At 52.2% G+C, this 69,325-nt stretch overlaps 5 protein-coding genes and 1 long non-coding RNA gene across 6 annotated transcripts in view; all 6 read right to left on the bottom strand.

Moving 5' to 3' along the window:
- tet3 (tet methylcytosine dioxygenase 3) overlaps positions 1-2,217 on the bottom strand; it is a 24,050-nt gene extending 21,833 nt beyond the window's left edge. The window contains 1 exon segment of the mRNA XM_067227694.1: positions 2,122-2,217. Within this exon segment, the coding sequence (XP_067083795.1) occupies positions 2,122-2,127 (6 nt within the window). The 5' untranslated portion in view covers positions 2,128-2,217.
- A 15,959-nt stretch (positions 2,218-18,176) lies between these two features.
- On the bottom strand, positions 18,177-23,679 carry ap3m2 (adaptor related protein complex 3 subunit mu 2). Its single transcript, XM_067227965.1, has 9 exons — positions 23,620-23,679; positions 22,812-23,096; positions 22,485-22,656; positions 22,138-22,275; positions 21,422-21,507; positions 21,190-21,323; positions 20,204-20,411; positions 19,930-20,074; positions 18,177-19,427 (listed from the first exon to the last, which is right to left on the bottom strand). The coding sequence occupies exons 2-9, from the start codon at positions 23,082-23,084 to the stop codon at positions 19,327-19,329; spliced, it is 1,257 nt and encodes a 418-aa protein (XP_067084066.1). The 5' UTR covers positions 23,085-23,096; positions 23,620-23,679; the 3' UTR covers positions 18,177-19,326.
- Positions 23,680-24,223: 544 nt separating this feature from the next.
- On the bottom strand, positions 24,224-47,318 carry kat6a (K(lysine) acetyltransferase 6A). The gene is made up of 16 exons (XM_067227795.1): positions 46,517-47,318; positions 38,365-38,473; positions 37,806-37,921; positions 37,512-37,593; positions 37,133-37,247; positions 36,343-36,698; positions 35,977-36,089; positions 34,709-34,824; positions 34,259-34,400; positions 32,980-33,141; positions 32,447-32,540; positions 31,529-31,760; positions 31,173-31,365; positions 30,402-31,064; positions 30,012-30,276; positions 24,224-29,876 (listed from the first exon to the last, which is right to left on the bottom strand). The coding sequence occupies exons 1-16, from the start codon at positions 47,237-47,239 to the stop codon at positions 26,626-26,628; spliced, it is 6,732 nt and encodes a 2,243-aa protein (XP_067083896.1). The 5' UTR covers positions 47,240-47,318; the 3' UTR covers positions 24,224-26,625.
- Positions 47,319-57,546: 10,228 nt separating this feature from the next.
- Positions 57,547-63,642, bottom strand: cdca2 (cell division cycle associated 2). Its single transcript, XM_067228489.1, has 14 exons — positions 63,607-63,642; positions 63,150-63,324; positions 62,888-63,021; positions 62,583-62,745; positions 62,252-62,403; positions 61,775-61,882; positions 61,555-61,651; positions 60,999-61,315; positions 60,697-60,745; positions 60,532-60,606; positions 60,033-60,379; positions 59,653-59,727; positions 59,167-59,332; positions 57,547-58,708 (listed from the first exon to the last, which is right to left on the bottom strand). Exons 2-14 carry the CDS (start codon positions 63,319-63,321, stop codon positions 57,723-57,725), a joined length of 2,841 nt encoding a protein of 946 aa, XP_067084590.1. The 5' UTR covers positions 63,322-63,324; positions 63,607-63,642; the 3' UTR covers positions 57,547-57,722.
- A 1,271-nt stretch (positions 63,643-64,913) lies between these two features.
- On the bottom strand, positions 64,914-66,854 carry LOC136933074 (uncharacterized). The gene is made up of 2 exons (XR_010874794.1): positions 66,552-66,854; positions 64,914-66,228 (listed from the first exon to the last, which is right to left on the bottom strand). It is a non-coding gene; the product is annotated as an uncharacterized lncRNA (long non-coding RNA).
- Positions 66,855-66,902: 48 nt separating this feature from the next.
- Positions 66,903-69,325, bottom strand: part of sema4c (sema domain, immunoglobulin domain (Ig), transmembrane domain (TM) and short cytoplasmic domain, (semaphorin) 4C) — a gene marked incomplete at its 5' end in the record, with an annotated part of 3,709 nt that continues 1,286 nt past the window's right edge. The window contains 2 exon segments of the mRNA XM_067228452.1: positions 66,903-68,515; positions 68,517-69,097. Of these exon segments, the coding sequence (XP_067084553.1) occupies positions 68,204-68,515; positions 68,517-69,097 (893 nt within the window).

Genomic DNA, 69,325 nt, shown 5'->3' with positions numbered 1-69,325 from the left:
CCCCGTGGCCTATCGTTTCCCCGAAGAATCCGCTGGAAAAGGACGAGAACGATCCGGAAATGTGAAGGAGAGAGAGACGCTATTTGTGGCGGCGGCGGCGGAGGGAGATGAGGACCAGGCTGTGGTACGGAGCGACGAGCCGCGGACGACAGTTTGGCGGCGCGAGGGATGACGAGGGAAGCCGTAGAGATCGGCAGAGAGAGGACTGTGAGGGAAGAGAGATAACCAGGAAGTGTTGAGCAAGAGACGGAACTCATTCGACCAGAAATGCAAGTCTGCGTGTCGCTTTCAGGTGGCTCCTCTCCGCAGCAAAAGGAGGAAGAGGGAAGCGAGTGCGAGTCGCAGCCGGGCGTCTGACCGACGCGGCAGGGACGCGGCTACGAGAGACAAGCGGGGAAAACAGACACGTCGTTTTTTTGCGCCGAAAGACCGGACAACTCCGCCGGCCCGTCCCCTCTGCTGCCGCTCTCTCCCTCTCCTCTTTCGTCTCCTCTCGGTTGGTCTACTGTTCCCTCCCTCCCTCTCCCTCTCTTACCCTCCAACTCTCAAGGATTCCTCCTCACCATAGCTCTGGTTTGGCGTCATCGCTCGTTGGCTGAGGCTCCACTGGGTCATACTACCCCTCCTGGGGCTTCCCTCGCTCCGTGCCCTTCTCTTTCTCTTCTTTTCTTGCCTCTCCCCTTCATTCCGCTCTCTCTGTCTTCTTCCTCTCTCCGTCCTTCGACATCGCGGGAGTTTCGGCCGGCTTCGGGCGGAAAAGCAGCCAGGAGGACGAGGTGGGGGGGGGGGGGGGGGGAAACATGGCCGCCTCACCCCCCCCCCCCCCCCCGGCGCCCCCACATGCAGATCCTTGTCAGCTACTGCGCAACGTTATGTTCTTATTATGACTGAGCATGTGCAGTCGGCGCAGTGCTTAGACTGGATTAACTTCAGCCACCTTTTCTCTGGCTTTCCCTCGCTCCGTGTCGTTCGGGCGTTCTCTCTCTCCCTCTCCCTCTCTGTCTCCTCTCTCTCTCGTTCTCTCTCTCGCTTGGCTCCTGTCCCTGTCTCTTGTTTGCGCCTCGCTCTGTCACTCCATGCCTGTCTGGGATCCAGATCGTTTCGGCACACATGCGCACACACACACATACACAACCGTGCAGAACCTTTAGACAAACCACAACAAAAACAACCTGAGCCCGAGCCTAGAACGGGAAGTGTGTCGCGTCACGTGACCAGGAAGTGCCAATGAGCGAGAGCAGGGTGGGAGGAAGAGGAGCAACGCAGTTCTGACATTGCTGTTACGTCACCGGATCCTCCCACCCTCACCCCGGCAGAGTGTGTGTGTGTGGACCCTGCAACCCCCCCAACCACACACACACACCCTTTTCACTCACTCTCCTGGCTAACGCTTGCTGTCTTTCCTAGAACTATCAAAACACATTGAAAGAAAGACAGACTAGTCAGAACAGTCCAAGAGAAGTCCAATAAATGTGCCTGTTCTTGTAGAAAGCCTCTAGAAGGACCCCTGGTTGGCTGAAGTCCCCGTAAAAGGGGACACCTCTCCACTGAGGCGGTGACAGAGTGACACCATGAGAGGAGGGCACAAACCCAAACCCTGACCCAGATATCGCCAGGCTCCTCAACACAGCCAGCAGCATGATATTCAATTCGGAGAAACGCGAGATGCGAGTCATTTCATTACCCAGAGACAGAATCGCTATCTCGGATTTTTTACGTAACGCTAGAACTACACAGTTGCAACTGTCACCTGTCCTATCCTCTTCTGAGGACACACACACGTCTATACACTCCACAACCCTAACAGATACGCAACACCTGTGTTCGGGTGTGTAACCTCCCTGGCACACGTACAATTACCACAGACTTCTAACCCTCTGGGCGTAACCCGGCATGCCCACCAAACAGTGCTGTGAGGTTCCCATGGCAACAAGAGAACATAAGACATGAGGGAGAGAGAGAGAGAGAGAGAGAGATAGGAGACGAGTTGATGAGGAGAGAGAGAGAGACATAGGAGATGAGTTGATGAGGAGAGAGAGAGAGTGAGAGAGATAGGAGACGAGAACACGAACGGAACCAAGGAGAAGTGGAGAAACGGTGGACGATGGCGAGGACACTTACCGTCATGGCGCTGCTTTCCCGGCACGAGGTGCACGGTGAGATGCTACGAGACGTTTAATCATCTCAATACCAGTCAGACTAGAATCAGACTGAGCTCTCCACCCCCATCTCTCTCTCTCTCTCTTTCACACACACACACACAAGTTGTAGGAGTGGTGACTGGCATGTTTTCTGGTTTGATCCACTCCCTACTATATGACTAACCCTGACTCAACTTTTCTTGCAAACCACAAACACAGCACCGATTACCATATCACGACCGTGACAGTAGGAGAAACACAGGGAATAAACTGATGAAATGATGATAATGTGAACACAATTCCCCTAAATAGGTGACCATGTGACCACCACCCCCGCATATGTCGTCATCCCCCCCCCCACGTTGACAGTTGAGAGGAAACGGCAAGAGCCAGCGATGAAGAACGTTGACAGCTCAACCACAACAGAATCACTTCCCATCTCCAGAGTGGGAGTTGCTGTACTCTACATTCTACACACAGAGCTGTCCAGAAATGAACCACACTGCAGCATGCTGAAATCCATAAAACACACACGCACGAGACACACACACACGCATCCACGGAAAATCAGATATCTGCTCTATATTCCAGCCCAACCCCCACTCCATATCCATCCCCCATTACCCTCTGCTCTGATGACATCAAGGTCATCTGATTTGGATGCGCCACGCTCAGTCAATACACACACACACTCACTCGTTGAGACAAGTAAACTGAAAACACAGTCCATTTCTTACACACACTTAGAAAAGCACGCAACAGCCCACTTAGAGGCGCCTCCATCTGTACGTGAGGCAGTACACTAGCGTGTTCCTGCTAGCGTGTCCTGCTAGCATGTCCTGCTAGCGTGTCCTGCTAGCATGTCCTGCTAGCGTGTCCTGCTAGCGTGTCCTGCTAGCGTGTCCTGCTAGTGTGTGCAGTTAGCGTGTGCTAATGACCTGTTTACTCACACGCACACAATCCCGAGGGTCACCGGGTGCACTGTGGGCGTGACGTGAACTCAGAGAGCGTTGTATCCACTCATGGTGAGATCCTATCTACCCGGACCAAACTTCAACTGTAAAATATTTAAACTAATGATGTCACCTTGACATGTCCAATGGCCTCGTTTTTTTCAGCAGCATTCGTTTTTTCCCCCCTCCTATATTTCTTTGTCTCCCCCCCCACTCCCCCCCCCCCCCCCCCCCCCCCCCCCCGATCCTCCAAATCGTCCTCTTGGCCGCGAGCTCCACCTCCGGGCAGAGCGTTGATGCGGGGCGATGCAGGGGGTGCTGCGGCGCGCCCGCTCCAGGTCCTCCCTCTCTGTCATCATAACTCCGGACCCAGCCCTGCCTGACACAAGGCACGTGCAAGCCTGCACGCACAGCCCAGCTGGAGCGCCAGGCCTGCCTCTCTTACTCTCCAATCCTCACCAAAGAGAGGAGGGGAGGGGGGAGGGAGGGGAGGGGGCTGTGGGGTGGAGCCTCTAAACACACTCCACCAGGCAGGAGGTGGGTGGGGAGTTCTTTTTTTAAAAGAGAGTGCTCTTTGTGCGGCAGATTTGGGAACCCCGAGAAAGAGAGGGGGATGTGAGGGGGAAGGCTTCGGGGTGTTTAAGCGAACGAGGAGCAAAGAAAATAAAGTTAAAGAGGCGAAATCGAACTGGGGGGGTGAAACGATTCGCACCGGCGGCATCGTAACACCACACATCGCGCCTGGGAGAGAGAGATGGATGTAGAGGGAGGGAAAGAGAGAGAGAGAGGTGAGAGAGAGAGGAGAGAGAGAGAGAGAGAGAGAGAGAGAGAGAGAGAGAGAGAGAGAGAGAGAGGAGAGAGAGAGAGAGAGAGAGAGGGAGGGAGAGGTAGAGAGCGGTAGAGGGGGAGGGGAAGAGGGAGAGAGAAGCCCTGCACAGTGGAGTACTGCCAGTCCTGTCTCTCCGAGGAGTCGGGCTAAGATTAGCTCCCCATATGTTCGGCTCAGGCGTAGCCCGTCTTAAAGGGCCAGCGCTGGTCTGCAGCACCGCAGGGCGAGCTACTCCACATACCAGTATCAGCCTGGAGACCGGAGCGCCACATCAACTGTCGTTTCAAACCAACCGTTTTGCGGGGGATGTTTGTCGTGAAATAACTGGGTTGGAGTGGCGTTGTAAGGCGTCTGAACGCGGGAGCCCAGCCCCCGGTCCGTCAGGGATGCTGTCCCGTGACAACGGGAGCCACAGCTGTGCATCGGGCTTGTAAACCCTGGTGACAGGACCTCCGTGGCAGGAGGAGGATCGGGAGTGCGGTGGAGGACTCGGTAGGAGTCACGCTTCCTCTGTGGCACAGCTGGAGAACCCCCCCCGCCACCCACCACCCACCAGAGACGGCTTCTCCCCTACCTACACCCCCACCCCCATCTTCCTCCCCCTCGTCCTCCAACCGGCACATGCCCAGACAGACATGACTTGAGATGACAGACGACCTGTGTGCCGTTAATTAGAGCAGAAACACGACAACACGACACCGAGCTCGTCACCCTTTCTGACATTTGAGTGAGCGCTCTCTGTGCGACAGCAAGCAAGCTGTTGGCGAAAGCCAGGAGCTGTGCGGTTGATCCGCAAATGATAAGTCGACGTTCCCCCCCACACCTCAGTGAGTCCTCGGCTTTGACTTCTGACGATTAAGGGGTGTGCTAGCGAACTCAACTTGAACTGAACTTGAGAAAACCCAGACACGCACCCTTCTCGAGCGACTGTTTGGGATGAGGAAAGGTTTGTTTCAAAACGCTGGTTCCCATCCGGCGTTCTGAGGTTAAACATCCGAACACGTGGGACAATAGATCAGCTCTTTAAAGTTTAAAGTCCTCCGATTCAGTAATGCAGCAACGGTGGCCTTTAATGAGATGGGACTCACACACACAATCGGCGACCATAACAAATCTGACTCAGCGCGTTTCCTGAGCGCGACTACGACCTACCTAGAAACACGACGTTCTCACAGACACGCACACATGTGGCCGGCGTGTCGTGTAAACAACCAGTAGGGGAGGGACCTGGCTAAGATTACTTCAATGATGTCATCTGCCATTCAGTGTTACCACAGAAACCAGGGCAGCGCCAACCCTGGTTGATTAGGGGGGTGGGGGGGGGGGGGAGGTTGTGGGGTTTGATTCCGCACATGGTTGAACCTACTACCGCTCAACTTTCCACCTGCCGTCACCCTCTGTCACGCTGTAGCCGGTGACTAATTCATGTCACAGTTCTGTCTGAGTTTCCAGAAAAACACCCCGGCGGTGTCTCAAAGCGACGGATGACAGAAGAGGAAATCCTGTGCGAAGTTTATATAACGAGAGGAGTCTGTGTGTCGGCGCCATAGTTTTGTGGTCATTTTGCGTTCGTTTCTTTAAGAGCTAGCTTCTACGAAAGGCTTGAAATGAGTAAAACAGAGATTTGAGATGCTGTACTGGGAACTATAGTGACAGGTTGATAGTACTGCTCCTGGTACAACAAACGAGAGACCTTCTGCTGTGCCGCTGACGTAACATGGTGGCCCTTTGCTCTGACCAAGGTGCGTTGCCCTGACAACAAAGTGAGCCTATAGCTGCTCCAGCACAGCGACCTTAGATGGCTGTTAACCAAATAATGTATTCATTCAGCAGATGTTTTTTTTAATCTAAAACAACATACTGAAGGGGAGTCGAACTTGTACCCTCTTGATCTGCGGGCAAATACTCTACAGCTACACCCGCCCACATGGTAACCAGGGAAATGTAACCATGTACCAGTAATTGACGTTCCGTAAAATGTTTTTTTAAATTTAAATAGAGCAGTCTATATTGTAAACCACAACTGACACACAAGTACTATGACTTTCTACAGCCAAATGTAAACATGTAACATTTATGCTGTAAGAACAGTTTGAGGAAATTGCCATGGTTGAGTGACTTGAGACTGGTTTATCCAGTAGCATGCTAAAGCTTGGTGCCAGATGGACATCAGGAGATTTAGCTGGTAAGTACAGTACGTGTAATCAGACAGGATGATAGGTAGATAAGAACTACAATGTCAATTGATTTACATTTTTGTCTTTCACTAGCAGGACAACACACAACAGACACAGAGACTTTGCTCGACAAGGAACAGCGTTCACCAGTAAACTACACTCTGAACTAAGAAATCGAAATTCTCACGTCCTTAATAACACCCCAAATGACATAAATAAAAACAAACGTTTGACTGAACGAAGGGTCAAATGCTAACAGCTCGATTCTTTAACATGGGAATGTTGTGTCGGACAGCTGTGACTAGTTAAACTCATTCCAGTAACGCTTCTCTGCTGTGGAGAGATGGTAAAGAAGTGTGTACATTCTCTATGAAGCCACGGCTCAGAGTTTTCACTCGTACAAACACACACAAACACACACAAGTGTGCCACAGCTCGGAGAACCGGGGAACAGCAGCGCTGAAAAGCTGTGCGCTACAGGTTACTCAAGTCCACACGCACACACACACTTGGGCGCGTGCCTCCGTGACACACTAACTTTTACTCTGTTTACCTCAACTGACTTGAAAACTTTGAGAGTAAGGTCCGCCCCTGGCTACCGACCGTGTGTGTGTGGGGGTGTGTGTGTGTGTTCAGTGATTTGTTCTCTCTCTTCTGCTCTCCTCGCGTTGGCCGCCTCTCGACACACGCCGGGTTTTTGCCGCCAATCCCTCGCCAGCCCGGGACTCTTTAAATCAGCGCTCTGACTCTCACACACACACACACACGAACAACGTCGCACACACACACGCGTCACCCTGACTCCGACTCATCGACGCCACTGCCTGAGAAGCTGGCCAACCAGAGCGAGGGAGAAGATAGCGCCTGTTTGAATTCGCTCTGCTCTCCCTGAGTGGCTCCGCCATGGACCCCGGAACTCAGAGAAGCTCGAGAACACATGACTGCCTGTCAGAGCCATAACACCACAACCAGACACATGGCAAGGGGCTGACCCTAGTCCTGATGTGGGCGTGGTTCTCTACAGCAAAAAAAAAAGAAAAGAGCGTCTACTCCCAGACAGACATGTTTCTGCGCACACACCCGCGACCTACAGACGCATAAAGTGGCGGTCATTGACATTCGATTCTGACAACCCGAACCTTTCTTGAACACGACTCAAAGGGGTTCCTCGGTGAATGAAATGACACTTCACTGAGCCCAAGGCGAATGGAAGTAACAAACAAAACAGCCTGGACACTAGGGAACAGGAACACCCTGCTGCTGAAACACAAGGTACGATGCCCTCATTCTCACACGCGCACACACACACACGCTTACATGTGTACACACACACGCACACAATATATTCTTCCCCAGATGATCTGTTCTCTTACCTTGGCTGCCAGACCAGGATTTACACACCAGTCTTTACTGTTGTCCTTAAAATGTCCCAACTTCTCCAGGAGGGAGGGAAGCAGGGATGGAGGGAGGGACAGAGAGAGGGAGAGAAGGATAGAGAGGGGGCAAGACCGAGAGAAAGAGAGAGTAGGGAGAAGAATGACAATTAATAGAATAATGCGACAAGAGCCCTTTCAAAAGGGGCACGTCAATCCAGACATGCTGATTCAATGAGCATGTCTTCTTCGAGAAAATCCCCCCTAAATGTCTGTGTTCTTCACATGTAAAACTGGCAAGACTCCTCAGTACTCTCTTGCCAGCAGAATGAGTGAGAGACAGCAAAAAAGGACTCTATTTTAATTATGGAATTATGGAATCCCTCTCATTCCGTTTGTGGCTCTGCCACTGAATTCACACAGGGCATAAATCAAACGTTTAAATATATGTTGCCAATATCTTGGCAACACCTTATCTTACCTATCAATGCACAACATACGCATGCCACTGTCATCATATCACGCTACAGGGAGAGAGGAAACATGAGGAGATATTACACAGGATGGTTGTCATAGCTGTAATATGCCTGGAACAATGAACACACAACAGCAGTTGCACATTTAATATGCCCCCACTAACCCCGTCTAGCTGTTTAGTGTGCCGGCAGTGTTTTGTCTCCAGTTTGCCCTAGTCTCGCCGGCAGCCCCCCTTTCAATCCCAAAAAGCCCCCCCGACTCCCCTCTCTCTTCCCCTCTGTGTCCCTGTCCATCATCCCTGCCTGGCAATTAATATTTACCCACAGAGCCAGTCTGCCTTGGTGTGCTCTCTCTCTTCGTCGTCTGGCTGAATCCCCATCAGAAGACTCCAGCTGCCTCCCGTCTAACCTCTAGCACTCTCTCTCTCTCTCTATCACTCTCTCTCTCTCTCGTTTGTGCTCCAGCCCATTCAGGAAGCCATCTTGTGTTTTTAATCCTGCTTTACATTAGCCCTAGTACACACATTCTCTCTCTCTCTCTCTCTCTCTCTCTCTCTCTCTCTCTCTCTCTCCCTCCCTCTCTTTCGCTCGCTCGCTCCCTACACCAATAGGTTTACTGCACACGCACGAGGGAGGGGGAGTCGGGGGGGATTTTTTTCTCTTCAAGCCAGTCTCTGTGATCGCTATCACTACTGCACTACACAGAACCTCCTCCCACCTTTTTTCTTGCAACCCCCCTCCTCCCTCTCTCTCTCTCTCTCTCTCTCTCTCTCACTCGGTCTTTCCAGCAGGCGAAGCTGACTGCATACGTGATGTGATAGCTCCCCCTCCTCCTCAACCAGATACACACACACGGTCACACACAGCCTCTCTCTCTCTCTCTCTCTCTCTCTCACTCACACACACACACACACAGCCGGTGAGACGTCACGCTACAGATAGCTCACAAAGAGAGCCAAGCAACCAATCAGAAGTCAGGCTGGGCTCTGCTGCTAGGGTGAATACAGAAGAGAGAGAGAGAGAGAGAGAGAGAAGAGAGAGAGAGAGAGAGAGAGAGAGAGAGAGAGAGCTGTGACGCTAAAAGAGGGGGGTTCTAGATTGAGGGTGTATGTGTGTGTATGTGTGTGTATGTGTGTGTACGTGTGTGTCCGTGCGCACGCGTGTGTGTGTGGGTGCGCGCAGCTCCATAAAGAGTAAGTGACAGAGAGACAGAGAGGAAGGTGGATGGGGGGATGGGATCTCTCTCTATGGCTGTCAATTATCTGCTCCAGCTTGGCTTCCCTAAACAATGCCTCTGGTATGTGCTATCACTGAGCACCATCTGGGTCAGGGCTGCCTGCAATAACTGGACTGGACTGCGCAGTGCACACACACACACACATACACTCTCACGCACACATACGCACACTATTCCCAGTCTACCGATTGTGCTGACTCAAATCATGGGCAGTCACACAATGACCAGGACAAACAATCACATTGTGCACATTTATGCCTATATGGAAATGTTGCACCACAAGAAGAAACTGGTTTATGAATAGAATTTTCAATAGGGAAGAAAATAGAAATAAGAAGTTAAAAACAAATTAATGTAATTGGACAAGATGATGAAAGGATAATATTTCACTATAATTAACTTTGATCAACTTGCGTTTCCCTTTAATTGCAATTTATAAACCTTTGAAGTGTACTTAGTATATAATCACTGCCCCTTTCAGTGTTGGTTTCCCATGTGAGTTTCCCAAACCCTTCCATCTGAGTTAGGGACTCATTACATAACGGGCATCTCAGATTCTCACACCATCTAAACATTTCAAATTAAAACCAAATCGAAATTGTATTTGTACGGCCCTTTTCACAAGCAATGTCACATAGGGTTTCACACAGAACTGCAGTATCTCACATCATCTCAACATCTCAACAGCACCCTGTCAACATCTCAGTCCATCTCAACGTCCTGAACCATTTCAAAAAGTGACCATCGCTGCTCCCTCAGCCTGGGAGGAGAGGTTCAGAAGGTGATGGCGAAGGCTTCACAGTCAGGAAAGCGTTTCTACAACAGATCGAGCAACCCAGGGCTTTCCACGACACTGTGTTGTTTGTTTATGTTGCCATGGTGTTATTGAACATATCCCCTGCTGGCCAGAGAAGCGTTTATTTCTGAATGAAAAATCAATCCAAATCCTTGACATTTACAATGGAACACTGAAAGGATAAAAAAAAATATTTAAAAAAACGCTAAAGACTACATGGAGGTGGGTTGAGTGGCGGAGGACTCGCGTACGAAGTGAAAGTCAGTGAGAGTTGAAGTTGGGGGTGGAGGGAGGGAGCGCGCGAGGGAGGGAGGCGGAGGAGGGGAGAGGGTGTAGTGCTTAGTAGAAGCGAGGCAGCCAGACAGTGACACAGCGTTTGTAATGTCTGTCTGAGCCCCAGTCTTTCATATGGCGTGGGAAATCCCCTCTTCTGACGTCACTGCAGCCACGTGTGTGTGTGTGAGAGAGAGAGAGAGAGAGAGAGAGAGAGAGAGAGAGAGAGAGAGAGAGAGAGAGAGAGAGAGAGAGAGAGAGAGAGAGAGTGTATTTGTAGTAAGCGGGACCGGGTGAACGGCAGCGGCGTGGTCTGTGGCTCGCTGTGTTATGGCTTGGTCACCTGGCAACGTTGTGAATCTTAGCGAAACGCCCGCGGTTCAACGTTACATTGCGCACGACTACTTTGAGTCCCGATTTAGACCGCTCGCTCCGACGTTCTCAGACGAACAGTCTAACGGGAGGGATGAAAACCCACCTCTTGTCAGACGTACTTATCTGTGTCGACCACACACACACACACGGACGCGTCCTCGCATACACACAAGCACTGTGCCTGCCCACGGCTACCTCAGCACACTCCTACACCGCCTCCACGACTCCCGCACTCACAACAATGAGACCAATTAGAACATGGCAACCCATAACCACACCATCTCCCCCCAAACACACACACACACACAACCCCCCAAACCTGTAATATCCCCCCCCCCCATCCCCTCCTTAACACATTGCCGTCTACAGAACAGCACAGCAACTCTAATACACGGCCTTCCTGGTAATGTGTCGTAAAAACATCTGCTTTTCCAAGTGGAGAGAAAGGACAAAAGGGCCTGAGCAGTTCAGTTTGTAATTACAGACCAATTAATGGCATTAATTAAGCCACTCCACCCCCTCTCCTCTCACAATAGCTCCCTAAAGCCCACTGGTAATCCTCGACAACACAGGCATACACCCACACAAAGAAACATCCATCTTGACCGCTGACACCTGTCTCCATGGGAAACGAGCGAGATGGAGGGTTGTGGTGCGATGTGCAGCACTGGCCCATCTCTCCGCTCTGCAGTCTCTCACCATCATGTATCTCCACAAAACCAACAGTATTTTTTTTTTTTTTTGCTGCGACTAGCAGCTCTATAGCTCGCTCTGTTGGTTGGTATTTTCAGTTGGTCAGTATGTTGATCCGCATAAAAAGGCGTGCATGTGCTTGGTCGCAGGTATTGCGAATTTGCTCATGTTTAATTGCGTACGTTAAAGGTTGAGTTTGATATCTATTAACACCGATGGAGGCAGGCGATTCCAAAAATTGGGGCGGACAAGGAAAACTAACCCAAGACGTCTTGTTATTTTGAACAAGTTGGCTACTTATCTCTACTTTCATTCAAATGTAGCAATAGCCCAACTAGCAAAAATGAAAAAGTACTATACAACTAAGGTAAGGTCATGCCCACGAAGTGGATCCCCATCTTCCATAAGGAACAAATATAGTGTTATATATATATATCATACTGGGGAGTCAGGTGGCTGAGCGGTTAGAGAATCGGGCTGGGAATCAGAAGGTCACTGGTTCGATTCCCAGCCGTACAAAATGACGTGTCCTTTGGCAAGGCACTTCACCCTACTTGCCGCGGGGGGAATGTCCCTGTACTTACTGTAAGTCGCTCTGGATAAGAGCGTCTGCTAAATGACTAAATGTAAATGTAATACTAAACACAAAGGATGTATCTAGGGGTCCAAAAAAAAGAGGGAGCAGTGAATTTACATTAAATATGATCTAGTTTCTGTGAAATCAATTAATCAAACTAGCGTTCAAACAATCATATATATGAAAGTTAAAATGGTAATTTCAGGGATTCAGTCTCAGTTTTGGGGTATTGAGCAATCGAGGGGCAGGAGACCTCAGTGCTTTGTATTCGCTGGTGGGTTCATTATAGCACCTTGTGATCAAAGATGGGAACTGCAGTAAGCGGAAATAGAGGCTGATTGTGGCAGCCACCAGCCTGCCCTGCTCCATTGCTCTGCATCCTTCCATCGTGATCTACAGTTAGTCCCCATGCATAGACTAGTGTACAAATGGCAGCCAGCCTTGTGCCTGTTGTGTCTAATAGTGTAGAGTTTATAAAAATTAAAATTAAAAACATTTGAAAGACTCAAATTCCATCTGTATGCATCCTGCATGATACACTACGTACTTTGTACGGGCAACTGCGTTACGTACTAAAAGAAAAAGCACGTGCTTTAGGATGCTGGGTGTGTGTGGGTGAGTGTGTTCCTCTCAACTCTGTTAAGAGAAAGGTCTGTTGGTTTGCTGGGATGTGGTTGCCAGGGCGATGGGGACTCGGATGGTGAGCCCACTCAAAGGTCAGAGGTCAGTGGGGAGGCGAGGAGAGGGTGGGGGAGGGGGTCTGATAGATGGCGTCACCGATCAGCCACCACAGAGTCGGCTACCAGAGTACAGCGTGGATCTGGCTCGAGCACGAAACTCCCCACCCTGTGTCCTACTTGTTCTTCTCGCTAAACCTCCACCACACACAGTCACGTCCACAGTACCAGCACACGCTCTCTATCTCCCTCTAACTTCACTTGTCTCCCTCGCATCTTCTCTCATTCTCAGGTTTGGAGGTGATGGGGGGGGGGGGGGAGATGGGTACACAGGTTCAAACCAACAACCATTCAACCCTCATCCTGTCAACGAAACGATCGTGTCAATCTGATAGAATCTCTCGCGGCTGGCTCGACCTTTCTAGAAACTAAAAGGAAGCATTTAGCTTCTTATCTGGTGTCTTCAGATCCAGCCCTGAGACGTGCCATTTCTGCCTGTCAGAGTTCAACCAGGGTCATGAGCACCACTGCGCTTCTTAACAACATACATGTACAACTCACTGTCTGGTATAGTATCCCTACATCATCATATGTGTATGTCTCCTGTGTTCATGTCATTCATTAAAGCCAGGCTTTACGAGGTTTTAATTGGGCCAATTACTCAATCCACTTATCCTGTTCTGTAATGAGGCATGAAAGTTAATTATGTATCAGCTGTAAACTGTTGGTCAGGGTGAACTAGACAAAGCCTTAAACCTGTATACCTGTCCTACAGTGCATGAAAAAAAAAATATGAAAAAAAGAACTATAAGGCCAGGCCAAGCCAGGCCAGGCGAATGTCCAGGTTTCCTGTGATGAACTCTTCTGACCTGTGTGCTTCAGGAGGTCCCGTGTCCCAAAGTAGATTCCTACATGTCACCTCCTCCTCTAATCTTGTCATCTAAAAACACGGGGAGGCAAGGAAGGAAGGAAGGGAGGAAAGAGAGGGAGGAGGGAGAGAGGGGGGAAGAAAGGCCAAAAGTGAAGCCCTTCCCTGCTAGCCTCATTTTTCCTGAGTCCTCCCTCCACACCAGACTATTTATTTACATTCTTAGTGTCCTCCTTCTCTCAACCCCCTGCCCCTCCCCCCTCCACAACAAACACATATCCCTGCACGTGTGCACACACCAACACACACAAGCGTGCACATACACCTCCACCCCTCCCCCATCCTGCCTGCTTGCCCTGACCCTGGCCTAAGGTCAACCCCCACAGCAGCGTTCCATCGTGGAGCTTCGAGGGTCAGGACTGACCACACAGAGGCAGCTGAGAAAGGGGGGGGAGAAAGAGAGAGAGGAATTCTCTCCACTTGTGTTTGTTAGCTAATGGCAAACAGGCCATTATTTTTCACCATAAGCATTTGATTTTTAGTGATTGCAAACAGGATTGTTGCTTAAAACGTATAGCTTTTTGTTTTTGTGTTTTGCTGAGTAATGCACCAGTTTGAATCATGACCCACACGCAAACAGCTCAGGTAAAACCTGCAATGTGACCACATAAACAGGTTTACTTACTTTTCCTGTGTGATAAATCACCTTTTGCATTTTTGCCTGTACTATGTACACACACACACACACAGATACACACCCACCCACAAACACACACACACACATACACGCACAGGGTGTCACTGTCCCCCTGACCTTGATGACAGTCATGACAAACGGCCAGGACCTTTCTGCTAAGTGATTCTCAAAGCTGGTTTACCCTGTTGCCCAGGGCCAGCACAGACCGAGTAACTGCTACACAGTATTGCTAACCCTAAGTTAGGCTGGTAAGATAACTACATCATAGAGCACCCTACCATTGCTAAAGCAGAGAACTATTGATACAACATGAGGCTGAGATGGGAAGGCTACGGTAAGGTACAGTATATTTGTGGTTAGAGGGAAGCATCCCTTTCCTTCAGCCGAGGCAGGTACATGTCACAACATGACAGTACAGGAATGTCAAGGGTGGATCCAGTCGGCGCTTTCAGGTGGAGTAACAGAGGAAAGAGGCGGCCAGTCATCAACAAGCAGCCATATGCATCTTCGAACGAGATGTCAAACGTAAGACAAAAGCCAAGAAGTAACAACGACTGCAGAGTCAGAATCAGAACCAAGTGACACCTTGTTTGTCATGCCAATACATTGGGACATTCACGAACTCTGTACGTTGTGATGAAATGGGGTTTGGGTGTAAGCTCAGCGGTAGAGCTTGTGTAAAACAAAACGACAACATAGGACCGTGACACACAGGCACATCCGGAAATTTCCGGCTCACTCACCTCCCATTTCCCGTTCCTCTTCTTCAGCTGCTCGCACTTGCGCAGCTTGCAGATCTGATGGCCCACCTTGCGGTTCTCACAGTTGCTACAGGCGCCGCAGTTCTCCCGGCGCAGGCAGGGCACGCACGCCCCGCACCTCTTCCTCTTCTTCTTCTGGGACGCCGTGACCCCGGCGGGGGAGTCCGGCTCCTTCAGGGGGGGCAGGGAGTACAGACCCCCGTGCCTGTGCTCGTGCTGGATGTACTCGGAGAGGGGAGACTCCCCCTCCAGGGTTTTTGCCCTCAGGTACACCTGAGCCTCTTCACCGTCGAGCGAGAATTCATACACGTCCCTGGGCGGCGGGGCTGGCACCACCCTGGCCTTGCGCATGGCGGGGAACCCTGGGGACACACACTCAGGAGCGGGCAGCGTCGAGGAGAGGCGTTGGAGCTGTGTGGTCGGAGAGGGCTGGAGCAGGAGGGGGGGAGGCGTCGAGTGTTCAGGCTGAGAGGAAGGCTTCGAGCCTCGGGGGGGTTAGTCTGTCATGTTGCTGGCGGGCCTCCTAACAGGTGTGGCGGGTCACAGTAGTCACAGAGGGCCTGTGGAGCATCTTTCGGAGCTACCCAGAGGGACGGACTGGGGAGCACCACAGCCAGGGCTGGATGACCGGGGAACGAGAAGCCATGGCATCGCCTGCACAGCTGTATCAGGAATACCTCTGAAAGAGTCGAGATAACAGACAAGCAACGTTAGTTGGATAAACGTTTTCAATTTTTGTATTTTTATCAGGAGGATTAAGCTATGAAAAGAGGCAAGAAATCGAAAAATTAACCACATTAGACATGATGGGATCTAATCGCATTTAAACACATTTGTAAGCATTATATTTATGTGTCTCTGACTTGAACGTTCATTAACAGATGTCGGGTTGGGGTTGGGTCGATATCCTGGACCTACGTGAGGAGTTTGAGAAGATGCAGAGTCCTAAAGGCGAGTTCCCTCGAGGAGGGGGCTTTGTTTGGCCTCTGAATGAGAGAATGGGGTTTCGTTGATGCCCGCGACCACACTCTTTGTTCAGCATTCAAAGACTAGTCGACCGTCAATAAACGGAAAAGGTTTTCTTTCTTTTTTTCTCGACAAACCTATTCGTTCTCATGGGTTTGTCCACGGCTCTCAGTATACTGATTAAGCATTTTATCTCTGAACATACTGCCTTTAGCAGGCTGCACAGCATAAATGCCTTACTGGACATCCCCAACTGGAGACCCAAACTAAACAAATGTCCGTGAGTTAAACGTATAGACATATTTAGTGATAAGGCTGTCACAATATATATTTACTTCTACTACCAGACAAGCGGATCAATAGTGAGGGAAATGGTTCGCACCATTGTTGTGGGTCTTTTAGCCCATTCATCAATAAACTACTTTCTAAACTTTGAAAAGAAAGTTAGATATTTGAATTGGAACATTATAACAGATCGAGGTATAGACCCATTTATGTTAGATTTTGTCCAACAAAAAATGTGCTTCATAAACGTGATTACAATGACAATCATCAAGCTATTGAAATAGCTTTAAAAGGAAAACTCAACTTCATCATTCATTTATGCTGAGTTTAGTCTACTAGACTTAAAAAGTGATCGCCTGCCGCATTCAACTCTGAGTAGAGATAATGGAACGTTGCCCCACGCGCTCAGAAGCAATACTTTTCCAACAAGCACGTGGCTTATTCAGCCTATTATACCGGGTGCTTTAACTCGCGCCAATGCAGCAACACATTACTTTATACGCCCGTTATTATACCGGTATCTACACGTTAGCCTCGTTCATACCTTGACACGAGCCCGCCGTTTATGGTTAGTAGCCTACTAAGGGAAAACAACAAATAAGGAAGACCCCCTGAAGTTTCACAACAACACCCCGGGGAGGTAGATAGACACGAACAGTGATCAAAGGATAATAGTTAAAATTCATCAGATAAACCAATACACAACAATGTGTCATTAGGGCCACATTAACACAAATTCCTTTATCTAGCAAACAGTAGCCCGCACAATACACAAAACACATCTATTAGTTCAGGTATTAAGTCACAGCTATTGAGAACTGTAAAGATGGCCAATGGTCAGTGTGTAGACGTTTACTAATTGTTTTACTGCTGACAAAATACCCACTTTCGCTAGATGGAATAGACATTCACAAATCCGCTGACATGACTGTATACCTGCTGGAATGCAGTTAAATAACATCCACAAGGAGTTGAAGAAATTTCTCCTAAGAAAAATAAGATAATACATACCAAGACAGACGAGAGGATGTTAAAATGTCTTCGCTTTTTTCCAACTTCAAATTAAAAAGTTAAAAAAGAAGAAACACTGCTGAAAAGTATCCTGCTGAAGATTACGAAAGTTATTGGAAATAGTTTTATGATTGAATATATAGAAAATATCTAGAAGACTCAGGTGGAAAGGAATAACTCAAAAAAACATTTCAGAAAATAATGCACAATTTCCTAAAACATTGACACACTTTTCCCACCTATATCTAGCCGAAGGTCTGAGGTCTGGTTACAGTTAAAAGTAGAGGAGGAAAAAGACGAAGAACACGTTAACGTTGCCGAGGTTAAAGTGATCAGCAAATTACGGAGTGGAGTTCGATAATCTCGGTGGATCGAGAGGGTTACCCGTAACACCACCACCACTGACGTGAAGGTGTTTATTTCTAGCAGCCTTTTTTTGTGTCTCGGAAGGTATCGTACATATCTATTAGTAAAGTTTAATTACCTCTACATTTAATATTTGATATATAAAAATGTATTAATCTAACTCAATTAATCTCACACGTGTGACACACAAACACATGTTGACTATGCATGCGCTACGTTGATAGACGGTCTATAAAACTAATGAATACATTTAAAACCTTATAATAATAAGGTTGTAATTACTGACATGTAACTACATAGCAATACCTACAAGAAAACATTGTGGTACCTAGAAATAGCTGTTTAGGTTTACAGTGCAGGTTATTACAGAAATATAATACACAGTTTAGCCTATAAGGAGGGGGGTGACAAGGAAGTGGGTGTTGTGAAGGGGCAGTTGAAGGTTGGGTAACCAAAAAAAGATCAATTTTAATATCAACTTACCTCCGGCAAGCCCAAACTTTCAGCCGCTAAACCGTCAAGAAGTGTAACGACATACATCAGAACCGCTAACTCTGATAGCTATTGCTTTGTAGTTAAACGGTAGTTAATGCAACCTGCAATTAAAGCGTTGCCACATAAATGCGACTCCGTTTATCACTTCAAACTCCTTTTTATTTCAATAACATTGTACAATTCACTTGAAAGTAACCTGTCAAACATAAACTAAAGCTGAAAACACAAATACAAACCTCTTAACATTCTTGGTATAGGTACATGCCACTGCAGTATGAGAGACAGGTAGTGCAACATCATGTCAGTATAGATGAACACAGCAGAGATGAACACAGGAGAGAAGCAGTCCAGGGCCAGGGTTAGGGACATGGAGGACTGGATGAGATTGGTCGTTTTCATGGTTTCAAACTAAAGCTTTGGGGGAGTGCTTTAAAATACAGCGCATTTTATAGTATGAATGCAGAATTTAAATGATTCAGCAAAGATCTATGAATAAACAGTACCATAGCCTTATGCAACAAGATATGATAAGTGGACTCACTTATTTAGTCATTGATCGGGTCAATAAATAATAGTAAAAAAAAAAAAAAGAAAAAAAAAGGAAAATTAAATACAGATGAATAAAACGTGTCAATAAAACCGTCAGGGAACCTACAACATAGAAACACACACAACCTCACACACACTTCAAGCGTCTCACTCTGTGCTGGAGGCTCACTTAGATACCGGGGGTTGTGGTCACACGCGATGCAAGAGGGAACACGCTTCATGACATGTTCTCTCAGGCCGGCGCACAGGAGGCCAGTGTGAAAGGCAGACAGAGATGGACATGAGCAGGAATGGACAGAGAGATGAGCGAGAGGCGAGAGAGAAAGCTGTAAACTGACCAGGGGGGGGGGGGGGGGGGGGGGCGGTGTGCAGGGGGGGAGGAGAGAGAGACAGAGAGGCAGCAGGGTTTGGAATGATCTGGGACGAGTGGAAAGTGAGAGGGGCAGTGGAATACTCGCGCTCTCACAAGGGCAAAAGGTGAAAGAAATACAAATTCAAAAAAATCTATAAGAAAATGACAAAGCTAACTGGCGACAGACCCATTTCAGAGTGACACTGTTACCGTTACATCTGTGCAAATGACTTGGGGGTGAATGCTCACCCATCTGTACAAGTCCACACGTTTAGTGTGGATAAATCCTGAAATGCATAAACACAGGGTCTGTCCCCATCATAACTCATCCTTATATCTCATAGCCCCCACACACCTCCACCCCCATCTTCTCTTATCGTAGTGGTTGGGTAAGAGGTTCTATGTTCGAACCTGGAACTTTCCGGCCTTGGTCATGTACTTGATGCCTTTGAAAGGTTTGTACTTCTCCCCGTACATATCCAACCGATTGACCTTCAGTCCTACACAAGAACAGAACAAAGAAACAATGGATCAATTCATGTGATGTGAGCAGGCTTGTTAGATCAAGTCTCGAATGACTCTTGGCGGTTTTAGGACCTCTGTTTCGGTACGTTTGTGCCACCTAGTGCCGAAATATTAGATTACAGCAGTACAGTGGGCCAGTCATGTGACAGTCAGCTGAGGACACACACGATTGAGCTGAATGTATACCCTGTGTGTATACCCTGTGTGTATACACCTTGTGTACCGTATACACCTTGTGTACCGTATACACCCTGTGTGTATACACCCTGACCCTGTGTATGTGTGTCTGCGTGTCTGTGCAGCATCTCTGTGTGTGTATATTTACAGCGTCTGTGTGTGTGTGTGTGTGTGTGTGTGTATAAGCAGTATCTGTGAGAGTGAGTGAGAGAGTGTGTAAGTGAGTGTGTAAGAATGAGTGTGTGTGTATGTGTGTGTGTAAGAGTGAGTGTGTGTGTGTGGCAGGAGCAGGGGTAGTACCTGAGATGGCCATCTGCTGGATCTTCAGCTGGATGTTGATGGTGGGGTTCTCGTCTGGTTTGGAAGCTCCAGTCTGCAGGCTCATGGAGCCCTTGAGACTGGGGAGCTTCTGAGGGTTGATCTTACCCACGTCCCACGACAACAGCTGAGGGGGAAAAAACAAATGAAACATGTTGTTACAAAAGGACTTGAGCTTACATGTTATAAAAATGTGTTCTGCAAGCCGTCCACACTGCCATGCGCACGCACGCACGCACACACACACACGCGGTACCTTGGTGACGGGGTCAAACGTGAAGGTTCCTTGGGAAGCGTTGAGGTTGGTGTTGAGGACGCCGCGGGGCAGCTGGCTGGTGACCAGTACAGACTCCACAGCCTTCCCCATGGTCTGCTTAGGCCCCAGGGTCAGCTCGAAGCGGCCCTGGGAGCTGCCCTCTCGGAACGAGATGTTGTGCTTGATGTACACCGGGATGGCCACCAGACTGAGGGGCGGACAAGCAGGGACGGTCAACGTTGCTGTGAGATGCGGTCAGTGAACACAGACCCCAATAATGCGCCTCTGATCCTTGATTATCGGCTGGACTTTCTACATGCACTTTGTGTACTTCGCCTCAGATGACAGCATCTGATAAATGAACAGAATGTTGAAGAGGTTGGCGCGTGTGTGGAGGTTTAAGTAATCAAGGGAGGGTAACCAGCAACAACTCTTACAGCTGGATTACGATCAATCAAATGAATTGATGTCAGTGTTTCCCCTACCATTATATTAGGGGGGCGCCTTTTAAAAATATATATATACAGCGCCAGATCACAAAAAAAGTAAACCTAGGGGAAACACTGGAAGTAAACATGAGAAGGTGCAGGAACTACTTTGTTTCTGTACTACACACATTTATGTTCCACGCCACCTAACACACCATTCCCTCCGACTACCGCACTTGGACTTAAAACTCTAGCTGCAATGTTAATATGCATTGACGTCCTTTGTTGACATAGCTGGGTGGACACCCAATGTTAAGAGCTGTTGGGTTTGAGGAGTGATGTGCCTTGCGCACACACATTTAGTCGTGTTAAGTTCGGGTTAGCGGAATGGGCGTAGGGGTTAGGGTTGGTGGAGAAGGTTGAGGGGGCGGTTAGGGTTGGCAGGGCGGGTTTAAGGTAGGTTGAGGGGACAGGGGTGTTATGCTGGGAGGAGGGGGAGTTAGGGTTGGTAAACAGGGGGTTAGGGTTGGTAGACTGGGCAGAGAGGGTTAGACTGACTTCTGGGAGCTGACATGATAGGAGAGCAGGCGGAAGTTTCCGTCCGGGGGAATGAAGGACAGGATCCTCTCGGCTTCCCAGCGCTTGAACCGCACGCACGGGTGGAAGCTGACATCATCCAGCAGCCGGGGGTTCTGGGAACGGACGGGAGCACCTGTTACTTTACTGAATCCAACATGGCTGACAGCACATCGTGTCGAGGTGCAACTGGCAGCGAGAGGGATACACTCACCATGAATGAGAGAGTGAGGTCAGGCATGCCTGTCAGCTTGACGCAGGCGTCAATCACTCCCTGGATCTCTGCTGTGATCGTGGAGCCTGTGAACGCACGAGAGAGAGAGCGAGAGAGAGAGAGAGAGAGGAGAAAAGGTGAGAGAAGGAGAGAGTACAGGGAAGGGAAAGAGAGAGAGACAGAGAGAGACAGAGACAGAGAGAAGAGAAAAGATGAGAGGAGAGAGTACAGGGAAGGGAAAGAGAGAGAGAGAGACAGAGACAGAGAGAGGAGAAAAGATGAGAGGAGAGAGTACAGGGAAGAGAAAGAGAGAGAGAGACAGAGACAGAGAGAGGAGAAAAGATGAGAGGAGAGAGTACAGGGAAGGCAAAGAGAGAGAGAGAGACAGAGACAGAGAGAGGAGAAAAGATGAGAGGAGAGAGTACAGGGAAGGGAAAGAGAGAGAGAGAGAGACAGAGAGAGGAGAAAAGATGAGAGGAGAGAGTACAGGGAAGGGAAAGAGAGAGAGACAGAGAGAGGAGAAAAGATGAGAGGAGAGAGTACAGGGAAGGGAAAAAGTATAAAAACAAACAGTTAGTGAGCAAGAGTGAGTGAGAAATTGAGTAGGAAGTACAGGATGGGAAGAGAGGGAGTAGGGAGGGAAGCAGTCCGATGGTGGCCGTGTTTCCTGGCTAGTAGCCCGCCCCGTGGGCCACCCTGAGCCACGGCTGGCCTACCTGACTTGTCGATGATGGCGTCGATCTCCTCCACCACATCGAAGTAGGCCTCGTTGTTGGTGTACTTCACCCCCGTGCGACGCCACGGCACCACAGACAGCTGGCCGGTGGGCAGCTGCTCCCCCACGTTGGTGCTGCCTGCCAGACCGCAGAGGAAGCACATCAGCAGGGACGCTCACACGAGTCATGAAGGAGAACTTTGCGAAACCAAAGTGTGTGTGAGTGTGTGGACCAAGAGAGTGTAACCCTGCGGGGGGGGGGGGGGGGGGGGGGGGTGATGGACAGTGAATGTGTTACACCATGAGTGTGTGTGTGTGTGTGTGTGTGTGTGTGTAAAGGCACAGTACCTGTGATGGTGTTGACCACAGTGCGGAGGATGGTTGGAGGCTTGATGAGCTCTTTGAGGATGTTGGACTCGGTGGCTAGCGGGAAGCCATTATCCAGCATCTCCTCCAGCAGCTCATACACCACCACCACATTGTCCTTGATGGCTGCCTCGGTACACACTCCGAAATAGTCCTGAGGAGGGGAACAAAGATGATGAAGAGACGAAGGAGGAACGTTTGTTGTCAGGGTGTGAGTTCAGTGTTATGGAGCATGAGGGTGAACACAGGAACATTGGCGTAAGTGACGGAGGGTGGGTTCGAGGAAGTTTGGAGGATTTGCGCACAAACCTGGAACGTGTCGACCACTCTATGCAGGAACTCGATGACGAAGAGAGGAGGCACCTCGCTCTGAATGACGGCCACAAAGTAGATGCGGTGCCTGAGCACGCTGATGAGGTAGTGGTGGGGAGTGGGGATCACCGGCGGCACGTTCTCGGGCTCGCTGGCGCGCTCTTGCGCTTCGAAGAAATAGTCGCATACGGAGCGACTCACAACGCTCTTCCAGTGCTTCTCCAGGAATATGTCCCCCGAAGAGTTGACGAGGAAGAGACTGTGGATCATTGTTGCTGTAGGCTGAGGCAAGATACAACAGCCTCATTCAGCGAGCCTTAATAAGTCATACGCCGCACTATTTTACTATCAACAGGGCATGATGAGATTTGTTTGAGATTATACTACCTCGTACCTGAGTACGGTGGAAAAAACGGCCATGCACAGTAAAGTGAGGGGGGACATGGGATAAGTGTCATGGAAGTAAGGTGACACCAATTCATTCAGCTTACTCAACATACGGCCAAGCGATCAGGTTCGGCAGAGGTATACTGGTTTTCTAGGTGCACCTTACTACATATATGACGCCAACCTTAGTGAAATACAACTAACTGGTTGCTAGCTAGCGACAGTGAACATTTTTAAAAGGGAAACTGGAGGCCTGCATCAGGACAGTTCTAACCTCCGAGCATCTAACCCCTCCTCCCCTCACACGGTAGTCTTGTGACAGGAGTGGCAAAGCCTCGTCATACATAGATGCAATATCAAAAACGTTCAATGTTGTTATCAATTACGACTATTACTTTATCTAATCGTATCTACTCACCGTGGACTATATGGGAAGTATTTGTCTCGCCTTTTCTCAATGAAAGATTATAGACCGTCGTTTCTTCCCCGTTAGGTGGAGTCAATGATGAGAAACCGACACAGAGCTTAGCCTATCACATGTAATAAAAGCACTGTAATGCCCGCCTCCCCATACCACCCATTGGTACCTGATACGGAAGTATGTGACCACCAGGACGTGATACTTCTCAGTTATTGGACAGCGACCAGTAAACACCAGCCGAATCTTTACATCGATTGGCTCAACGACAAGATCGTGTCTGACATTTTGTGTCAAGGCAAAGTGCGGGGCGAGCATCCGTTTTCATCTTGTGTGGGTACATTTTGCGGATAGCACATCACCTCACAATAGGTTTAATTTCATTATATATATACGATCCACAGTATTTCTGATGTATCGTACGTTGCTGTAGAGATAAACCATGCATATTTACATTATTCATGAGTTTATAGATTGCGCTTATGATTAGAATGACCATTTATAAGTCAAAAAAATATTTAATAAGAAGGTACATTCGGATTTTTTGACCATGGACCATTAATTGAGACAGAAGAGTTTAAAAAAAATTCAATGAAAACATAAATGGCTCAACATAATTTATTTTTGTTTTATGTTAAAATGTACAGAGTTCTTTAAAAGTACTTGCTAAGAAAGAAAAAAAACAAATAAATGTAAATACATACAGGGACAAAGAAGAGCAGAGGCAGCTGGACGCAACCAACCTTCACAGTGCGCCAAGCCCCATTCCTCTCTTTATTTTGAGCTCTCTCTTAGCTTACAACTCACCATGTACAATTACAAAGGATACAAAAAGGGAAGCGATATAAACAGACAGAAATATACTGAGCTCATTTTTACATGCCTCTTAAATGTAAGGAAGTCATCCTATACACACACAGATCAAAACAAAAGAAAAGAACTCTAAGTGACCTTTAGATATCTGTTTTTTCCTTTTGTTTTAAAATAGCATTAATATACTACACAAAGATAGAAAAATCTAGAGATGAGATGGAATGGAGAGGTTAAAGGCATCTTAAATTCACTAAAAGTGAGTGGTAATTTTTTTGTTGTTTTGAATTTCTTAATAATATTACCCAAGTCGAGCTAAAAAATATGTATTGTTTTTTCCTGAAACTGAAGTGAAAAAAATGACAGTACCAATATCAATGTCAGAATTTCCTTTTTATATTATAGAAAAAACATTTTCTCTACAATAGGTTTTCTAAAGTCAAAAAGAGTCAGCTTGTGTCATAAAAGAAAGCTGCCCAGTCTGATAAAATTCAGAGAAAAACTGAAAGAAAAAAGAAATAAAAACAATTTACACAAATAAAATATGAAAAGTCTGGTCTGTAAGAAAAAAAGTTTCCTCCTTTGACTTGAATACTGGAATACAATAGCAACTGGGTTTCCTCTACTCCCAGCATGGTACTGGAACCATTCTGACCACATGCAGGGCACCCTACCTTTTCACCTGCATGTGTGTGTGCGTGTGTGCGTGAGGGCCAGCACAATGCACTGGGTGAGGCATCGACCATCAGTTTGGGGCATGACGGTCAATATCCCAACACCAGTCAATGGAGCGTGCAGGCGCACAAAACAACACCAGTTTAACAGAAAACACCATTCACACAGGATGCCTTGACCTCTCGGGGGGGGTCATTAACACTTAATGAAGTGGGGGGGTCCAGCTTCAAAAAGCTGATATTCCTTAAAGCAGTGAGTATGGTCTCCAGAAATGTCTTTCCGCATGTCCAGTAGACAGTCAATTACGTGGGCTGACGTTTATATAACCTCAGTCTGTGGAGTGTGACTGAACAGCTGAGCGCCGCGATGACCCTCACCTGCCACTAGGGGGAGTCGTCGCGGGACTGTCCAGAGGGAAGTACCAGAATATTTACATAGAAAAAAAAAAGTTTCACAACTGCGCTTTATACTGTGGCCCTGTGATCGGGGGTAAACAATGCTACTTGTTTTATCGTGGACGTACGTGTGTGTGCGCCGTGACCCCCTGACCTCTAGGGTCACCGCGCAGGTTCTGGGTGCTGATACACACCGCTCTACGAGGAAGACAGACTGCGGACCTGTCCTGCTATTTCCTTAAGGCCCAACTTTACTCCTACGCAAGTAACGCCTTGGCTCACCAAGCGGAAACGGAGGTGTGCGTGTGTGTGTACTTGAGAATGTGTGTATGTGTGTGTGTGTTTAAGTGTTATTGGAAAGACTGAATCATCATTCCAGTATGCCACACATATAAAGACCAAAGCATAGATAGTTTGGACTGCACACAAGTATTTTCCACGGTCGTCGAGATGAAAACAAACAACGAAAGTTTCGCAATCATAAGTAAAAAAAAAAAAATCATCTACAATTATAATCATTGTCTCTTTTTTTAAGGTAAGGCTTCCTATGTCAATTAAAAGATTGTGTGCATGGTTGAATATATATTCAGTTAACCATTTCGTTTTTCCTTTATCCGTTGAACATGTCCTCCGAAGTCCGTCCTCAAGTCCCTCCTCCTCCTCTTCCACCTCCTCCTCCTCCTCTTCCTCCCCCCTCACCTGCTGAGCTCTGGGAGGGGGGGGGGGTCAACGCAGTGGAGGAGGCCCTGGCACCACACGTAGCCGGGACAGGGTCTGACCGGAGTGGCAGCTCATCCCAGAGGTCCATGTCCACATACCCCCCCAGTCCTCCCAGCCCCTTCTCCCTTGCACAGCCAGCTCTTGGAGGGGGGCTGGGAAACTAAGTCCAACTGAACGGAACAAAATTAACAACAATTCAAAACAGGAAACCCGGGAAGTCCCTCTTTTTTTCCTCTCTCCCTCAGGCGCCGGTTAGGGCTTTCGGAGAGGGTGAATACAAGTGATAGACAGGACCCAGAGGATCAGTGTGTCGGGTTAGGCCCGTCTGTCTCTCTCTCCCTCTCTCTCTCTCTCCCTCTCTCTCTCTCTCTCTCTCCCCCTCTCTCTGATGTGATCGGGGTGGAGCTCATCTGCTCATGTACGGTGACTGCTTGGGCACGCCGGCGTAGCTGTGGTGCGGGGTGCTCGTGTACATCATGTTGCCGTGGTGATTGGGCTGCATAGGCTGCTGCGGGTACCCCTGGCCTCCCATCATGCCCATCTGCATCTGCATGGGGTACTGGGCCGGCTGGTTCATGTAGGGCGGGTTCCCGTGGTAACCGCTGTTCATCATGGGCTGCGGCATGCGGTAGCCGGCCGACATGGCGTTGAGCGGGTTCATGTTCATGGAGTTGTAGGCGGCTGGCGTGGGCATGAGGTTGGGCATCATGCCGCGCTGCACGGCCAGGGTGCGGGGGGAGCCCTGCATGGCCACGGCCCCGGAGCTGCGCCCGTACAGCTGCTGCTGGTGTGGGGAGGGGGCCAGCTGCTGGGTGGCCTTGGAGCGGATGGCGATGTGGCCCTTCACCGTGGCCATCTGGCCCTGCAGCCGCTGCGTGTGCGGGGGAGGCGCCAGGCTGATGTTGGCGGTGGGCATGTTGCACTGGAGCTGCAGGGAGCCCAGGTTCATGGAGCCAGAGCTGAGGTTGGGGGGCGGGGTCATGGTGGACTGGCCCTGGGGCGGGTGGGGGGAGGGGGCCAGCTGGGCCAGGCCCGGGTTGGACAGGGACACGCTGGTGGCGTAGGAGGTGACGGAGGGGGAGTGGGAGTAGGGCATGGCGTGGGGGTCCATGATGGTGTTGGTGAGCTGCTGGAGCTTGGCCAGGCTGAAGGTGGCCGAGGGCTGGGCGTAGCCCCCGGCGCCAAAGTCCTGGCCCATCCGCTCGTACAGGCTCCGGCCGCCCCCGCCGCCGCCGCCCGCGCTGTCGGGGATCTCCATGATCATGGGCGTGGAGGAGAAGCCGTTGCCCATGCTGCACTGCGACAGGGGCTGCTGCTGTTGCTGCTGGGGCGGGGGAGGGGGGGCCGAGGGCGGGGGCTGGGGGGCCGGGGCCTGCTGGGGAACCTTCTTCTGGGGCTGCTGGCCGGCGCCGGGCGAGCGCTCAATCACGCAGCCCTGCGAGGACTTGATGCCGCAGCCGGGCGCGTTGGCGGACGGGGGAGGGGGCGGTGGGGGCTGCGGGCCGCCGTTGCCCCCCGGCCCGCTGTTCTGGCCCGGGCCCCCTTGCTGGATGTGGCTGCAGCTGCCCATGGACATCTGGGAGGCCACGCCGGGGCCGCTGGGGGAGGTGATGCCGGGGGCGGGCACGAAGGAGCAGCTGCTGGCCTGGGAGGAGGCGGAGGAGGGCGCGGCCGAGCTGGAGGAGGAGGAGGCGACCGACGAGGAAGAGGCCGCCGCCGCCGCCGCCATCCCCCCGCCGTTCCCCCCGCCGTTGCCCCCCCCTCCCATGGTGGAGTCGTAGCTGCTGGGGTTGTCGTAGTTCTCCGTGGTGCTCTCGATGCTGCCCAGGTCGCTGAAGCCGCTGTCCACCACCTGCTGCGAGTGGTCCGACACAGACGGCACGTCCATCATGGGGCTCGTCTCCATGTTCTGCTGGGAGGGGGCCGACAGGGAGCTGGGGTGCTCCGGGGTGATCTGGGTGTAGCCGCCTCCCCCTCCGCCTCCCCCCGCGGGGCCGGGAGTCCCGCCCCGCTGGCCCTGCCCCGGCTCGCCCAGCACCCCGGGAGCGAGGCCCGGGCTGTTGACGGAGCGCACCGACTGGCTGGGTAAGGGCGGCATGGGCGGGTTGGGCAGGGGGCTGCTGTGCTGGGACGCCCCGCACTCCTCCACCAGGGCCAGTGCCTCCTCTTCCGGCTCCCTGTAGCTCTGGAGGGTGCGGCAGGCGGCCAGGGTCTCCTCACAGTCCTGGTAGGCCCCGTGGGCCTCGGCCTCCTCGTCCTGGGCCTCGCCTTGGGTCAGGGACTGGACCGCCTGCATGGTCTCCAGGTCCAGCTCGTTGCTGCTGTGGTGGTGGGGGTGGTGGTGGTGGTGGGGGTGGTGGGCCAGCTCCTCCTTGAAGTCGGGGTGCTGCTGGTGGGGGTGCGGGTGGGGGTGCTGGGGCTCGATCAGCAGGGTGACGGCCTTGTCCTCCGGGATCAGGGGCGGCAGCTCCACGGGCTCCGAGGCCACCGAGATGACCGTGACCGTCTCCACGGCCGCCGCCGCCGCCGCCGACTCCTCCTGCTCCCGCCTCCGCCTCTCGTCCTGCGCCGCCGCCGGCCGGCACTTGGCCTCCGGGGGCTGCTCCTCTGCCTCTTCCTCCTCCTCCTCCTCGTCCTCCTCCCTCTTGCTGACGTAGTCGCGGCCTGCCGCTGCCGCCGCCGCCGCGCTGCCCTGCAGCTCTAAAAAAGCCTCGCCGCCCTGGGGCTCCTCCTTGACGGGCGGCGAGGTGGCGGGCGAGGCCGCCTCCTCCTCCTCCTCGTCGTCCTCCTCATCGTCCTCCGAGTCCTGGCTCCGCCTCTTCTTGTTGCCGCCGACGCCGGCGACGCTCTTGTCCTCCAGGTGGCCGTCGCCCTCGTCGTCGGCGTCGTGGTCGTCGCTGCGCCGGCTCCCCGAGCCCGCCATGGCCGCCATCCTCCTGCCGGCGCCCTCGTCCTCCTCCCTCTCCTCGTCCTCCTCCTCCCTCTCCGCCAGGTCGGGGTCGACCCTGGGAGGGGGGGCCCTGGGCCCGGCGGAGGCGGACAGCAGGGGTCTGGGCGTGGGCCGGCTGGGCTTGTCCTCGCCCCAGCCCATCTCCCGCTCCGCCTCGTCGTCCTCCTCCTCGTCTGGCTCGGACGCCGGGGGGGGCTTGGGGAGGGGCTGGCGGAGGGCGGGGTTCTTGGGCGGCCGCCCCCGCCTCTTGGGGATCTTGGGCTCCACAGGTTTGGGGAGGTAGTCCTCTTCCTCGTCAGAGTCTTTGCGCTTGCTGATGTCGTCCGCGGCCGGCGTCCGGAGGGGCCTCTTGCCGGCCCGGTCGTCCGGGGCCCCGATGGGCTTCTCCCCTCCTCTCTCCTGCTCCAGCCTCTCCGCCTCCTCTTGGGCCCGCTGCAGGTACCAGCTCCGGGGTTTTCGCCCAGGCTTCATCTTGATCTTGGCCGGCTGGGGCTCCCCTGACTGGGCCAGACTCCTGTCCCCTGTCCCCTGGCCGCCGGCGCCGCTGCCTGGATTCGGCCCTGGGCGCTGCTTCCAGTGCATGGGCTTGCGGCTCTTGCCCTTGGGCCAGCCTTTCTTCTTCTTGACGGGAGTGTCTGGGTCCGTCTTGGGGGGGTCCCCAGGGGCCGCTGACAAAGTGGAGGCCGCCTTCAGGACAGGGGTGGTTTCTGAGGGGGACAGACAGACAGACAGACATAAAGAACAGTTAGGCACGGCGTAAACAGAATGCCCAGTTTTGCCCAACAAAACAAAACACTCTCTCACAAGCCCCCCACACGCACACTTCAGCCCTCTCAACTCACCGTCCTCCTCCGACTCCGTGAGGTGGGAGCGGCGGGCTCTCTTGGGCGTGGCTTCCCCGTGTCTCAGGGCGTGGCGGGCGGGCAGGTAGCGGCGGAGGGGGTGGTGCCCCAGCGGGGTCTCCTCCTCCAGCCGGGGCATGGTCCTCTCCTGGTCCGAGTCTGCGAAGGGCTCGTCCAGAACCTCCGTGGTCTCGGAGATGGTCTCCGTGACGACGCTGCTGTGGGGATGGCTGCGTGGGCGCATGCGCCGCTTTCGCAAAGGCTTCTGGGAAGAGAAGGGGGGGGACGAAGACGACACACATTTTAATTATGCACACAAAAAATAAGGAATGTCATCAAACAGATTCATCTCGAACAGGCCTGTAAGTAAACAGGGTGACTGTTTCTCACCTTGCATTTGAGGCCCATGGCGGGCTTGGTGAGGATGGGAGGGGAGCGAGTCCTCCTCTCATCGTCCTCGTCCTCCTCGTCCTCTTCCTCGCTGCTCTCGCTGAAGCAGCTCCGTCTGACGGGCGCGGGGTCGCTGAGCCGGGGAGCCAGGGGCAGCTGGGGGAGGCCGTCCCCCCGGGACTCGTCACTAAGCCTGGGCTTGGGGCCTCGCTTCTTCCGGGGAGGGCGCCCTCTGCTGCGAGGGGGTGGTACTGCGGGGTGCCGGGACATCTCCAGGGAGCGGACGCCCGTGCCGTCGGCCTGCCTGTCAAGGGAGAACAGGGCTGGGGGGCTGCCTGGGGAGGACGTGGTGGTCTTGGCCCCCCCCTCACGTTTGTCCTCCTCGGCCGCCGCCCTCATCTTGGGGGGCCTCCCCCTCTCCCGGGGGCCGTCCTTCACCTTGCCCCAGGGCCAGTTCTTGGGGGGGCGCCCCCGGCCCCTGCGCTCGCCGTTGGCGGGGGGAGGGGGCCGGGGGGCGGGGACGGGCGGGGGGCAGCGGACGGGGGAGGAGGCCGGGGAGCTCTGGCTGGCGGGGAACCCTGGGAAGCACTTCATCTCCTTCTCCGTCTCTTCGCTCACGTGCCAGGACAGAGGGGACAGCTTGTGGCTGGCTTTCACCTGCTCCTGCAAACACAAACGACACGTTCAACACACACACCACCCCCCCGGCACGGACTACAGTAACGACCCTGAAGGGATTCGACAGGAGACGGGCTCGGCCCCCTTCCTCACCTCCTTGCTGTTGCCCTCCTCTCCCTCCTCCTCCTCCTCGTCCTCGTCCTCCTCGCCGTCCGACACCACCGTGTTGGTGACGATGACGGGCGTCCAGCGCAGGCAGTCGGGCACCACCTCTAGCTGCCGTGGCCGCGCCTGCAGGCGGGCCATGTGAGTGGACACCAGCTTCTCCCTCCGCACCATCACCAGCCTACAAGCCGGACAGAGACAGTGAGGGTCGACAAAACGGCGTACATAGCACCGTTTTGAGGCACATCTGTGAGTAAGCCTGAAAGCGAGTGCGTGAGTGTGTGTACGAGTGTGAATGTGTGTGTACGTGTGTGTGTGTCCTCCCTGCCCCCTCCCTCTCTCACCTGTCCCCCCGCTGCTCCAGCATGCCCAGGTGCTCCAGGCTGGTGGTTATGTCCTGAGGACAGATGCCCGTGATCTTGCTGAGGCGGCGGATGGTGAGCTGCCGGTCGCGGACCTCGTGGAGACACTCCAGCACCACGCTGCGCCAGTAGGCCATGTAGGACAGGCGGCCCAGGTCGGACAGGGGCTTCTCAGGGGAGCCCGGCTGTCCCTCCCTCTTAGAGAGGAGGTAGCCTGGAAGTAGGGGGGGGGGGGGGGGGGAGAGAGAGAGAAAAAGAGACAGGGGGTGGGGAATAGAAAGGAAGCACGTGAGAGAGAAAGAGAAGAGAGATGTGGCATGAGTCAAGTGCTTAAGCCCTGCTTTACCCATCTCACACCCTCGTCCAGCTACCGGAGTTAACATTCCTCTATAACCATCTCCAGTTCACACCTCCAGTATTACTACTAGAGGGTCTAATGCCTGCCAGCCAGCGGATCGATCCCATTTCCTCGCCATCCGCCCAGGAACTTAACTACTTAAGCAATAGTGATTAGGAGGCTACGTCTAGTTTAAATCCCACAAGTAGTTCAATTTCTGAGACTGAAAGGGGGCAGGGGGAGGGGACCAGCCTAGGAGTAAGGAGCACTTAGGGGGCAGCAGGGAAGGCAGGGCTAGGGTTAGCAGGGTTAGGGTTAGCAGGGCTAAGGCTATGTTTAGCAGGTGTAGGATTAGCAGGGTTAGCAGGGCTAGCATGGTTAGGGTTGGCAGGGCTAAGGGTTAGCAGGTGTAGGATTAGCAGGGTTAGCAGGGCTAAGGCTATGGTTAGCAGGTGTAGGATTAGCAGGGTTAGCAGGGCTAGCATGGTTAGGGTTGGCAGGGCTAAGGGTTAGCAGGTGTAGGATTAGCAAGGTTAGCACGGTTAGAGTTGGCAGGGTCTTACTGAAGTCGATGAGGAACCTCCCGTAGCCCTGGCGCTGGTACTGAGGCAGGATCATGATACAGGACACGTTGTACTTCTGTTGACAGTGCTTCTCCTGGAGACACACACACGAACACACCCGTGAACACACCCGTGAACACACCCGTGAACACACACATCCCGGCAGGAGAGCCGAGGCATGGAGAGGTACTTGGAGAAAAGGGCTGCGATCACACAGGAGACCGTGTGTGTGTGTGAGAGCTGGTCTCTCTCCTAATTGCTGTGTTTTGGCAGCCAGTGCGCATATTAAGCGGAACACCTGCATGCGTGCACGGCAGTGACAGCTAGCGCCGCACGCATCACTGCACTCATATCCGCATTCTGGAAGATTCTGAGCAACAAAAATAGCTCTGACAGACAGACAAACACAGGAGGTAACCAAGTCAACACGTCGGCTTTTCATTCTCTTTTTTTGACGTGAAAAAACAGAACGAAGATCTGACAGGAGACACCTCCTGGGGGGGGTGAGGTTTGACCCTGCCGGCTCGCCGTACCTTGGAGAAGTAGCCGACCAGGTGGCAGCCCTTGCTGTCGTTCTGGGTGAGCACGTAGAACAGGAAGGGCTCCACGTCGTAGTACAGCGTCTTGTGGTCCAGGAACAGCTTGGCCAGTAGGCAGAGGTTCTGACAGTAGATGGTACTGATGTTCCCGTCCACCTGGGGAGGAAACGCAGCACGACACAGAGGTGAGTCCAGCTGCATCGAGCACAGCCTGCATCAAGCACAGCCTGCATCTGCCCAGCTTCACCCCCAGCCCACTTCACCCCCCCCCCCCACCATAAGCCCTCCCCACACCAGCCCCCACCATAAGCCCTCTCCACACCAGCCCCCACCATAAGCCCTCTCCACACCAGCCCCCACCATAAGCCCTCTCCACACCAGCCCCCCCCCCCCCCCCCCCCCCAGCCCCCCCACACACACACACCACCAGCCCCCCCCCCCCCCAGCCCCCACCATAAGCCCCCCCCCACCCGCCTGGTTTCAACACTTGGTTTCTAGCGTGACTCGGCCAGTGTGGCGCTCTGACACAGACACTCGTGGGATGAGGGAAGGCAGGCTGCTCTAAAAGACTCAGACAATACAGACACTACAGGTCTCCACCTCGCTCTGTTACATGAGAGAGATGGAGAGCGGGAGGGAGAGAGAGAGACGAGACAGGGAAATGGAAAGAGAGAGATGGAGACAGAGAAGAAAAAAGGAGGGAGATAAAGAGGTGGGGGGGTGGAAAGTTTGGCAGTGGGCCAGACATCCCAGCTATTCTCCTGGAGAGCAGAGTGAGGACAGGCTGCAGACACAGTGAAATAGGAGCTGCAGATGCCATCCAGTCTGTCCCACACACACACACACACACACTTCTCAGAGCTGCGGGCCAGTGCCCTTCAGCAGGTACTAGCTTCTAAACACTTGGAAGACTATTTCAGGCAGGGGTATAGCTCAGTGGAAGAGCATGACTATAGATCAAGGAGATTGCAGGTTTAATTCCCCCCGGTATGCTACTCCTTGTGTGAGCCTGCTAAGTGAACGCGTTGTGGTTCTGAAGGGAGGAGTTGCCTTCATACTGGCTCCAGAGGACATAAACAGGAAGTATTCGACAAGACAGTGACACCAAACAGGAAGTGGCTTGGAGAGGAAGTGGACGGGGAAGAGTGGTTTGTGGCACGGTGGCCTCTCTTCCTTTTCACACTCCCTTTGTCACTCTCTCTCTCAAACACACACACACTTTCTCTCTCTCTCGCTCTCTCACCCTCCCCTCCTCCCTTCCGTCCTCTCCTACCTCGAACACAGAGACGTTGTCCTTCCGGTAGATCTCATTGGCTGGCGGGTGGAACCAGCTGCACTTGCGCATGTGCTGGTAGAGGATGCTGCGGCTCTTCATGTAGCGCAGACAGAACTCACACAGGTAGAGTTTAGGCAGCCTGTGGGGGTGGAGGGGAGAGAGACAGTGAGAGAGAGACACAGAGAGAGAGAGAGAGAGAGAGAGAGAGAGAGAGAGAGAGAGAGAGAGACACACACAGAGAGTGTGAGACAGAGATAGAGAGAGAGACAAAGAGAGACACACACAGAGAGAGACACAGACACAGAGAGAGAGAGAGACACAGAGAGAAACACAAGCCTGCTCTCTCCCTGTGGTGGAGTGTGTGTGTGTGTGTGTGTGTGTGTGTGTGTGTGTGTGTGTGTGTGTGTGTGTGTGTGTGTGTGTGTGTGTGTGTGTGTGTGTGTGTACCTGCTGTACTCTTGGGGGTACGGAGATGAGTACCACGTCTGGATCTCAAACTTCCCAAACTCTATGACTGACGGACAGCGCATCTGAGGGTCTGGAGGGCCCGTCACTCCCACTTTCTGTTAGGGGGGAGGGGAAAGGGAGGGAGAGGGAGAGAGGGGGAGACAGACAAATATGAGAGGGGGTTGTCAGGTTTAAGATCTAAGGCCAAGTCCAGGCTTTCTACAGTGGATTAAGATGCTACAGGGCAGACAGACAGATTACACACCAAGGATTACTGGCCCCTGCTTAACCCAGCCTACCAGCTCCCACAGAGCATCACACGCCACCACACACACACACACACACACACAACCAGACACACACAAACAGAGAGGATTACTAGTAGTACGGTGGTCTGTTTTGAGTTTAAACTCGCAGCATCTGCCACAAGGCTCTTAACACGCATAGCATGCTAACCCTAACACACACACACACACATAGCATGCTAACCCTAACACACACACACACACACACACATAGCATGCTAACCCTAACACACACACACACTTCGCACAAACTTTTACCCTTAAACTCTTTCAACACTGAAAATACCAATGAATGTCTTTCTTTAAATTCTCTGGATGGCTCCCGAGCCATCTCCCTCCCTCCCTACCTGTAGAGACACCTCCCTCCCTACCTGTAGAGACACCTCCCTCCCTCCCTACCTGTAGAGACACCTCCCTCCCTCCCTACCTGTAGAGACACCTCCCTCCCTCCCTACCTGTAGAGCCCCCTCCCTCCCTACCTGTAGAGACACCTCCCTCCCTCCCTACCTGTAGAGACACCTCCCTCCCTCCCTCCCTACCTGTAGAGCCCCCTCCCTCCCTACCTGTAGAGACACCTCCCTCCTTCCCTACCTGTAGAGACACCTCCCTCCCTCCCTCTCTACCTGTAGAGACACCTCCCTCCCTCCCTACCTGTAGAGACACCTCCCTCCCTACCTGTAGAGACACCTCCCTCCCTCCCTACCTGTAGAGACACCTCCCTCCCTCCCTCTCTACCTGTAGAGACACCTCCCTCCCTCCCTACCTGTAGAGACACCTCCCTCCCTCCCTCTCTACCTGTAGAGACACCTCCCTCCCTCCCTCCCTACCTGTAGAGACACCTCCCTCCCTACCTGTAGAGACACCTCCCTCCCTCCCTACCTGTAGAGCCCCCTCCCTCCCTACCTGTAGAGACACCTCCCTCCTTCCCTACCTGTAGAGACACCTCCCTCCCTCCCTCCCTACCTGTAGAGCCAGCTCCTGGATGTGCCTGAACAGCTCAATGTCCTTCTCCGTCAGGTTCTCGTGGCCCGGGAGCTTGTCCTCATCCTCGCGCCAGTCGCTCCCCTCCTGATTGTCTGTGGGGGACACAGTTGCTCCGTTAGAGGGACACTTCTACTCAGGTTCTAGACAAGTTCTACACAGGTTCTAGACAAGTTCTACACAGGTTCTAGACAAGTTCTACTCAGGTTCTAGACAAGTTCCACTCAGGTTTTACTCAGGTTCTAGAAAAGTTCTACTCAGGTTCTAGACAAGTTCTACTCAGGTTCTAGTCAGCTGCTAGACGGGTCTGACCTGGTCCGGGCTCTGTCTCTCCCCCTCCCTGCTCACCTAGCCTGTCGTCTCCGCCCTCCTTGCGGAGGGCCTTCTTGCGAATGCGGTACTGCTGGGAGTAGTCCACCACCTCCTGCCGCGCCTTGCGGCCCTCGGGGGACGGCGTGAAGAACTTGGTGAGGGCGTCAATGAGGCCCTTGGTCTTCTTGTTGAAGCGCAGGCTGCCGCTCTCCGCGTCGTCCTCGCGCAGCGAGAACAGCAGCCGGTCGTCGCCGGGGTAACCCTCGCAGGAGGAGCTGGAGGACGAGTGGGGGGACGAGGAGCCCTGCGAGCGCCGGTCTGAGCCGCCGGCCCCGCGCCGCCGCCGGCCTCGCCCGCCCGGCCCGCGCAGCTTCTTGAACGGCCGCCCCGGTCTGAGACAGAGACAGAGACAGAGACAGAGACAGAGAGAGAGAGAGAGAGAGAGAGAGAGAGAGAGAGAGAGAGAGAGAGAGAGAGAGAGAGACAGGCAGACAAGGCGGGATAGAGGACAGAGGGATTACAGGACTGATCAGAATAGCAGGATGACGCCGTCTACAGGGATGGGGAGCAGCGTCTCATCTCTCTGGGCTCCCGTTTGTCTGGTGTCCCTCCTCCCCCACCACAACCACCACCCAGGCACCACGCTATCTCCCCTCTGCAGGGATTCTGCTGCTGCAGATAAGTGAACTTGTCTGGAAGGAAGAAGCTGGGGCTCCGCTAGTCAGGAACAAGACCAGCGCTGGCAGACAGGACCGTCAGTGAGCCAGGGGAGGGTGGGTTTACCGGGTCACCTTGAGGTCACTGTGAGGGGAGGTGGGGGGGTTACCTGTTCTTGGGGCGTCCCAGCGGCGCGTTGTAGCGCCGCTTGATTTGTGCTGCTTTCTCGTGTAAGAGCTTCCTGCCCTTTTTCCTGGGCTGGCAGATCTGGCAGATCCACATGCCTGGGGGAGGGGGAGAGAGAGAGAGGGGGGGGGGGGGTCAGTAAGGAAAACTCTTCATCTAGACAAGCACCAGGCCAGCTAGCTTACTCCTCCGCCAGGAGAGTAGGACACTGGCTTATGATGTGGATGTGTATTACAGTTAAATGGGAACAGTTACGGGGTGTGTGTGTGTGTGTGTGTGTGTGTGTGTGTGTGTGTGTGTGTGTGTGTGTGTGTGTGTGCGTGAGAGAGAGAGAGAGAGCACGGGGGGTGGGGGATCTTTACCTTTTGGCATCCGCATCAGAGGGGGGTCACAACATTCCATGTGGAAGCCTCGGTCACAGGAATCACAAAACAACATGTTCTCCTGTACAGGGCCAACACACACCACAGCAGATATTCAGTCTCTCCCCCCGGCATGTGTTTACATAGCTGACATCTCAACCATTTGCTGGTTCCCTTTCCACCCTGTACGTATTGCAGCTCACACTGGCATCCTCCCAGGGCTTACTGGCACACACAGACAAGCCTGGTCTAACACACACACACACACACGCACACACAAATATGAACACTCACCGCATTTTTGCCCTGATCCTGACAGTTACTGCAGGTCTTACATTCGATGCACTGCCACCACAGAGCCTTGACTCGCACCGTGAGCTCTGGGGAGAACTTGAGACATGACGGGTGGCCTAGGGACACAGACACACATGTCAATGTCACACACACACTATCTCCCTCTCTCAATACACAGTCAGATGCAAGGGGCAGAGGCCTCGTCGTAGCAAAAAAATTTTTTTTAAAGTGTCATTCAAGATCTAGAGCTGAAACCCTTTCAGAACTCTGTCGGTGGAGTGAGGATTTCGACATCTCTGAAGCTGACAACCGTACAGACTCTGATTTATGCTCTTTTTCAGTTTGGCAGTTCAAACCCCGAAAAGGCATTGTCCTTCTCTGCAGCTTACCACTGTGATAATAAGTCAGAAAGAGCACTTAGGAGTTAATAGTGGCGTTCAGGTGAAGTGCTTTAGTAGTAGTACCAGTCAATCAGCCAGCTAGCCAGTCAGTCAGTCAGCCAATCAATCAGTCAGCTAGTCAGTCAGTCAGCCAATCAGTCAGTCAGGAGTTCACTCACCACTGTTGCCACAGTCTGCGCAGGAGATCAGCTCCTCTGGCTTCTTGTCGCGGTTCTGCTCCTTAGTACCCAGACAGAAGCTGCAGATAGGGATGGGCTCTGCCACGGGCTGGAGAGAGACAGAGAGAGAGAGGAGACAGAGAGAGAGAGAGACAGAGAGAGAGAGGGAGAGAGAGAGGAGACAGAGAGAGGAGACAGAGGAGAGGGAGATAGAGAGAGGGAGAGAGACAGAGAGACGTGAGAGAGAAAGAATACGTGAGAGAAAGAGAGTCAGGGAGAAGGAGAGGAAGGCAGAGGCAGAGAGAGAGAGAGAGATGAGAGACAGAAGCGACAGAGAAAGGGAGAGAGAAGGCAGAGTCACTTAAACAGCTCCATTGTACACAGACAGAAACAGCTAGGCAACAAAGCAACGTTGTGAGTCTCACAGTCGGATCAGTGTCAGCGCTTCATCAACGAGACGCAACCATCCTGCCCAGACCACACACACACACACACACAAACAGGGATTGGGAGGGGAGTGTGTATGGAGACAAAACATTTGTTTTAATAGCTATGGCATCAAAACAAGAGGGGGGGGGAGGGAGTATAGTACATCACAAGCAGGAGGCACAGGTCTCAGGAGGTGTGCATGATGGGGGAGGGAGGGGTGCAGATGAACTGCTCCCCCAGCTGCTCTGTGCTGGAGCCCAGTGTTGTGTTCTCAGAGCGCCACTTAAAGGCCCTGTTTTGATGCTTATTCTCTAGCACGCCACCTGACATTCAGTTCTGGGGCACCATAAATCTTTCAGCACGGGCAGGTTGCGAGGAGGAGGAGGAGAGGGAGAGCAAGGAGAGGGAGAGCGAGGAGGAGGGGAACCAGGCACCCAGTACCCATCTCTGAGATGCAGACACACAACTACACTGGCAGGTACAGCCCCCCCCACACACACACACAGGATGAGAAACATAAGGTTTATTTTCCTTCACTCTCTTTGTAGCCTGGGAGAGGAGGGGCTGGAGGGGAGTAGAGACAGCTGGGGTTGGAGGTGGGTGGGGGCAGGGGGCCAGAGATGGGGCTGGATGTGGGTGGGGGCAGGGGGCCAGAGATGGGGCTGGAGGTGGGTGGGGGCAGGGGGCCAGAGATGGGGCCGACGGTAGGGGGCTGGAGCAGGGGGCTGGAGCAAGGGTAGGAGGGGCTAGAGTTAGGATAGGGGGCTGGAGATGAGGTAAGGAACTGGAGCTAGGGTAGGGGGCTAGAGTAGGGGGCTGGAGATGGGGTAAGGGGCTAGAGTAGGGGGCTGGAGATGGGGTAGGGGGCTAGAGTAGGGGGCTGGAGATGGGGTAAGGGGCTAGAGTAGGGGGCTGGAGATGGGGTAGGGGGCTAGAGTAGGGGGCTGGAGATGGGGTAAGGGGCTAGAGTAGGGGGCTGGAGATGGGGTAAGGGGCTAGAGTAGGGGGCTGGAGATGGGGTAAGGGGCTAGAGTAGGGGGCTGGAGATGGAGTAGAGGGCTAGAGTAGGGGGCTGGAGATGGGGTAAGGGGCTAGAGTAGGGGGCTGGAGATGGGGTAAGGGGCTAGAGTAGGGGGCTGGAGATGGAGTAGAGGGCTAGAGTAGGGGGCTGGAGATGGAGTAGAGGGCTAGAGTAGGGGGCTGGAGATGGGGTAAGGGGCTAGAGTAGGGGGCTGGAGATGGGGTAGAGGGCTAGAGTAGGGGGCTGGAGATGGAGTAGAGGGCTAGAGTAGGGGGCTGGAGATGGAGTAGAGGGCTAGAGTAGGGGGCTGGAGATGGGGTAAGGAGCTGGAGCTAGGGCAAGTGCAGAGACATTCCTGGCTGGCTGCACATAGCTGTGGAGAGGGAGCAGGTTCAGGCAGAGAAGAGACAGGGAGAGGAGCGTGATTTATTGGGTTCATTTCCCTCTGACTCAGGCTCCCTCTCCACACAGGGACACTTCACACAACAGGGAGAGAGGGAGAGGGAGAGGGAGAGGGAGAGAGAGAGAGAGAAGGTTGGAGGGAGAGTAAGAGAACGAGAGAAAGAGATAAATAGAAAGAGAAAGGGAGGGAGAGGTGGTGGGGGGTGGAGGGGGGGCAGCCCTTTGTGCGGCCTTCTCTGTGACCACCTCAATCATTCCTGCCAGTTAACCCTCTCCCTGCTGGAGAAGAGGTCTGGGTCTGTTAGCTCCTCTCTCCATCAGTCCTGCTCACACATACACACACACACACACACACACAAACACGCACGTAACTGCAGGTGTCTCCATGAGAACAGGAGATGTGAGAGAACAATGTACGTACATGGAGGATGGAGGGGATGTAACACCGAGATGTAAGTATAGCTCAGGGGTAGAGCAAGGGGATGGGTATAGCTCAGGGGTAGAGCAAGGGGATGGGTATAGCTCAGGGGTAGAGCAAGGGGATGGGTATAGCTCAGGGGTAGAGCAAGGGGATGGGTATAGCTCAGGGGTAGAGCAAGGGGATGGGTATAGCTCAGGGGTAGAGCGCGGTCAAATTCCACAGGTCCGCAAGGTCGCAGGTTCAAATCCCACTCTGGATCGCAACCTTGGCCAAAAGCGTGGCCCTGCTGTCACCACACCATGCTACACTGCTACACCACGAGCACACCACATTTCCTCCCGATGCCTCGCGAGGCTCCAGAGCCGTGATCCACCACAGGGCGGGCTCAGAGCCACGCAGAGAGGAACGTTCTTCCAGAAGGTTCCCACAGCCGGGAGCTGGGGGTTACGGCCGGTACTTGACTCGCAGGTCTATTTTAAGGCTGGGAGCTGACCCTGTTTCTCGTTGAGCGAGCGTGAGGGGGAGAGCGAGGGCCGGGACTGACACGCCTCGCGTCAACAAGCACATCTATCTGCCAGACCGGAACCATGACCGCACCGCGGCCCAAACACACCACTGCCGAGTGGACAGTAACTACCAAGTGACAACGTGGTTGTCTAGAAGTGCCCATTTTCACATTTCAAATGACTATGGCAAGAACAAGAAGGTCCAAAGTTCAAGGCATAATGTCAAGACAAAGTAGTGTGTCCCAATGGTATGCATACTGCATGCAACAGTATGCACTTTGGAGCTCCAGTACATTCTAACAGGCTGTGAGGCCCAGGTAACTGGTCTGGCCTTGCTGTGAGGCCCAGGTAACTGGTCTGGCCTTGCTGTGGGACCCAGGTAACTGGTCTGGCCTTGCTGTGGGACCCAGGTAACTGGTCTGGCCTTGCTGTGGGACCCAGGTAACTGGTCTGGCCTTGCTGTGAGGCCCAGGTAACTGGTCTGGCCTTGCTGTGAGGCCCAGGTAACTGGTCTGGCCTTGCTGTGAGGCCCAGGTAACTGGTCTGGACTTGCCTGCTCGTCTTTCAGCACAAAGAAAAGGACCGGCGACACAGGAGAGGAGATCACGATAGAGGGAACAATGAAAGGAGAGGACGAAAGGATGAAGGGTGGGGAGGGAGGGAGGTAGCAGAGTAGGATGAGAGGGAAGGAGGCGGGTGGGGGTGGGCAGCCCTATCGTCCTTGTCTCGTCTCAAGTCAAGGTTCTCATTAACATGTGAGGCCCATCTACACCCCCCGCACACCCAGGACCTCATTGATCAATGTTACAGGATCGGTGACACACACGCACACACACACACACACACACGCCTCCTCACAAACAAACACAGACAACATAACACCACACGCTCTCACACAAGACAAGTACACACACTCACAAGACAAGTACACACCCACACAAATACACACCCACAGTGAGAGACCAGGCCAAAGCAGGAAGCAGGGTTGGTGTAGCTGTGTGTGTGTGTGTGTGTGTGTGTGTGTGTGTGTGTGTGTGTGTGTGTGTGTGTGTGTGTGTGTGTGTGTGTGTGTGTGTGTGTGTGTGTGTGTGTGTGTGAGAAAGCGACCTGCGTGTGTGATTTCCCCAGTCGTTACGAAATGCTCACCAACATGGTGACGAACAGGAAGTGGCAATATGACACTGCAGCTGCTTACATGATAAACATGACTGGAGCGATGCAGCACTCTGAGACACACACACACACACACACACACACACACACACACAAGATCCAGTCCCCCAGCCCAGTTCCCTAGCCTCAGTACCAGTATATCCAGCACAAGCTAAAATGCAGCATCCACGGGCTACAGTAGCATCACTTGCCACAAACCTATTAGTGTTGACTTAGACACAATAAACTGGTTTTGTCAGGTCTATGGGCTGATCCACTGGCTCACATACCGAAGATGTCTGAGACGTCGAATCGTGAACTCTACCACGCTGAACACCCCTCATCTCTGCTGCAGAAATGGCTCAGTCCACAAGCACATATCCGTGGCCCAGTAACAAGGAGCTGGTTTGATCCACCTGCTGTCATGGGTGAGGTATCCCATGACCCCCCAGGGGAGGGCTTAATGACCCACGCTCCCAGCCCTCCGGTTGCACCATTTGACCCTCAGCATCTCGAAGGCCATTGGTCGCACGACCACGCCCCCCCTGCAGCCAATCAGGGACGAAGTAGTACCGCGGTTGAGGGTGTGGGGGGTAACATTATCAATAACTAACGCCGGCTATTCTTTGTTTCTGCTCTGGCTGTCACTGGTACCTTGTGAGAAGCGCAACCACTATCCCAGTCTGGTAAATACAGACCGGTCCTTGACTGGAACCACCAGAGCACTGTCGGAACGGTGCGCTTCTGATCCTTGACTTTCTGCTGTACTTTCAACATGCGCTGTTCGCACCTGGCCTTGGATGAAAGCCTCTTGTTAAATGACCACCGCGTCATCTAAACTCCCAACAGGGGAAGAGAAGAGAAGTCTCCGTTAGAAGACGTCGACTCCTCTCCAACTTTGGGACGACGAGAGCTGTACAAGTCTGAAAAGGGAGGAAAAGGGGACCGCGAGTGATCCCCCCTGTTGACCCCGCAAGTCATCTAACAGGTCCAAACACACACCCCCACACAACCTCAGGGTTAGGGGCTGGTGTGAGGACGGGGGGGGGACCACAGCGCCCCTCCCGCTCCACATTCACACGTCCCCTGTGACTGGGCACATCAGCCGGAGACCTGGAGCTCACCCCGGGTCCAGCTGTTTGAGACGGGGGCAGGCAGAGGAGCATCATCCCTCTCTCTCTCCCTCCCGACGGCAGACCAGACGACACACACACAAACAAACACACGCACACAAAGTCAGGCCCATCCCACCTAATGGCCATCACCACACACGACTAACGGGTGCTTAGGGAAGCAATGAGGTTTGCCATCTATATATCCATGACCTCCCCCTGACTCCTCTCCCCCCTCCGCCCCCCCAACATGGCCTGGCAATGACCCCCTATTAGAAAGGGGGGAGGGGGGCTGGGTGAGGGTGAGGGAGCGGGATATCTGTCTGAATGGAGCAAAGTGTGTGTGTGTGTGTGTGTGGGTGTAGAGGTACAGTCGTTTGGGTGTGGAGTACACAAATCTCTGCATGATGGGGTCAAAGCTGGTGCTTAGCCATTTGTTTAGACTTCTCCCCTGCTCTCCCCTGCTTGTGCTTTTCATCTCCTTCTCTCCCTCTCCCTCTCCCTCTCCCTCTCCCTCTCCCTCTCCCTCTCCCTCTCCCTCTCTCTCTCTCTCTCTCTCTCTCTCTCTCCCTCTCTCCATCTCTCCATCTCTCCATCTCTCTCCCCCCCCCCATCTCCCTCTCTCCATCTCTCTCTCCCCCCCTTTAATAACAAAATCCAGCAATCACGCCGGAAATATGACCCTGATGAGCTGAGGGAGACGCCGCCCCACACACACACGCCACCACGCACACACACAGACACACACATGCAAAGACACACACGGGTAAACAGACACACACACACCAGACAGAAACACACACGTCTCCAAACAGACATACGCAGCTAAACTTTGAGACCTTGTGGATATTTGCTGCCTTTTACCTCTCCAGTTCCAGAACCTTCTCCGCTTCCAATCCAGCAGCTCAACGCATGCATGCGGCCCAGACACAGAGCCTGCCGTAAGAAGGTCTGACTCCTCGCTCCTTAAAGCCAGCTCAGTCTGCCAGGGATGACCGTCTTAAGTGAGGGCCATCTGGGCCAACCGGGTCAGTGTGTGAGATGGCCATGTGACTCCTGGCTGCTCTCTCCACTCGCGCCGCTGCTAATCCTCCCGTGTGCGAGTGAGCGGGTGTGCGAGTGAGCGAGTGTGCGAGTGAGCGAGTGTGTGGTGTTAACGTACACATGGTTGCATGCGTGCGTGCGTGCATTCGTGTTCTTATATGTGCAAGCGCGTATGCGCAGGCTTGTGATTGCGCCTGTGTGGTTATGTGCACGTACTTGCGTGTGTGTACTGGTGAGAGAGTGTGTGTGCGTGTGTATGCGTGTAAACCTCAGAGAAGTTCCTTGTAAGGAGCCCGCAGCAGTGATCCACACAGCCTAGTCCAAACACAGGTTGGCCGCAGGGAATAACCCAACTAACTCTGACCCTTTCACATCACATAACCATCTGACGACCCTGATCTGGTGTAGTGTGTGTGGGTGTTTGTGGGTGTCACACGACCGCCTTCATGTCTTAGTTAGATTCACCGATACAAGCATGCCTTTATGCAGGAAACGTGTGGTACGAGTTTGCGTGTTAAGAGTTTGCATGTTTACATGCGTTTGTTTTTGGGTCTGTAAGTGTATGTGTGTGAGACGGTGTAAGTATACGTGTGTGTATCTGTGGCTATGTGTGTGTATGTGTGTGTGTGTGTGTATGTGTGTGTGTGTGTGTGTGTGTATGTGTGTGTGTGTGTGTGTGTGTGTGTGTGGCCCTGCCCCTGGGTAGGAGAGGTTAGTGCCCGGCTGCTGTCTATCAGGTTACACCAGTGGGTGTGTTCCCTGGCTCCTGTCGCCTGCATGTCTGCTGCTCTTCCTCTCTCTCTCTCCCTCTCTCCCTCTCTCCCTCTCTCCCTCCCTCCCTCCCTCCCTCTCCCTTTCCCTCCCTCTCCCTTTCCCTCCCTCTCTCTTTCCCTCTCCCTCCAAGCCTCTCTTTCTTCCTTTCCTTTCCTTTCCTTCCCTCTCTCTCTCTCCCCCTCGCTGGCTGCAGTTGCTTGGAGCACAGGATGATCTGGCCTCTTCCTCTGGCACCAGCGCCGCTCTAAACCCCCTCCCTCCCTCCCTCTTCCTTCCTTCCTCCATCTCTCTCCATCTCTCTCTCTCTCTTCCTCCCATCTCCTGACAGCTCCTGACAGGGAGCAGCCCTGCAGCTGGCCGCCAGTCCCGGCAGGACGCTCGAGTCCACGTGACTCATCTCCACCCTCCTCTCTCCGCTCCTCTCCTCTAGCCTGCCCTGTCCTCTCTTCTCCACCCTCCTCTCCCCCTTCAACACCCCCTCCTCCCCTCCCTCCCCTCCCCTCCCCTCACTCTTGTCCAGCCTCCTCTCCTCTCTGTGTGCTGGAGAGCCCTGGCAGCGACCCACCAGCCGGGCTCAGCCCCACTCCGAGCCCTCCTGGCCCTCACCGCCACTACACCCGGCCCCCACAGCAGGGCCCACGACACACACACACACACACTCCAGCAGCGCTCCGTGCCAACTGACACACACACACCTTACTTAAGTCACACCCAGACACGGGAGCTATGCTTGTCCTGCCCCCCCCCCCCCCTGCGGTGCCCCACTGACATGCCCTGACAGGGGTCAGGGCATGTCAGTGGCGTGGGATGAGACCTGCATGTCTATCGGAGGCTCCCTGCTCACCCCAACCACCACCCTGTTCAACACAGCCTGCCTGGCCGCGTGTACTGGCTTTAACCACACAAAGACACGCACCACGCGCGCACACATTTGTATCAGCTTACATTCACCCAACACAAGTCACACACTGGGTCTGGCTTGAATCCGTTAACACACGCTCTTTGAAAGCAACACCCCAAGTCAGCACGTGTATGGATTCTTTGGCCAGCCTAAGAATGCGAGGTCGCTCGTTCACAAGGAAAACACAGGGTCGTACGCAGGGTCGTACGTGGTCGTACACCACCTCAGGCTGGAGTGGGACGAGGTCCCAAACTGGTTGTGTGTAGAAACAATTACCTGCTCACCAGCACATAGGCTGTGTGCACATGCGCAGGTTGGTGGCTGTGGCCAATACAGTGTGTAAGCATTATGATGTGTGTGTGTGTGTGTGTGCAAGTGTCCCAGGCTTACCCTGTCCTTCTCGTGGGGCAGCAGGCGTACGGGCGGCAGGCTCTCGAGCGCCACGGTGCCCGTGCCGTCGTGGGACGTGGAGCTGCGGCTGACGATGCGGAACAGCGGGCCCTGCTTGGTCACCCGCCCGTGGGCCACGGCCCTCTTCAGGGCCACCCGCAGCTGCTGGTGGAACAGGCCCGGCCCCATGGAGCCGCTGCCCGACAGGTAGGCGGCCACGTCCGCCTGGCATTTGAGGAAGCGCTCCACGCTCTTCAGGGTGGAGCCGCCCGTCTCGTGGAGCCCCTCCAGGGAACGCTTGATGAGCTTGTTCCAGTCCAGGCCCGGCTTCTTGCCGTGGTGGTGGTGGTGGTGGTGGCTGGAGCCGCCGCCGCTACCTCCTCCTCCGCCTCCGCCTCCGCCACCGCCGCCTCCTCCGCCACCGCCTCCTCCTCCTCCGCCTCCTCCCCCAGAGGAGCTGCCTCCGCGGGGCTTGGGGAAGGCCAGGCGGCCGGGGTTCTCGGGGTCCTTGTAGGAGTTGAGGCCCTTGTTGGAGACCTTGAGGATGGTGCCATCCTTGACGCTGAGCTCCAGCTGCTCCAGCACCGTCTTGCGGTCCAGCCCGTGGGACATGGACACGGCGTTGCAGATGCGCTCCTCCGACGGCCGCTGCTTCTGCTTCTTCACCTTCTTGATGGCCTCCAGGAGCCAGGTGGTGTACGTGGGGTTGGCTAGCTTCACCATGGCGACCGGCCCGGCGTGGGGGGGGGGGGGCCCGCGGGGGCCCGACCCGCGACTGGGACGCCCCTGTGCGAAACGCCGACGCCCCTTCCGGGGGGGGGGGGGGGCGTACGGAAAAGGAAAAAGGAAGGGTCCCGGGCCCGCGCTCTGACGCGCTGCCTCCTCCTCCTCCCCCTCTCGTTCTCCTCCTCCGACCCTGCGCCGGGGGACTAGCCTTTGTCACGGGGGCCGCGCGGGGAGTCCCTCGGAGCCTGAGCACGAGCAGCACGGTAAGGAGCAGATCACCATAGCATAGACCCCCCCTGTCAACCCCCCCCCCGCCCGGTGAAACCTGGCCCGACCCGCTACCCTTCTCCTGGCAGGGTGACGCGGCCCGAGGAAGCGCAGCGAAGGGCGGAGTCGCGGGTCGGCCTAAACCCTGAGCGCAGAACTTCTCCGTCCCACCGCAGGGGATCCTCGCCGGCAAACACCCGAGTGTCTCCCTCAACCGTTGCAAAAAATGGACAAACAAACTCGTTGGGTCGGTCCGTTATCGGCGGGAAACATAAAGCTCTCAGCGAGTTGAATCGGAGCCGACCATGGTCGTGTCAGAAAGCAAGTCGTTTGGCGCTGATTATGGAGGGAAACGGTGGGTTATCGAAGCAAACTGAAGGGCGACGTGGGGGGGGGGGGGGAACCTCCAGGCGTGCGTTCTCCTCCTTCCTCCTCCTCCTCTCCCCTCAGGTCTCCTCCTATTCCAGAAGTATCCCTCTTTTCACGTCTGGACTGGAACAGATATCTCACCCCAGAGAGCAGCGTAGACGGATCACCTTCACGCTACTTCAGCAACTAATGTAGCCTGCAGACACAAAGGACACACACACCAGGGTCAGAAACAAGAGGGACAGGGTCTGGGTCACACTTCCGTACAACTTAAGAGAAAACATGGACACATGAAGGCTCAGGTAACACATCCGCTGTGTCGTGAACGACTGTAAATATTTGCTCCGTGTTGGTGTCTGGGGTGAGTGACCAAATTCTCCACAAATTCAAACACGCACATAAACAAACCCCAGGTCCCAAAAGCAGCTGGCGAACGAGCAAATCCTTTCCAACAAGACACGCCATGAAAGCCTTCAGTCTTGTCTATTACTTAGGTTAATCATACCTGACAGTCATACCTCGCATGATACCAACTACTTTTGAAGATGAATGTACGAAATCCTATACTATTAAATTGGCATAGGTCTCAAAATCAAATTAATCCAACCACTAATATCAAGTTCAAACTGTGCTTTCAGGTCAATTGACAAACTCTGGACCTGACCGAATTCTTAAAATATTCAAGACCACTAATAGTAATATATGTTAGCTGTCTACAGTAAGTGGCAATGACACCATCTCTGTTTACTGTGTTGGAACAGACAGACTTGTCCAAAGTTTAAAATTGTCTGCAAGAATTATACCCCTATATTGTAGCTACAAACTACACTTTATACTATGTTGCAGCGAGGCAGAAATAGCACTAGCTAACTAATCTAATACATTTTCAGATACAGTAATTATACCTTAGGCCAACATTAGGCAATGCTGTACAGCAGTTAGCTAGACTGAACTAGTTAGCTAGCAAGCTCGTTAGTAGGCTAACGTACTTAAAAACATTCTTAAGTATTTCTTTGAATTGTTCAACTATTCTAATATTGTTATATGATAAACTGGCCGTAACAACATGCTAACTGGTTAGTTTTGTTAACGCTACTGTAGCTAACTAACAATCACTGCAACTACAATCCCTCGCTTTTTTCCCCAGCCTCACTATCTGTTTACTCAATGATAGGATGGGCAATTACCTGGCAACTAATATTCCCGCTGAGTGCTGTTGTTTACCAATTGGCTAGCCAGTAAGTGAGTAACACTACGAAGTATCCAAATAGATCCCAAACATCAACAACGTGTGGCTGAAAGGAAATAGCTGGCTGGTGCTTTAGTACATGCAACGGTGACATCTACCACAACGACAGAGGTTTCAAACAATAACAGCAAACCATCACTAGGAATAATCCAGTTTAGAATGTCATGGGTGATATTTACGGTAAGATCGTGGCCTACGAAGGCACAATGCAAGAAGCAAACGGCCATAACGTCTCACGGACATGTGCAAAAATGAAGATCTCACAGTGGAGAAATTTTCATGTAACATGCTTTTTATGGCCGCTGGGCCTCGTCCTCGGCTCTGGGTGAAAACCATTCCCCGCGAGGCGCGTCCCCGCACAAGGCTAGTAAACCCCCACCTACCCGACTTCCTTCCTCCATCACCCACCCTCCCACGTAGTGCCTGCGGTGCAGTGAAGACAAGGCCGTTGGAACGAAGTAGGCCTCGGCTCACTCCCCCCTCCCTCCTACCACCCCTATGCCCCCCCTCACGATCATCATCTCTCCGTACCCCTTTCCCTCTACCTCTCGCGGTTCCCAGAAAGCTACGACTGGTCCAGTTCGGGTTTCAGAGAGAAGCCCGTGAGCCTTGTAATCTCCTCGCACCACTAGCCGCTACTCACCTGAATTTCGTGTCGAGTTGCTGTGGATAATGTGCCAAAAATCCTTCGAATCAGAGACAACAACAAGCCCAAAAATGCAGCCAGATACCAGAGGCTCCAAAGCTGACGCCATCTTTGAGTGAAACAGGAGCTCAGCTAGTGGGGGAGGGGGGAACAGTCGGGGCAAGGGACCGTCTGCATCGTTCGAGCTGCAAACGCAAGGACAGGAAAAATGCACTGCAAGGGGGTAGGGGGAGCAACGGAGTTGTAGCTGTGAGGGGGGATATCGGTTGAACACATGAAATGGAAGAAAGGGACAGATGGTGGAGCAGAAAAAAGGATAGGTGTTCTCGCTTTCTCCACCATGCGCGCACACATTGAAAAAAGCATTTTAGGGACCGTCTGAATTTTAGTCTTGCAGCTGGCTTGGTAGAGAAAAATCAAAGCCACGGAGTGTGTGGTTTTAATGTTAGAGGGTATTTAAAGATCAAAGTGAACCCCTTCCACAGCGCCTGGTTGGCTCTGCAATCTATTGTAGCAGATCCGTGGCGAGAGGACAATGAAACAATAATACAATCCCCAGAGTTAGATCTGATGTTGTTACTACGATAGTGTATCACACACGACAAAGCATATCATGTTTGTGTTGAGCTCTGATTCCCCGCCAGTTAGATTATGATACGTAGCTAATATTATCCACCCACTAAAACGATTATGTAAATTGCCCGCAATGCCAAGCAGCATTTAACCATACCAGAACGCGCCTTTATCACAAATGAAACGACAGGTGACCATTTTCACACATTACTGATCTTTTTTTTCATGGGTTAATATGGTATTAATGCACAAAGGCATGTTATAATCTATCAAGTACTCAGTGATTTCTATAATTATATAACACTATATGTATATATTGATAGATGATTAATTATATGATAATTATATTATTACATGTGATAGTGTAGAAACAGCTATTTGTTTAAAACTGTCCATTAGCCTATAACTTAATTTAGCTAATCTAAAAACAGCTTGTTGCTCATGTGAAATAATGTATGTTCTGACAACCACCAAACGATAGTAAACTAAAACCATAATATAAGGAAACACCTGTGAACAGTGACTTAACATTCCCTTTTCTATTAGAACGGCAAAGCTCCCCTCTCTGGGCGCCAAATCAAATTACCTAAAGCTTTGTGTAAAATTATCTGCACAACAGTCCTCAGAGAGACATTATGAAGCCATATAGGGAGCAATTAGTTCTAAGGTTTTCCCGTGTCAGACACCAATAATTAAGGACAGCCCATCACATTTAGAGGTACATGCGGATCATTTAGAGAGCACATTAGTGAATCTCATAGATTTTCCAGGTTGTGTATTATTTAAGATTGATAGGCGATACACAGTGAGATAATAATGCATTGATTGAATGTAAAGTAATAAACAGTCTATCCTATGCGAGCCTCCCTTACATCGCGCATGTATAACAGATGGATAAAACTCCTGGGAACCTAAATCATATCTATCTTTGCAATAGACATGAATTAATAATGCCATGACAGTAGTGTTGTCCACTGATACATATCCAACAACAGGGAACAGCAGGTTTGATTTATGGTTTTCAATCCAGATAAACAGAAGCAACAAATGGCTGTTTTGTTTTGGTAAATGATGGTGCTTATAAACGGTCCTTTGCGGAGACGTTCCGAGATGCTATTCTTCTTCAGTCATTTAGCAGACGCTCTTATCCAGAGCGACTTACAGTAAGTACAGGGACATTCTCCCCGAGGCAAGTAGGGTGAAGTGCCTTGCCCAAGGACACAACGTCATTTGGCACAGCCGGGGAATCAAACTGGCAACCTTCAGCAGATTACTAGCCCGCTTCACTAACCGCTCAGCCACCTGACTCCCTATGTTTCTTGTGGAGCCATACAGAAGCAAAACCTTTGGCAGCTGATATGTTATTTCTGAAGTGGAATCCTTGTGACCTGTTCTGCCCGGCAGTGCAACACAAGTGTGACTCTGTGAAGTGAAAACACGGTTCAGCTTGGGGATAGTTTACAATGTGTAAAACCCTCTTTGGGATTTTATCTTGTCGTTTTATGGATCAAATCACACAAACAAACCAGGTTAAAGGACATCTGGATTGTAGAAAACTAGCTTTTTATTGTAGCTTCCTGAGACTGCAGCCTCTCTGTGCCCCAAACCAGACCAATATAACTGTGCAAAGATCCTGTTTGGGGGGGGGGGGGGGGGGGGGGGTTGGGTGATGGAGCCCTGCACAGATAGCTAAGCAGCGGCAGGGACTGCTTTTGTCCGTGTGAACTAGCAAGCTTCCTGCTTTGGCTGGCTCCTGGCCAAGTCCCAAAACCCCAACTCCATTGCTCACACCCCACCCATCCTGGAATGGGCTGAAACGTACAACGGAAATTTCCAGGGCCTGTCCGCCCAAGAGCGTGCCCCCCACCCTGCCCCCACCCTCGGCCTCTGTTCCCCTCCCTCCACAGGGGACATAGAGCAGCTGGAAGGTGAAGTGCAGCTTGTTGGAAACCCCAGACCAGGGGCCTCGTCTGGACACTCACTCGAGGGATTGAAGTGAAAGTCAAGCCAGACACCTTATTCACACCTAAAGCACTGAAGCACTCTTTTAATCTGTAACCCCCTGAAAACACAAATTTACCTCCAAGCCACTAGAACCGTGGGAGTGCTGTGAAGTGCCCTGGAGGACACTTCCACGTCAAAGACATCAGCCATTGAGAAACAAAAGAAACTGTGGAAAGCTATTAGGTCTGACAAATCAATTGTCTCACATGCGGCTTACAGTCCTTTCCTGTTGCAGACATTCTGAGGTGGATTTCTGACAAGGTAATTAACATGCACAAACACTTCTGACATTAATGCAATAAATCCCCGCGGCCCCATTCTGTGTTCGGTAACAATGATAGATATTACCTCGGAAACACCTCTGACAGGTTTGCCTTTCCGCTCGAAAAATCTGAGAGTCCTTGAAGAAGCGTGTTGGTTTGAAATAGAAATGGCCCTCATAGTAGAAGGCCTTACTTTACCTTAACATTAACAATTCCCTAATTTTTTCATAGCCAAATGCTTCTGGTTTTAGTCCAGGCTCTCTTCCAGATTTCCAGATTCAAAAACCACAGACATCTTAGACTCAGCCTCGCAGCTGGTTGCATGTTGCAGTGTAATGTCCTCTACACCAACAATATGAAACGAAACTGAACACATTAGGGGCTTAACACTGGGGCGAGTCTCTGTTCATTCTGTGGTGCTTTTAGGGGGCTGTTCACCCCCCAGTTTGCTCAGTGGGTCAGATCTCCTTTGTCCAGCTGGGACACCTGCAGGTTTAGAGCTGTGGCCTCCCCCAGGGCTGGTAGTCATTGATACTGAAGAGCCAGACAACCATCGCTTGAAAAGGAGACAAGGAACATTGAATTTGTACACATTTGGAAAGCCCTTACATTTGAAAGAATTCTGCTTTTTTAACTCCTTGTCCCAGATGCGAAGCTGCGTTCCTGTCTGCGTTACCAGTGTGTGTGACATGACTGATGTGGTGTCTATGATGTCATGTGTGTTTCCTGGGCCGTGCGTGTCTGGTCCCTCTAGACTCCTTCCGAGTGTTGAAGACCAGAGTGGTTCAGTGGGCTCGTATTTTCAGAGCAGGACGCACGTCAGACAACAATACCCCCCCCCCCCTCCCAGGACCCTCTCACATTCCTGTGGGCCTATTGGTGTGTGTGTGTGTGTGGGGGGGGGGGCTGCTGTCATTGTCTGTCTGGTCTCCCCCTCTGTCTTCACACACTGAAGACCCTAATCCCCCTTCCACACACACACACACACACACACACACACACACACACACACACACACACACACACATTCTACCAGTCCTGCTCAGTAGCCTCTTAAATGTAATCAGCTTTTTGACATAAACCCCTTTTCATTTTATGCATGATTAGAAGATATGTTGTTCACTGGCCCCAACCAGTCAGTCAGGAATCATTATAAAAGACAGATAATGGAGAAAATTGATGCTCTTTACTTAAACAGAGTGTTTGGCGCTTTACTGATATGACCTCCTGGTATTTCCAGACCCCAAAAAAAGGAATCAGACTGAATCCTGTTTTTATATTGTTAAGTCATTCAAGTTCACGGTAATAGTAAACACCTGTGTTAATACTGATTAAACCCAGTCCAAAATTAAGTGATTATATTCACATCAGTGTTAAGCTCTGCATGGTTGTCACTCCCTCTGTGCCAACAGAGTGATCCAGATAAGAGAGCCGTATTATATATTGATAGTCATTTAAAAATGAGACTGCAGACTGAATAATTGATTGGCTCCAACATTATGAGTACAGATACATTTGCTGTCATCAAAGTGATGAATCAGAATACCGGTCACGCCTCACAAAACCCAACTAAACCACTTAAAAGGATGTCAAATCATCTACTCTCATCTAATTCAACTACGTAAACGAGATCTCTCCTCAAACATTAAAGAACCACAGCTTGTCAATTTGGCCTATGGAGGAGGGTGCCCCTCGATGAATTCCTCCCGCAGTCAAATACTCCAGCATTGAACTGTACCCCTTCCCAATCCACCGCGGGTATGTTCTATCCAGTCTCTTTTCCACAGGGGCCCAGTGTTCGTGAACTTCCTCCTTAACGGGTCATCAGTCAACCACAACTTAACCCCTCTATCTCAGACAACGTTTCCCTCCACAAATCCCCCTCAGGCGCTGGACTCCGAACATCCTCTGCCGCCACAGCCTGGAAGTCATCATTGCTACTGCAAACAGAGAGCAGGAAGGTCATTCATAATGGCTCCATTTACTTAACACTGACCCAAACACCTGCTCGTTAATCACAGTGGACATGTGTCAAGCCTAGTCCACTCCTCAGCAGTCCCGCAGATCCCCATCAGACCTCGACTGTCGACGTCCGTCGCCGCAAAGTCGCCCGGCGTTTACCCAGGACACCCTGGTCAGACAAGGTCAAACTCAAACGGTAATCGAAAACCGTTTGAAAACTTTTCTTCGAGTTTCCTGGGACGACACGCCAATGGGCCTTATGCTCCAGGACTACAACATCGAGACCTTTCATCCAGACAAAGTCAAACGCAGCGAACGTATTTGCAGTAGTCTTGATCATGGTTAGCCCACTTAGCATAATGAGCCATCAGCGGCAGATGGATCACAAGCCTAATCACGCCACCGTCTAGATGATCCAAACAATCCTCACCCTAGCCAACCTGTGGAGAGAGCGTCTCTACTAGACCCACAGACACCCTCAGCATGATCTGAATATCACTCCGAGCACAGATCCTAAGATGGTGTCAGTCAGAGATCCTCTCGCCCAGACTTGTACTGGTATGTTACTGCCCAGTCCTGCTGGAACAGGTCACGCATCTTCTCTCGCTAGCAAACCACCACCACGTGAGCAGGGACCCCTTTCTTCAAATCGGACTCGTGTTTATGCGTTTGCTTGGAAGTGCCCCGGGCCAGGAGGACACATGTTCATGGACAGCAGCCCAGCGCCAGGGCGAGGAACAGACTTACCAGCTCAACAGATGCGAGTAACAACCCACATGGATCCTGGCTCGTGGTGCTGTCTGCCTCTTTGTTGCTGCCCCCCTGCTGTCCTGAGCCCTATAGGAGAGCAGGGGGAGACAGGGGAGGGGGCGCGGGGGGACAGGGGGGAGAGAAGGGAGAGGTAGAAGACAAAGGAGAGCGGGGGGGGGGGGGAGACGGGGGGAGGCAGGAGAGGAAGGGGGATACAGGGGGAGGTTGGAGAGCAGGGGGGAGAGAAGAGGCAGGTAGGGAGAGGCAGAAGAGAGGTGACAGTGTCTGGGGTGGAGGGCTGAAGAGACAGGGCCATATTAGAGACTGAGCACTCCAAAGCAGAACAGAACCCTCTGGAACATTCTTTGGAACATTCTGGAAGTCTCTACCAAGCCTTGGATCCAAAGCTGTAATTTTATTAGTCTGCAAAGGCTAGAAATGCAGTTAAAAATCCAATAAATCACTCATAATCGCAAATAATTATTCATGATTGAGTAGTCAGTGTCATTTACACGCAAAGGAAACAAGAGCAGTTGATTTATCACTTGGTGTTAAACACTCTTTCAGGATAGGAGGCCCTGAAATGTGTTATCTAGTCTGGAGGCCGGGCACAGCAGAAGCACATGAATTTTCATTGCAACAGCTGGGTAGTGCGGTAAAACTCCATCGCACACAGCGATGATTAAGAGAGACGGAGGGCAGACCAGGAGAGGTTCAGTGGAAAGAAATGGACTCCATTTTTGTTACTCGTCCTCCCCAGCTGTCAGCTCGCCCCGCTATCCCATGGGGGGTTGCCACGGTGACAAGAGGCCACATGTCTTGGGGGCGTCGTTGTGGTCAAAGGACCCCATTGTTCTTGTGTTAAGCCGTCTTCTGTATGCCTGTGTGCCCGTCTGCCAGGAGACTGAGGCTTCACACCCGACACACACTTAGGAGGGAAAAACAGACCAGCACAAAGGTGGAGGGCTATTCAACACACACACACAAGCACACACGCAAGCACACACACCCATAAAGTAGTAGGTGGCGGCATATTCACCTACACACTCCAATTATAACACATTAAACAGTTTAATAGAGAAAAAGAAATAAAGCCATGTAATTGGTCGAATCCTGAGCACAATATGTCTGCTGTGGAACAAAGAGGTTATATGCTCACGTGTCATTAAGATAGAGATTTAATCTATTTTTAAGAGGGGAAAAAAAACCCCAACATGAAACGTCTGGAAACAAAGCAGGCGGACACAATTGACCTTTAACAACGTGTCTTGCCATAGTGTTTCCATCTGTACCGTGGACGTATAAATTGATATATGTCAACTGGCTTAGACAGGCAGATGGATGGCTTAATGTGTGTGAAGTTCCAGCTCTGTCCACTAGATGGAAACATGTGCCCATCAGCCTCCCTAACAGTCTCATGAGTTTAGCCATCAATCTTCCACAGGGAAAACAAGACCTTCACAAGAAACAGACCAAAATCACCCGTCTCAAAAGTTTACTCTTGAAGCTTGGTATAAATTGCCCAGTAATAGATAAGGTCAATATCATTTAGCAGCCAGTTCGCCTGTTATTTTAGTCACCGAGGTCACCTTCTCCACTTGGTTTTATAGACAGATTAAACCAAATTAAACCATGTTTGATATTACGTGCCCTATAAAATGGATTTAAATGTCCCTAAATGACATTAAGATTTGTTTTAAGTGTTGCGCCCTCTGGTGGCCACGTTCTGATATGACAAGCACATCGCCAGCCATACTCATTCAGCCAATTTACTCACCATCGAGTATTCATTTGTCACTAGCTGTTGCCCTCGCATCAGCACTTACCAGTGTGTAATGCCTGACAAGCTGCATCCCAGTCCATTAAGACATCTCTCTCTCCCTCTAATAATAGACTGTTCAAAACAGAAATAGTTGAGAAGCCCTGTCATCATTTTCCGACCATCAAGACCCATTTTCAGTGAGAAGTGAGGAACACATTGACCACTGCATCTTCGTTCACCAGCTTTCGAGGGTGAAGTCGTGCATGCACTCTGATTACTAATTGAGTGGCTGTGTATTGATTGGTAGATAGTCAGAGGAGATGATTGTGCTTCCAGGTTATAGATTTCCTGGGTTTTAGGAAACCAGCTACAAATCACTAACAGCCCCAGCATGAATCCTCAGTAGTTGCTTTCTTTAGAAGGAAAATAATGGTTGTTTCGAAAGATATGTTCGTAAAATTTAATGGATACAGCATTCACAGGTGAAACTGTACAAATCCAACATGAAATCACTGCAGATCCATCACATAAAATGAGGGTTTTTTAAACTCATTTAACAAAACAAGAAACTTCGTAACCAAGGTCAAAGACTTTTAAACAGTGTTCTGGGTCCACCTTTCTGGGTTTCCCCCACGTCAGTGGGCTGGTTCTGGCTCCTCCGTCCTCCCAGGGTCCAGCTCCTGTGGCAGGGGAGGCTGCAGGGGAGGCTGCAGGAGGGTGGCTGAGCCGCGCCGGCCCCTGGTCTTCCTGCGTACGGCCCTGAGGGAGTCAGGGGACGTGTGGGGCACCCAGGCCAGGCCGGCGCCCATCCCCGCCGCCTCCTGGCTACTGTGGTTCCGGAGGCTGCGGCGTACCGAGCGCTGCCCCCTGCTGGCCCGGGGTCTCAGGACGTCCTCGATGCTGAACTCCAGCTGGTGCCAGGCGGGCAGGAAGGGGTCCGGCCCGTCAGACGCGCATCCCTCCGAGCTGTGGGGGTCGTCCTCTGCCTGGCTGGCTCCGTGGGGCCTCCCTCGCCCCTCCACGCCCTCCCCTGGCTGGGGCTCCCCTGGCTGGGGCTCCCCTGGCTGGGCTGTGAGCTCCTCGCCGATGGTGCTGGGGGGTAGCGGGGACATCTTCCTGCCTCGAGAGCGCCCAATAGCAGCCTTGAACCGCCTCTGGCTGGGCCTCTCTTTTACCAGGCTGACCGGCACCTGCTCTGGGTCTGCTTCCTGGTCGGTGGTTCCCGAGGGGGGGCAGGGTGGTGGGGATTCCTGGGCTGGCGTGCGAGAGGGAGGGCTGGAACCTGCGTCCTCCAGGGCTGCCGTCTGGTCACCGCATGGCTGCTCGCTGTGGCTCTCCGAATGTCCCTCGGGTACTTCGCTTAGCCAATGATCGGCCGGGACGCTGACCTTTCGACCTCTTCCCCTCCCCGGGGTCTCGGTCCTGGGCCCCGACCCCCTCCTGGGGGTCCTCCTGGTAGAGAGGGCGCCAGAAGGCGCAGGGGTCTCCGGCTCTCCGTCACAGGGGTCGGGAGCTCCCGCCGTGCTCTCATTGGTCGAGGTTCCGAAGCGCTGGCGCCAAAGTTTGGCGGCCATGATGACGTCACCCAGAGCCGGTGAAGGGTCGGACTCCTGGGTTTTGTCTGAGGGTGGTGGAGAGGATACGTCAGGACCATGCTGGACCACAAGAAAGGACATATTGGTATCTGTGTGTGTAGCTAGAGTGTGTACCTGTGTGTGGCCAGAACGAGTACCTGTGTGTGTGTGTGTGGCCAGAGGGAGTACCTGTGTGTGTGTGTGGCCAGAGGGAGTACCTGTGTGTGTGTGTGTGTGTGTGGCCAGAGGGAGTACCTGTGTGTGTGTGGCCAGAGGGAGTACCTGTGTGTGTGTGTGTGTGGCCAGAGGGAGTACCTGTGTGTGTGTGTGTGTGGCCAGAGGGAGTACCTGTGTGTGTGTGTGTGTGGCCAGAGGGAGTACCTGTGTGTGTGTGTGGCCAGAGGGAGTACCTGTGTGTGTGTGTGTGTGGCCAGAGGGAGTACCTGTGTGTGTGTGTGTGTGGCCAGAGGGAGTACCTGTGTGTGTGTGTGGCCAGAGGGAGTACCTGTGTGTGTGCTGGCGCGGGGCCGCTGGGGTGTGGGGGAGCGGCTGGCGGAGGGCAGGGTCTCGGTGATGGGGCTCAGCGCCGGGTCCCTGGAGGCGTACGCTCTGGAGCCGTACAGCGAGCGGTCCACCTCCTTACACCCCCAGCCTCGCCTCGCCGACGCCTTCTGAACACACGCACACACGCACCCGTAAAGCTCCGGCCTCTCTAAACCACGAGCAAACAGCTAATCCCGTGACTGCGGGCGATGAGGGCGGCTCTCGGATGCAGAGTCACGGAGAGACGAGCCGCTTCCTCTGTGCCCGCTCCCTGAAGACAGACAGCCCAGACTGGGAGAGGAGGGCAGAGGAGACAGGCGGAGGAGAGGGGGGAGGGAGGAGAGAAGGAGAAGACAGAGAGAGTTTGCAGACAGGGAGAGGGAGGCAGGAGACAAAGAGAGAGAGAGAGAGAGAGAGAGAGAGAGAGAGAGAGGAGAGCCAGTCTCACCTTCAACTTCACACCCGCAGACTTGGCAGCAGATCGTGTTGACCTCTTCATCAAAGGCTCTACCTCCTCAGGCTGCTGTGAGAGGGAGAGAGACAGATATACACATGAGAGGGAGGGAGAGAGACAGATATACACATGAGAGGGAGGGAGAGAGACAGAGATATACACGAGAGAGGGAGGGAGAGAGAGATATATACACATGAGAGGGAGGGAGAGAGAGATATATACACATGAGACAGAGGGAAGGAAGTCGGCAGGTGTGTTGCCCAGCGACAAAAATATAAACGAGTTAGCAGGCATTGTTGAGCTGCACTAAGCTATGGAGCCATGGATCTCAGGCACTAGTAATACTAGATGATGCTGTGGGAGAAGATACAGACCTTCCTCTTCCTGCTGTTAGAACTGGCTGGGGCACCCACATCCTCTGGTTCAGGCCCCAGGACAGGGGCACCCACATCCTCTGGTTCAGGCCCCAGGACAGGGGCACCCACATCCTCTGGTTCAGGCCCCAGGACAGGGGCACCCACATCCTCTGGTTCAGGCCCCAGGACAGGGGCACCCACATCCTCTGGTTCAGGCCCCAGGACAGGGGCTGAGGCTGGGGCACCCACATCCTCTGGTTCAGGCCCCAGGACAGGGTTTGTGGCAGGATTGGAGTCAGACTCTAGCTCCGAGGGTGGATCTACTGCAAACACAACTGAGGCTTTAGTCTCCAGGCTGACACACACTGACACCTCAGATAACACGTCACAAAGCCGGGAGGTGGCAGGCTGGGGGGGGGGGGGGGGGGGGGGTGACAGGCGGGGGGTGACAGGCGGGGGGTAGACCCAGGGGGAGACTGGAGGGACGGAGAGAGGATAAGAGAGAAGCGGGGCTCACCTCGTAAGGCCTCCGTAAACAGAACCTCACGGAATGCTGCGTTCAAGTCCAGCGGCTGGGTCTCCCAGGTCACGTCTGACAGAACAACAAGCATATTAGAACACATCCCGGCCCGCCTGGTTAAACTGTCTCCAGAGCAGCAGTCACCAGTAATACACGACTAACCTGTCTCCTCCACCAATGACCTTTCACTGTCATCCACGGTGAAAGCAATCTGCAGGGGGGGAAAGAAATTAATAATCAGAAAGAGAAACTGTTGTAATGGTTCTTTTGTTATACCACCAGGGGGGAGCTCTAGTATAAATTAACACCAGTTTAGCATTTCCTCTGATTCCTGTATGCACGAGAAAAGTACCTGAGTACCACAGAAACCACCACGACACAGCCTTTGATCAAAACCCCTCATTTTCAAGGTTTGAGAGTGAGTGTTTGGTAGTAAAAACAACACCCCTGAAATTAAGATTTACCTCTCCCAGGGTGTCAGCGCCGGCCCCCCTGCCCACACAGGTCTCCTGAGGCCCCCTCCTGAGAGGTGGGGAGGCCCCGGAGGGGCTGCTGAAGTCAAGCTGGGGGAGCGCAGAGGTGGACTGGCTCCTCTGGGGGGTCTTCAGCACGGAGCGCACCTGGGACCCCCCTGCCGACGGCGGGGGCGCGCGGGCCGGCGTGGCCCCCTTCTGGAGAGGGGTGCTGGGGGGCAGGTTCTTGTCGAAGAACTCCGGCGAGAGGGGAGCACCGAAACGAACGCGCTTCTTTCGGACGGCGGAGTTAGCAGAGGGATCGCCATCTGGGGGGGGAGGGGGGAAGGCGTGTTACATTTACCCTCTGCAGAGGAGCTTCGTTCAGCCGTAAAACACTGTTAGCAGACGATAAATTAAGGGGCTCTTCGCTGCTTCCCTTGTCTCCACTGTGTGTGTGTGTGGACTGTTAAGAATATTTTGTCTGCAATAACACCTCCCATCCATGCTGTAGAGGGCAGTGAAGGGTGGGCTGCTGAGGTCTGGAGGAGGGAGAAGGGGGGTCTACCTTTGCGGTTGGGCTCCGGGGATGAAGGCATACAGAACGGAGGGGGCAGAGGCGGCCCGGCGTCCCCCGGCCCAGCCCCCGCTTCGGGGAAGCTGTCCTGGAGGGGAGACGAGGAGGGAGACAGAGGTGAGGCCTGGGAGCAAGCACCTGGTGAAGAGCGCCAACAAGTCAGCAAGGTCTTCACAAGAGGCTGTCACCGGCGTGTGTGTGTGTGTTTCACCTGCTGCTCCTTGGCAGGAGAGTGTGTTGGAGGGGGCTGGGGGGGTGAGGGGCTCACGGGGACTTCAAGCCCAGGCGGTAGCTGTGCTCTGTCCTGGTCAACTGCATCCTGCGCACGGAGGGTGACACAGTTTACAGGCTACCAGCACATCGTGGTGGCAGTAGGATGAACTATATCATACGATAGGTTGATATAGTTGGTATAGAAAGTATACTTTCTATACTTTCCATACCACATTCAGTGGGACATACTATATCCACATGCAGTAGGTACAATGGGACATATCATATCTGCATAGGTACAGTAGCACATTCTAAATATACAGAACAAATGAACAACATAAGTTTACAACTAGTTATAAATCACACGATTTAGAGTAGGACACTGAAAAAAGACACTCAAGCCAATCCAAAAGGTATGTAAAGGGCCTTTGGTGTTGAGTCTATGTGACAGTAATGTGTAGGCTCAGTGTGTTACCTCACGTGTCTTCAGCAGGCTGTGCTGGAGGGTAGGAGCGTTGGCCTCCCTAATCTCCCCCTCACAGAGGAGGCCAGGGCACCACCTCTTGTTGGGCAGGGGGGTCATGGGGGGCGGGCAGTTCTCCTTCCACGCGTCTCGACTCCTCCCATCTAGATAAGCACCGCCCATCAACACAGCCAAGGAGGAAGACGTTGAATGTTGCAGGAGCAACGCGCGTCACGAGGGCAGGTTCAATACTCGCCGGCTGCGGTGATGTCGTGTCGGCGAAACAGGCCGTGACAAAAAAAAAACGAGATACTCTATTGTTCTGACAACAGAGGAGACTCACCGGACAGATCCTTTCTTGTCTTGATGCATTCCGCTAATGGATTCTCCTGCCTTGGCATCTTTTCAGGCATCTCTTCCTCCTCTTCACACAGAAGGCTTTGGAAGATGGCCATCTCCTGCTTCAGCTTGGAGACCCTTGGAGTAGAGGGGCGCGCACTGATAGACTGTGGCACAGATAGAGAGTTTGTGGCACAGATAGAGAGTTTATAACATAAGCACTCAACAGATAGGTCAGTCTTGCAGGCAGATAGTGACAAATACGTGGACGTGTTGGCCTATTGTGCGACTGACCAAGCTGGATCTCACCTCGGTAGTTGCTGGTGGAGTTTTCATCATCCTCTGCTGAGCGATGTATCGGATGAGAGAGTTCGTCTCCGGTGAGCCACGGACACCGACATTGGATCTTCGTTTCAATTTCAACTGGGCCAAGCGGGACTTGTCTGAAAACACAGTAACAGTTGGATCCATTAGCCAGATAGTACACCGCGACCGTAGACGACTAATGTACTGTACTTTATAACGAGTCTTAAATAAAACACTCCTGTTTCTGACTTCAAGAAGGCCTTACCTTTGCGGCTGGAAGATGGGGTAAAGCTCTGGGGGGAAATGCCCAGCTGAGACGTTGTTAAAAGGGAGAAGTCCATGGGAGTATTGTTTAGGGGGGAGAGGCATTGGTCTTCCAATGGTGTCAGGATTTCAACACCATCGATGTTGCCCACGTTTAGCTCGGAGCTAGCCATGATCTGACAAAACATGAATAGAACCACTGCACATTCAACACCAGTCTCACTTGTCAAACCAAGATCGCAAGATAGATTACGATTAAAACCACAGATAGCAATACAGCTTCAAATGTGACAAAGGTTTACAATTAAGTTCCCTTTCATGTTGAAGGCATATTTACAGATCAAAGCTAACTAGCTAGCAACTGTAACGTTAGCAAGCTATCTAGAATGCACTACTTCGTTACTGTACTGTAGATCTGCCTAGCTGCTACATCATCATTCACAAAAGACACATCTTACCTGTCCAGTGAAATCTCACCAAAAAAAAATAAACACAGACCTAGATTATCTTTCAAAAAGTATAAACCTTAGTATTAATTATTGCATATTAAATAGATAACTATCCGGCAACTACCTAGCAAACTCAGCTAACACGCTACGTTGGTTGTACCCTCATTCAAAATTCGCTCCAGTCCTTTCGCACAAGGTGCCATGTCACTAGATCCTTCCGCAAAAAAAAGTAAACAACGGTACCTTATACCTGCAAACTAAATAAAACTGCTATAAAACTATTACGGAAAGATATTTATTTGACCCACACAAACAAAATGCACCAAAAAAGCAATTTCTAAATAATTAATAAATGAAATAACAAGTGTGAACGTTTTAGGAACTATTTTTTTGTGATCGACATATGGGACGAGTTTAAATACGAACTAGCCAACAGGAGGCCAAAATGGAATCACGTGTCCTCGGAATAGCCAATTACCATTCTCTGTTTGTGGCAGATTCGGGGACCAGTTAAATGTAATTCTAGAAATCCTAAAATGTAAATAAAATAAAATCTAATTTATCCACGCTTCATGCGTTATAATACTGAGCTCGCTCTGTGTTATGTCAGTGGCCACGTATTTATCCACCAACGTCACCCGTGGGTTTCCGTAGTACGGGGGTTCCGTATTCCTGAAAAATTCAGTATTCTCTATGTATATAATTCTAGATAGGAAACTAAGTATTTGCAGTAGTTTGCTGTAGTTGAGATTATAGTTCACCGTGCCCAGTACATGAGGTGTGGTTACTTCACACTGTGCCTGGTAAATGCAGACTGTGCCTTTCCTCTGACCACCAAAATTAGATATTCACTTCAGACTTCTGATATCTCCCCTATGACACTGGTCATTTAATTAGCCTCCAAACAAGGCATGAACACTGTTAAAACAATACATTTTCTTTCTCTCACTATCTGTTCCTATCCATTGCGGTAGGCCACACTCCCATGGGCCATACAACACATCAGTAAATGCTCCGTGTTCCTCTCGAGTTCTCCTCCGTCTCGGCCTGGATGGCGCGAGATGAAGGCGTGCAGTTGCTGTGACCCAGCTGTGTATTTATTGGGCCTGGCTCTCATGCTTTCCACAGCTGGGTCCGTGTTTGTGTGCATCAGCTGGGCTATGGAGAGCATGTGGCCTCCGTGCCACCATCAAATAAGCTGGGAGAACAATTACTAACAATTACTAATCATTCACTATTTATAAACAGGACTGTGTGTTTAGATGCCTATTAGATGATTGGTTGTCATCAAGCCTTATTAAACACAGACACACTAGTGGAGGAGGTCTCGTTTTATTCATGTATGTATATACACATATAAAAAATAAGGACATATGTACAATGATAATAAATATCGTAATGTTTGTACAAGCAAAATAAGTTACTAAACATCCTTTAAAAACAAACATACAAGATCATGAAAAGACAGGAACCGTTGCAACTTAAAGCAAAAAGGAGAGCAAATGTGAAACAATATTTAGGATAATAACACTACAAATTATAATCACAGAGCAACACAACTTATAGCGTGAAGTGAGAACACTTCTATGGATGTTTAGCAGATCCAGATATAACATGCTGATTGTTTTTCTTCATCTTGAGACCTGCATATTCCTTTTATGAGTTTCTGAGATGTCTTACATCTTAGAGAATAACCAAACGTATCTTTCATAACGTAAAAAAAAAAGGGAATGCAAAATTGAAAGGCCTAACTCAAAAGAATGTACATCAGAGAGCTTTAATGGTTTGAAACTGGTGGGTTGGAGGGTCTCAGTGGCTAATAGATTAGTAATGAAGTGGTTCTTTGAACCAGTATATTGAGACACATTAAACATCTGATCTGCTCTGAAAGCACAGCAACTTGTTTTGGTTACGGGAGGGATACGAAGCTCTCCAAAGTTCTACGTTTTGGTAATGTATTCAGCCTTTCACATGGTCGAGATCAGGATAGACATAGGCTCCAGTAGATAACTACCGACATGTAAACAGGATGTCCACCAGCCTAGAGCGCTCTCTCTCTCTTTGAGGAGGAGCGCCGCGCTGTACGCTGTGTTAAATATGCAGGAACGTTGCATTCACAACTTCAGTTCTGTGAAGTGGACGGACTGTATAAACTTAAATATAAAAAGTGGAATGAAATAAAACATGAAATAAAATGAATGATGCGGAGAGGGAGAAAAAAAAGCAACCGCAGTCTACTTTGGCTTATCCAAAGGTGAAGAGGCACTGCAAAAGTAAACAACTTTACAATGTCACCAGTTCTTACAACTCTTAACCATAAATATGAAAATGTTGTTTTTCTTCTTCGATAGAAAGTTGGCGTTTTGGAAAAGTCGAAACGTCCGTCATTTCTACAAGGGCGACCATGTGAGTCAAAGATGTACAGTACATTTGCAGAGAAGGTCATGCAACACGAGGGGGAAACCACTGATGTGAAGTACCTCTTCAACCTAAGGATCGTTCAGTATACTACATCCCCTTCTGCTGTCCCTACATTGTGGGAGAGAAAAAAAGAGACTCGTCCTTACGTTCCCTGTGTGTGTGTGTGTGTGTGGTCCACCTGCCCTTGCGGACGTGTCACCAAAGCCATCCCTGTAGGACAAAGCACAGGAAGAGGAGAAGAGACAGGAGGAGAGACAGGTTAGTGTGGCCAAACATACTCATCCATCGGAAAACAAAGCAAGCCTCTAGGGTTCGTGAATGGGACCCTGGCCAAATGATTCTAGGTGACAAGACAAGACGGAGCACTAAACTCTTCTGCAGTGACACTCGCAAACTACTACAATGGGGCCGACCATCTTGAAAAGAAAGCCGCTTCTATCCATATGACTTGGACAGTTTAAAAATGATCCTGCCAATGACATTTGTGAGCGTGTGAATCTGTCAGTGTGACACGAGGTGAAAAGAAGCAATACCTCGGACCGATGAGCTGCTGCATCCTGTCCGGAGACATCGGCTTTCCACCTGACTCATCCATCTCTCACCCCGCCCATTTCTCCGTCAGCACGAGCAGTGTGTGTGTGTGTGTGTGTGGTTGGGTGTGTGGTTTAACAGTGTCCTTCTGTTGCAGAGTGTCCAGGTTATCCACAGTGGCTCCAGGTCATTCTCCGGGCGTCGGTATGAGGGTCGGGTCAGGGCCACAGAGGGTAATGTCCAGTTACAATCCACTTCCAGGTTTGGCATTCAGGGTGGTGCAAAAGGGAGGGCTTTGTTTATGGCAGTACAAGCCTCCCCCCCCCCCCCCACCCAAACAAAGCACTTGTTAAGATATCCACTGTATTCACAACAGCTCAGTGACCAGTCAACTACATTCCACCAGCCGCCCCCCATATTAAGCAATACCTTTGTCTGAAAATACAATTGTATCTGTGCTGTTCTGAGGAACTGGGTTCAATTCAAACTGTCCAAAAGCCACAGAACCAAGTGAAGCGCGCATGGAGGAAACCCAATAACCCAAAACGTATTAGTAGATGCGTCTTATTTTCTCTATAGGTGTATTAGTGGGGTTCACTTGTAGAGTTATACTATTTTGTGCGGCAAAGGCGAGGTTTTTCTAAGTGCCACATTCTCATTGGCAGAAGGGGTGCTTTAAAGCCATTGGTCACCACTGAACACTGCCGTAGTCCATAACACGCAGTAAAAGAACACATAGCAACGTCTTCATTGAAACCATCACCACAAATGAACGTGGCAGGGGTCGAGAAGCAGTCTTTCCGGAGAAAGACGACGTGAAAAAAGTACAAATTGAGAAAGTCGGAGAGTTTGTCCTTCACACAAAGACCCCCCCCCACCCCCCCCACGAGTCTTTCCCACTCGAGCTTAATTTCTCTCTCGCTCTTCTTCATTCCACCCCTTCCTCCCCGGGTCGACCCCCGGAGAGAGGGACGTGATTGTCGTCTTGCTCTGAGATTAATTAGTCTTTTGTAGAACTCTCTCCCTCTCTTGGCTCATTAATATGAAATCGAGTCTGTTCTCCTTTTTTAAGTGCAGAAAAGAAAGTCTCATTGTGACACGGGATGAAGCAGAGCAGGTCGTTCCATCTTCCTGCCCGCCCCCGCCTGCTTATTGGTTCAGCTCAGGGGGCTGACACCTTGTCATGTTCTGATTGGTCCATTCTTAACAGGACCACGTGTCCCATGGAAACAAGCGTGTTGGTTTTCCTGTCATGCTCTAGACAGGCTGCGATGCGTTTTGCTGCCTTCACATACAAATGCACACAGCTCGGGATGGCACAGCGGGGGAAAACAAAGAGCCTCGCCGAACCACTCCAGACACCGCGACCGACACGCGCCTTCCAGAGCACGATAATTACAAGAGAGGACGCCGAGCGGGTTTGCCGTGTGTGTGTGTGTGACATGCTATGTGCTAAAATGGTCTCCAGTCACAGACTCAACCAAACAGGCATTGGCAGAGAGACAGTGGAGGGAAAGAGAGAGAGAGAGACACAGAGAGAGAGAGAGAGAGAGAGAGAGAGAGAGAGGAGCCGGGTAAAGAAATAGAGCGTGGTCCTTTTGAAGGAGGGAGGTAGGTTAGTTGTTGGTTGTATTTCCCCGCGGACGGGGACTCGCTAGACGGACGACTCCTCGGGGTTGGCGTCCGGCAGCACGCTCCGCTGCTGCAGGGTCCTCCTCAACTCCTCCTTGAAGGGGCTGGTGTAGTCGTTCCCCACCCCGCCCAGCCCTCCGGCCAGCCCGCCTCCCCCCACGCCGCCCCCGCTAACCCTCTCCTCCCCAGCCGAGCTCAGGTTGAGGCGGATGTAGCCGTTGCTGCCCTGGCCTCGGATGTTGGTGAGGCTGAGGCGGCTGGGCGAGTGGATGGGCTGTCCGGGGATGGCGCTGGGAGAGGACGTGCTGGCGCTGGGGCACAGGGCGTGGCCGGGGAACGATCTTCAGCGAGCCGTCCGAGTAGTAGTAGTTGGCGCCCGTCTCCCAGAAGCGGTCCTCGTCGCTGGGCATCTTGCTGGGCACGAAGGTGGGCGGCTCTTTGGGCAGGGTGATGGGGTACACCAGGGTGCTCTCCAGGGGCTTCATATCCGCCCCTTTACCCAACGCCAGCTTCAGACGCCTGCGGAGGTACAGCGCCACCACCAGGAGCAACAGACAGGCCGCGCCCAGCGTGATGACCAGCACCCAGAACAGCCCCATGCTGCCGTCGGGCGCCCGGGCCTCCATGAAGACGGGCGCGCTGGCCACCACCGCCACCTGGTAGCGTTCCGTCTGGAACTTGACGCCCTGCTCCTCTGAGTAGCACACGTAGCGGCCCGCCTGCAGCTGGCCCGCCTGGGGCACCACCAGGGCTCGCAGGGCGCGGTCGAAGCGAGGGCCCCCCGCCTCGGGGTCGCCCAGCGGGAGCTCCCGGTCGTTCAGGACCCAGGTGGGCTGGGCCAGGTTGGACACCAGCTGGCAGGGAAGCACCATGTCCGAGCCCACCACCACCGTCACGTTCCGCAGCCGGGAGTGATCTGGACACCAGGGGGCGACAGAGAGAGAGGCAGGGGGGTCAGTCGCAGAGGGACTCGCCCTGGCGCTCATCTGAATTCATTAGACGTGAACTTGTTGACAATTTAATTCCCTCAGCTGCTAGACATGCATTGTGTAGTGATTGCGTCTGGTCACCAGGGGCCGCTAGTAGGGCATCTCTCTCTCTCTCTCTCTCTCTCTCTCTCTCTCTGTGTTTCTCTCTCTCAGTC

This window comes from Osmerus mordax, chromosome 24 (genome assembly GCF_038355195.1).
Source record: "Osmerus mordax isolate fOsmMor3 chromosome 24, fOsmMor3.pri, whole genome shotgun sequence".
Lineage (NCBI taxonomy): Eukaryota > Metazoa > Chordata > Actinopteri > Osmeriformes > Osmeridae > Osmerus > Osmerus mordax.
Note: the sequence above shows the minus strand (reverse complement) of the source record. Positions and strands in the feature narration are given on the sequence as shown.

What these genes read in the sequence shown, in the direction of transcription:
- ap3m2 (XM_067227965.1), bottom strand. Translation starts at nt 23,084, where the DNA reads ATGATCCACAGTCTCTTCCTCGTCAACTCTTCGGGGGACATATTCCTG. An exon ending in TGTGGTCAACACCATCACAG is followed by an intron (nt 22,276 to 22,484) that starts GTACTGTGCCTT and finishes GCGGTCTGGCAG; the next exon opens with GCAGCACCAACGTGGGGGAG. An exon ending in CGCCATCATCGACAAGTCAG is followed by an intron (nt 21,508 to 22,137) that starts GTAGGCCAGCCG and finishes GTGCGTTCACAG; the next exon opens with GCTCCACGATCACAGCAGAG.
- kat6a (XM_067227795.1), bottom strand. Translation starts at nt 47,239, where the DNA reads ATGGTGAAGCTAGCCAACCCCACGTACACCACCTGGCTCCTGGAGGCC. An exon ending in TCTGATGCGGATGCCAAAAG is followed by an intron (nt 37,248 to 37,511) that starts GTAAAGATCCCC and finishes CCCCTCCCCCAG; the next exon opens with GCATGTGGATCTGCCAGATC. An exon ending in CCATGGGCCTCAAATGCAAG is followed by an intron (nt 30,277 to 30,401) that starts GTGAGAAACAGT and finishes TTCTCTTCCCAG; the next exon opens with AAGCCTTTGCGAAAGCGGCG.
- cdca2 (XM_067228489.1), bottom strand. Translation starts at nt 63,321, where the DNA reads ATGGCTAGCTCCGAGCTAAACGTGGGCAACATCGATGGTGTTGAAATC. An exon ending in GACAAGAAAGGATCTGTCCG is followed by an intron (nt 62,404 to 62,582) that starts GTGAGTCTCCTC and finishes GTGCTTATCTAG; the next exon opens with ATGGGAGGAGTCGAGACGCG. An exon ending in GTTTACGGAGGCCTTACGAG is followed by an intron (nt 60,380 to 60,531) that starts GTGAGCCCCGCT and finishes CTGAGGTGTCAG; the next exon opens with TGTGTGTCAGCCTGGAGACT.